The 71,360-nt window shown below is 43.1% G+C and overlaps 4 protein-coding genes across 9 annotated transcripts in view; 2 read left to right on the top strand and 2 right to left on the bottom strand.

The window, feature by feature from the left end:
- LOC109897748 (tripartite motif-containing protein 16-like) overlaps positions 1-5,336 on the top strand; it is a 5,371-nt gene extending 35 nt beyond the window's left edge. The window contains exons 1-6 of one of the 2 annotated variants that reach the window (XM_031833060.1): positions 1-578; positions 1,657-1,752; positions 3,823-4,047; positions 4,183-4,342; positions 4,466-4,525; positions 4,752-5,336. The exon at positions 1-578 is cut by the window's left edge and continues 35 nt beyond it. In XM_031833060.1, coding sequence (XP_031688920.1) covers positions 1-578; positions 1,657-1,752; positions 3,823-4,047; positions 4,183-4,342; positions 4,466-4,525; positions 4,752-5,263 — 1,631 coding nt within the window. In that variant the 3' untranslated portion in view covers positions 5,264-5,336. The remainder of the gene's footprint in view (positions 579-1,656; positions 1,753-3,822; positions 4,048-4,182; positions 4,343-4,465; positions 4,526-4,751) is intronic. The other variant, XM_031833061.1, reaches the window with a different exon arrangement.
- Positions 5,337-11,824: 6,488 nt separating this feature from the next.
- LOC109887312 (tripartite motif-containing protein 16-like) lies at positions 11,825-26,352 on the bottom strand. 2 transcript variants are annotated; one of them, XM_031833058.1, is made up of 6 exons: positions 23,730-26,352; positions 23,229-23,324; positions 13,840-14,073; positions 13,534-13,693; positions 13,351-13,410; positions 11,825-13,119 (listed from the first exon to the last, which is right to left on the bottom strand). In XM_031833058.1, exons 1-6 carry the CDS (start codon positions 24,309-24,311, stop codon positions 12,602-12,604), a joined length of 1,650 nt encoding a protein of 549 aa, XP_031688918.1. In that variant the 5' UTR covers positions 24,312-26,352; the 3' UTR covers positions 11,825-12,601. The 2 variants fall into 2 exon arrangements, with proteins under 2 accessions (XP_031688918.1, XP_031688919.1); XM_031833059.1 differs by having other exon boundaries at positions 13,534-13,624; positions 23,730-25,316.
- A 118-nt stretch (positions 26,353-26,470) lies between these two features.
- On the top strand, positions 26,471-40,320 carry LOC109897713 (tripartite motif-containing protein 16-like). Of its 2 annotated transcripts, none has more exons than XM_031833064.1 (6): positions 26,471-27,115; positions 27,540-27,635; positions 37,032-37,265; positions 38,840-38,930; positions 39,048-39,107; positions 39,335-40,320. In XM_031833064.1, exons 1-6 carry the CDS (start codon positions 26,534-26,536, stop codon positions 39,847-39,849), a joined length of 1,578 nt encoding a protein of 525 aa, XP_031688924.1. In that variant the 5' UTR covers positions 26,471-26,533; the 3' UTR covers positions 39,850-40,320. The 2 variants fall into 2 exon arrangements, with proteins under 2 accessions (XP_031688924.1, XP_031688922.1); XM_031833062.1 differs by having other exon boundaries at positions 26,472-27,115; positions 38,771-38,930.
- Positions 40,321-52,243: 11,923 nt separating this feature from the next.
- On the bottom strand, positions 52,244-63,100 carry LOC109897712 (G/T mismatch-specific thymine DNA glycosylase-like). 3 transcript variants are annotated; one of them, XM_020492243.2, is made up of 11 exons: positions 62,975-63,100; positions 62,433-62,498; positions 61,018-61,196; positions 60,253-60,512; positions 59,729-59,798; positions 59,329-59,464; positions 59,096-59,178; positions 58,902-58,996; positions 55,498-55,669; positions 55,094-55,246; positions 52,244-53,159 (listed from the first exon to the last, which is right to left on the bottom strand). In XM_020492243.2, exons 2-11 carry the CDS (start codon positions 62,486-62,488, stop codon positions 52,999-53,001), a joined length of 1,365 nt encoding a protein of 454 aa, XP_020347832.2. In that variant the 5' UTR covers positions 62,489-62,498; positions 62,975-63,100; the 3' UTR covers positions 52,244-52,998. The 3 variants fall into 3 exon arrangements, with proteins under 3 accessions (XP_020347832.2, XP_020347833.2, XP_031688899.1); XM_020492244.2 differs by lacking the exon at positions 62,433-62,498; XM_031833039.1 differs by lacking the exons at positions 62,433-62,498; positions 62,975-63,100 and adding an exon at positions 61,397-61,508 and having other exon boundaries at positions 52,394-53,159.
- Positions 63,101-71,360: the final 8,260 nt, after the last annotated feature.

Genomic DNA, 71,360 nt, shown 5'->3' with positions numbered 1-71,360 from the left:
TGCTGGACCAGGACCAGTTCTGTTGTTCTGTCTGTCTGGAGCTACTGAAGGAGCCGGTCACTACTGCCTGTGGACACAGTTACTGTAGAATCTGTATTGAGGACTGCTGGGATAACAATGTTCTGAGAGGGGTCTATAGCTGTCCTCAGTGCAGAGAGACCTTCACTCCAAGGCCTACTCTAAGGAAAAATAACATGTTGGCTGAGGTGGTGGAGGAACTGAAGAAGACAGGACTCCAGGCTGCTCCCTCTCCTGCTCTGTGCTATGCTGGACCTGGAGATGTGGCGTGTGATGTCTGCAAAGGGACCAGAAAACAGAAAGCCCTCATGTCCTGTCTGGCGTGTCTGGCCTCTTACTGTGAGACTCACCTCCAACCTCACTATGAATCTCCTACTTTCATGAAGCACAAGCTGGTCAAAGCCACCGCACAACTGCAGGAGAAGATCTGCTCTCATCATGACAAACTGCTGGAGGTTTTCTGTCGTACCGATCAGCAGTGTATCTGTTATCAGTGTGTGATGGATGAACATAAAGGCCATGATACAGTGTCAGCTTCAGCAGAGAGGACTGAGAAACAGGTAAGACCAGAACAACTTGTTTGATGACTGTCTGATAAACAAATAATTAAAGATACAGTAGGAACTATGGCTGTTTGAATATGAGAGAATTCAAATGAAATTGATCCACGGAAGAACAAATATGAACACAACCTTGAGTATATTGCCATGTTAACCCAGACTCTCCAAATGTATCACCATTTTCTAAAGTCAAACACTATTATCATTCTGAATGGCCTTTAATGAGTCTAAAGTTCAGTATCAACTCCTTGATACATTTACACCGACTGTTAAAACTATAATAATTCAAATAGCAACAAATCAACATTATATTGTAAAGGGACCATCAAGATTGTAGACTTTCTCTCTATGGGTCCTATGTCACATGACTATACTATTGATCTACTGAACAAATACAACTTGATAGTGTTGTGGAAAGTCAGTACTGAGAGAGACTCGGTCATTTCTTCAAACTACCATCTTTATTTAATATCGATTAATTATTGTCTTGACTGTCGGACCGAGTGCTTGAATCATTCAGAGAATACCGGGTCTTTATATACCAAACCTAAAACTGCATCAATCATGGCTGCCCCCCATGCAGATTGGGCACTATAACCCACCCTGTGTTCATACTGATGTTTATCTGCATGGGGGGTTATTCTACTCCTTCAGGATAAGTTTCCCAGATTAAAGGATTCTATTGTTTCAGGTTCTCTCTATCTCAAGTCATTCACACAATCTTATCTATAGAATACAGGCTCAGTCAGACCGGAGACATTTGTCTCACATGCATTTTATCACCAAGACATTCATCAATTGTCAGCTTCAAGCGATCTCTATTAAAACCCATGTCCTCTACACCCAGACTATATCTAGTAAAACCTAGACTAGCTGCAGGAAGATAGAGTGGACACAATTAAACTCAGCCTTAGCTTAGATAATTATATAATTGTTTACTATTAATATCAAATAAATCAGATAAGTATGTAAGTTTTCTATCACAATTCCTCTCTATGGGCCCTATGTCACATTACTATACTATTGATCTACTGGAATAGTACAGCTTCATAGCTCATTGAAGAGTGATTCTCCACAGAGGCAGCTGGGGATGAGTCAGCAGAAGGTCCAGCAGAGATTCCAGGAGAGAGAGAAGGAGCTGAAGGAGCTCCAACAGGCTGTGGAGTCTTTCAAGGTGAGTATTGTTGACCAGAGGAGACACACCATTTCACTTCTCTCTTCCAGTCAGAGTGAGAGGAGAGGGGCCCCTCTCCAATGCCACTGACACCACTGTCGGGAGCAGGCTGTCTGGACCCCTTTCAGACAATAGACTGCTTAATGTAACCAACGGGATATGAACCTAGGTCTACTGCGGGAGAGACCAACATCTTGACCTTTACACCTAGAAGACAGTCCCCATTGGGCCGACACTGATTTTGAAGTCGCAAGCGGGCCTACCTCATCACATAACCATGACTGACTTGTGTCCCCTATACATTAACATGGAGCTCTCTCTCTCTATCTCTCTCTCTCTCTCTTTCAAATGGGTTATATTGGCATGGGAAACAGATTACATTGGTCAGGATATGTTTCTTGCTTTGGTCTTGGGAACAGGACACCATTGAAAGGAGTGTTTTCTGGGATAGTGTTAAGTGTGGAGGTGGAGCAATTGAAGTTGAAGACTCCTGGTGTTTGTGATACCCGCCGTTTGGTACGGCGGGTAGGCTACCCTGCCGCCCCCAACAGTACCTGACAATAAACACACACAAAAGTCTTGACAGGTATAACCGCCTGGTTTTTGGCATTGCGTCATCCCCAGCCATTTGGCAACAAACTATTGACCAGATTTGTAAGGAATCCCAGGAACCCAGTGCATCTTTATGACAAAGATCATAACATGGCGCACAGACAAATAGCACCTGGCTAACCTGGAAGAGGTAAAAAAAAAGATATATATGTATTATTTCACCTTTATTTAACAAGGTAGGCCAGTTGAGAACACGTTCTCATTTACAACTGCGCCCTGGCCAAGATAAAGCAAAGCAGATTGACATAAAACTGTTTAGTTTGAGTGTTTCTTCCAGCTCATTCCAGTCTCTAGCTGCAGCAAACTGAAAAGAGGAGCGACCCAGGGATGTGTGTGCTTTGGGGACCTTAACAGAATGTGACTTGCAGAACTTGTGTTGTATGTGGAAGATGAGGTCTGCGATAGATATCTCAGATAGGGGGTATGAAGCCTAAGAGTGTTTTATATACATAAGCATCAACCAGTGGATATTGCGATGGGTATACACAGATGACCAGTTTACAGAGGAGTATAGAGTGCAGTGATGTGTCCTATAAGGAGCATTGGTGGCAAATCTGATGGCCGACTGGTAAAGAACATCTAGCCGCTCGAGAGCACCCTTGCTCGAGAGCACCTGTCGATCTATAAATGGCATCTCCGTAATCTAGCATGGGTAGGATGGTCATCTGAATCAGGGTTAGTTTGGCTGCTGGGGTGAAAGAGGAGCGATTACGATAGAGGAAACCTAGTCTAGATTTAACTTTAGCCTGCAGCTTTGATATGTGCTGAGAGAAGGACTGTGTACCGTCTAGCCATACTCCCAAGTACTTGCTCTAGGTAGTAATCACACCTGTGGGGAGAGGGGCATTCTTCTTACCAAGCTACATGACCTTTGTTTTGGAGGTGTTCCTAACAAGGTTAAGAGAAAGCTTGTTGGACAATAAGAAAGCTTTGAACACAAAATCCGGAGAGGGACCAGCTGAGTATAAGACTGTCATCTGCATATAAATAGATGAAAGAGCCTCCTACTGCTTGAGCTGTTGTTGATGTAAATTGAGAAGAGTGTGTGGTCTAGGACTCAGGGGGCAGAGGATGGGTCTAGCTCTGATACAGGGCAGGCTGCTGGAGGGAGTACCAGGAGGGAAGAGAGTAGGGCAGGGCCAAGTGGTGGTGAGGGTAATGCCAATACCATTGACACCTTAGGGATGAGATTGAGTTTTACAAAATGATCAACAGTGTGGAGATGTTTCAGGAGGTATGGGGGCTCAGGGGGGCTGTCTGTACGGCTGGAGAGGAGGGGTTGGATGTACGGTTGGAATGTGGTGCTAGATGGTGTATTGTACTGTGGTGTTGGGTACTGTATAATGTGATTGTGTGGAGGTTGTTGTGGCACACAAAATGTTTTTAGGAGGGGTGGGGGTGTTAGTGTAATAAGGAAAAGCTCATTAAATGAAGACAAGGCAGTCTCTCTCTCAACAGCGCTCTGCAGTGAAGGGCAGTGATATGATATTTGCTGAGCTGAGCCGCTCCATTGAGAGAAGGAGCTCTGAGGTGAAGGAGCTGATCAGAGCCCAAGTGAAGTCTCAAGTGAGTCAAGCTGAAGGACTCCTGGAGCAACTGAAGCAGGAGATAGCTGAGCTGAGGAAGAGAAGCACTGAGCTGGAGCAGCTCTCACACACAGAGGATCACATCACTTTCCTCCAGGTAACTAAACTGCCTTGATTCATGTGATATGAAATGATCTGAATACTGAAACTATTCATCTCAATCATTTGGTTCTGTTCTCTCTTTCTTTCTCTCTCTCTCTCTCTCTCTCTCTCTCTCTCTCTCTGTCTCCAGAGTTATCAGTCTCTCTCCAGTATCAGTGTATCTTCAGACTTACCCAGCATCATTGTCCGTCCTCTTCAGTACTTTGGAGATGTGAGTCAGACTGTGTCTGAACTGAGAGAGAAACTAGAAGACTTCCTTAAAGGAGAATGGACCAAGATCTCCACTACAGGTGTGTTGAAAACAATAAGAACATCAACTTTAGACCATTGAAAGTTCCCTACTAGTCAAATACATGTGGAATATGGTATGATGATAACATTCCCTCTCTCTGTCAATGTGTTTGTGTCTGTAGTGAATATAGTGGATGTTGTACTGCCTCCAGAGCCCAAGACCGGAGAACAGTTGTTACAATGTGAGTCTCTTTATTGTGAAGTAACTAACAGTCTCTTTTCACTGACACTCCTAACAATCTCTATAAACATATATAGCAATAGTAGATCTAATCAAAGACTGGGTATCAATCTGACTCCTCATATCTCTCTGATCTCTGCTCTGCTCTAATCAAAGACAGGGTAGATACAGTATCTGACTTAACTTATTGTTCTAACTCCCCTCATTGGTATCTGCTCTTCTCCCAGATTCCTGTCAGCTCACACTGGACCCAAACACAGCAGGCACACGTCTCTCTCTGTCTGAAGGGAACAGAAAGGTGTCCCAAACACGCCAAGACCAACCATATCCTGGCCATCCAGACAGATTCACAAACAACTACCAGGTTCTGTGTAGAGAGGGTCTGTCTGGACGCTGTTACTGGGAGGTGGAGTGGAGTGGGGTGTATGTTATTACAACAGTCTCATATAAAGACATCAGCAGAACAGAGAGAGGTAATGCATTTGGATACAATAACAAGTCCTGGAGTTTACAATGCTCTAGCGATGGTTATTATTTCAGACACAATAATGTTGAGACTAAAGCATCAGGCCCTCAGTCCTCCAGAGTAGGAGTGTACCTGGATCACAAGGCAGGTACTCTGTCCTTCTACAGTGTCTCTGACACAATGACCCTCCTCCACAGAGTCCAGACCACATTCACTCAGCCCCTCTATCCTGGGTTTCATCTCTGTGGTACTGCTGAGCTGGTTAAACTGTAGTAGGGTCCACATAGATACTAGTCATGCTGGTGTAGTCTATAGCTGGGCTGGTTAAACTGTAGTAGGGTCCACATAGATACTAGTCATGCTGGTGTAGTCTATAGCTGAGCTGGTTAAACTGTAGTAGGGTCCACATAGATACTAGTCATGCTGGTGTAGTCTATAGCTGAGCTGGTTAAACTGTAGTAGGGTCCACATAGATACTAGTCATGCTGGTGTAGTCTATAGCTGAGCTGGTTAAACTGTAGTAGGGTCCACATAGATACTAGTCATGCTGGTGTAGTCTATAGCTGAGCTGGTTGAACTGTAGTAGGGTCCACATAGATACTAGTCATGCTGGTGTAGTCTATAGCTGAGCTGGTTGAACTGTAGTAGGGTCCACATAGATACTAGTCATACTGGTGTAGTCTATAGCTGAGCTGGTTAAACTGTAGTAGGGTCCGTATAGATACTAGTCATGCTGGTGTAGTCTATAGCTGAGCTGGTTAAACTGTAGTAGGGTCCACATAGATACTAGTCATACTGGTGTAGTCTATAGCTGAGCTGGTTAAACTGTAGTAGGGTCCGTATAGATACTAGTCATGCTGGTGTAGTCTATAGCTGAGCTGGTTAAACTGTAGTAGGGTCCACATAGATACTAGTCATGCTGGTGTAGTCTATAGCTGAGCTGGTTAAACTGTAGTAGGGTCCGTATAGATACTAGTCATGCTGGTGTAGTCTATAGCTGAGCTGGTTAAACTGTAGTAGGGTCCACATAGATACTAGTCATGCTGGTGTAGTCTATAGCTGAGCTGGTTGAACTGTAGTAGGGTCCACATAGATACTAGTCATGCTGGTGTAGTCTATAGCTGAGCTGGTTGAACTGTAGTAGGGTCCACATAGATACTAGTCATACTGGTGTAGTCTATAGCTGAGCTGGTTGAACTGTAGTAGGGTCCACATAGATACTAGTCATGCTGGTGTAGTCTATAACTGAGCTGGTTGAACTGTAGTAGGGTCCACATAGATACTAGTCATGCTGGTGTAGTCTATAGCTGAGCTGGTTGAACTGTAGTAGGGTCCGTATAGATACCAGTCATGCTGGTGGTGATGGTCCCCAGATGTGCTGATTCATTCTGCTCTGTTTTATGTACAATGATTTAACTGATTTGATGTTCAGATGTTCTGAATTAAAATTCAATACGTTCATTTTGATTTGTACATTTGATTTTTTCTGACTGATTTGAATTTTAAGAGTTTTAATGTGCTCATATATAATAATAATAAAAGTAATCTTGTACATTTCCATGAATCATGATGTGTGGTGTTGATGTATATTGGTTGTCATTCAGAACCATTGATATGTTTTCTCAGTTGGTTCTCTGTCTCTATGTAAATCTCCTCATTGAACAGCTTGTTGGCTCTGTCCTAATTGATGTGTTTTCTGTCACCTGGAGCTGCATGAAAAATGGTCCATGAACAAAAGGACAATTCAGGACTAGTCAGCCCACTACAAGCTGGTATCACTTACTTTCTACTACACTATATGGTCTGGTTTCCCAGACACAGATTAATCCTAGTCCTGGACTAAAAAGTATGTTCAATGTAGATGTCCAGGAAACCGGCCTTAAATTTGGAATCTTTCATCCTCCCATACTGCTCAGTCGAGCAACATTAAACCTGTCCAGCAGGTGGTACTATTGACCAAACAATAAAACCAGCAGATATCTTGACTTGCCACTCAGTATATCAGTAATGTTCAGAATAGTACTTTAATATCATTGGAGATTGATGGTCTTTTTAATCCACTATCCAGAGTCAAGAACAGATGAAGTTAGGTCTGCTACTGTTCAGTGATTAAATATGATTTATGGTGATGGGAAATAAAAAAATACAACACTAAACTTCATCTAGTAATAGTTTCCTTTGTTATTTATTCCAAGGTGTGTCTTTAACTTGTAAATGGATTGTGTGGAGGTGAGCTAGTGGTGTGGCTGATAGAATAGAATGAAATGGGAGGGGAAATGGGCAGATATATCAGACAGACGAGGGAGAGAAAGATTTTCATACATGAGTTAGTGTCTCTGTTCCAAATAGCTCCCTATTCCCTGCGTAGTGCACTAGGCTTCTTTAGACCAGATCTAAAGTAGTGTTCTAGATGTTAGATGGTTTCTCCCTGTCATTACAACATGACAATATGGTCATGACTTTAGTGGTTTCCTCCTCTTTGTTTTTAGTGTTAGTTTGTTATGTGTGTTGTCAGGTTGTTCCTCTGTGTTCCTCATTGAAAATCCATTAACAATGAATCACTAACTAATGATATTCCAGTTGTGTTTAGACAACTTCATGTCTGACGTCCCCCAGTTCTGTTCAGATCCATTGAACTGGATCACATTCTAAATGGTGACTTGTATTGATCATCTATACTGGACCTAACTGTGGTTAACCAGACTGGAGGGGTTCTGATCACATATTCCCTCATCTCCACAACTTTACCTGATGTTCTCTCTCTGTGTGTCTCTCTCTCTCTCTCTCTCTCTCTCTCTCTCTATAGAAAGCAGACACCCTCAATATGGTTTAATTCCTGTAGAACTTGTCCACTCCCCTTCATGGACTATAAAGGAAATGACTGGTATATGTAAACTCCCTCTACCCCATGCCAACACCAACCCAATGCTTTAACATTTGTGAGGAGTAGTGAAGGAATGCTACACTTCAGGAGGAAGGAGAGATTATTGGGATTTCCCCATGGAGTGATGATAGAGGGATGTGAAAGAGGAGAGAGGTAATGGTTGTACTCCCCCATGGAGTGATGATAGAGGGATGTGAAAGAGGAGAGAGGTAATGGTTGTACTCCCCCATGGAGTGATGATAGAGGGATGTGAAAGGGGAGAGAGGTAATGGTTGTACTCCCCCATGGAGTGATGATAGAGGGATGTGAAAGAGAGGTAATGGTTGTACTGGACTTATTGATTCCCTCATTAATGACATTCTTTTTCAACATAATTTCACAAGACAAAATAATGAATGTTAGATAATGCTCACTTCCATAACAGTCATTGAAGTGTTGGATGAGACAGGACCCTGCCTTCACCGGGGAATATTTGTTGGACAGATCACAACAGGTGATGAGGATCTCATCTTCCAACTGCACAAAGAAAGCCAGGGAATACAAACTTAATCAAGCACCGCTTATTAAATATTCAACATTATGATAAACAGTATTTAAACTCAGGTCTGTTTCCACATACAATAAACCTGTAACATCTTGTATGATCTTATCATACTTCTGGCCCTTCTTTGGACACTGTGTTAACAACCCTCCAGGCAAGCTTCAATGCCATACAACTCTCCTTCCGTGGCCTCCAATTGCTCTTAAATACAAGTAAAACTAAATGCATGCTCTTCAACCGATCGCTACCTGCACCTACCCGCCTGTCCAACATCACTGCTCTGAACGGCTCTGACTTAGAATACGTGGACAACTACAAATACTTAGGTGTCTGGTTAGACTGTAAACTCTCCTTCCAGACCCATATCAAACATCTCCAATCCAAAATTAAATCTAGAATTGGCTTCCTATTTCGCAACAAAGCATCCTTCACTCATGCTGCCAAACATACCCTTGTAAAACTGACCATCCTACCAATCCTCAACTTTGGCGATCTCATTTACAAAATAGCCTCCAATACCCTACTCAACAAATTGGATGCAGTCTATCACAGTGCAATCCGTTTTGTCACCAAAGCCCCATATACTACCCACCATTGCGACCTGTACGCTCTCGTTGGCTGGCCCTCGCTTCATACTCGTCGCCAAACCCACTGGCTCCATGTCATCTACAAGACCCTGCTAGGTAAAGTCGCCCCTTTTCTCAGCTCGCTGGTCACCATAGCATCTCCCACCTGTAGCACACGCTCCAGCAGGTATATCTCTCTAGTCACCCCCAAAACCAATTCTTTCTTTGGCCGCCTCTCCTTCCAGTTCTCTGCTGCCAATGACTGGAACGAACTACAAAAATCTCTGAAACTGGAAACACTTATCTCCCTCACTAGCTTTAAGCACCAACTGTCAGAGCAGCTCACAGATTACTGCACCTGTACATAGCCCACCTATAATTTAGCCCAAACAACTACCTCTTTCCCAACTGTATTTTATTTATTTATTTATTTTGCTCCTTTGCACCCCATTATTTTTATTTCTACCTTGCACATTCTTCCATTGCAAACTACCATTCCAGTGTTTTACTTGCTATATTGTATTTACTTTGCCACCATGGCCTTTTTTGCCTTTACCTCCCTTCTCACCTCATTTGCTCACATTGTATATAGACTTGTTTATACTGTATTATTGACTGTATGTTTGTTTTACTCCATGTGTAACTCTGTGTCGTTGTATTTTTTTCGAACTGCTTTGCTTTATCTTGGCCAGGTCGCAGTTGTAAATGAGAACTTGTTCTCAACTTGCCTACCTGGTTAAATAAAAGGTGAGATAAATAAATACAAATCAGGTAAAGGTGTTTCAAATGGAAGGGTAAGTCTCACCACTGAGAGGAAAACATCACTGGTCCACCTCTGCATCAGGTCAGCTATGTTGATCAGTACTGTCCCAGGGATGCTGGGAGCAGAGATGAACTCCCCTGACCTGGTACCACCTATGGAGTTGTCATTTTAATATCAGTTTAACCCCATTACTGCTATAACACATAAACCATGTTAATAGAATGAAATGGATCCAGGTTCCATTTATTCTTCAATAGATTTACTGTCTGTAGATCACTTCTCCAAAGTGGTCTGATATCAAGATGACTGCAGGTCTGAATCCCAAACTAATAGGGGGAAATGGCTCCATCTAATGAGATGGTATTTAGAGGTATGAACCTTTAATGCACACTAAACCAGCATGGCTACCACAGCATTCTGCAGCGATTCACCATCCCATCTGGATTGCACTTAGTGGGACTATCATTTGTTTTTCAACAGGACAATGACCCAACACACCTCCAGGCTGTGAAAGGGCTATTTGACCAAGAAAGAGAGTGATATAGTGGTGCATCAAATGACCTGGCCTCTACTTGAAATATTTAACACGTTATTGGTTACTACATGATTCCATGTGTTCTTTTTGAGTTTTGATGTCTTCCCTACTATTCTACAATGTAGAAAATAGTAAAAATAAAGAAAAACCCTTGATTGAGTAGGTGTGCCTAAACTTTTGACTGATACTGTATGTTAAGGGGATATTTCACCCCCCAATAGCAAAGGTTCATATCTCTAAATGCAATCTTATTAGATGGAGCCAGTTCCCCCCATTCGTTTGGGATTCAGACCCAAACCCAAATTTAAGCCCACTGATATTGCAAACTACTTTAGTGACCTTTTTCATTGGCAAGATAAGTAAACTTAGGGATGACATGCCAGCAACAAACACTGACACTACACATCCAAGTATATCGGACCAAATTATGAAAGACAAGAATTATACTTTTGAATTCTGTAAAGTCAGTGTGGAAGAGGTGAACAAATTGTCTATCAACAATGACAAGCCACTGAGGTCTGACATTCTGGATGGAAAATTACTGAGGATAATAGCAGACGATATTGCCACTCCTATTTGCCACATCTTTAATTTAAACCTACTAGAGAGCGTATGCCCTCAGGCCTGGAGGGAAGGTAAAGTCATTCCACTACTGTCACGCCCTGGCCATAGAGAGGCTTTTTATTCTCTATTTTGGTTAGGCCAGGGTGTGACTAGGGTGGGCATTCTATGTCCTTTTTTCTATGTTTTGTATTTCTATGTCTTGGCCTGGTATGGTTCTCAATCAGGGACAGCTGTCTATCGTTGTCTCTGATTGAGAACCATACTTAGGTACCCTTTTCCCCCACCTGTTTTGTGGGAAGCTAACTTTGTAGTTGTTCAGGGCACATAGCCCAAAGCTTCATGGTTGGTTTTTTGTTGGCGTCATTTAAAAATAAAGTTCAGATGTACGCTTACCATGCTGCACCTTGGTCCTTTAGCCAGCCGTGACAGCTACCCAAGAATAGTAAAGCCCCCTTTACAGGCTCAAATAGCCAACCAATCAGCCTGTTACCAACACTTAGTAAACTTCTGGAAAAAATTGTGTTTGACCAGATACAATGCTATTTCACAGTAAAGAAATTGACAACAGAATTTCAGCATGCTTATAGGGAAGGACCATCAACAAGCACAGCACTTACACAAATGACTGATGATTGGCTGAGAGAAATTGATGATAAAATGATTGTGTGGGCTGTCTTGTTAGACTTCAGTGCAGCTTTTGACATTATTGATCAGAGTCTGCTGCGGCCAGAGCAAAATTTGGGCTGTCCTTGTGGCCGCAAACCCCGGCGTCGTCGCTGTCCTCCGTTCTCTCCTTGCGTCTGCCTCCAAGGAAGGCGATCCTGTCCTGCCAGGATTTCCTCCCAAGTCCAGGATCCCTTCCCATCCAAAATCTCCTCCAAAGTCCAGGATACCTTCTCCTGGGCACGCTGCTTGGTCCTGTTGTGGTGGTATTTTCTGTCACGATCGTCATAATCACATTCGGACCAAAGCGCAGCGGGATATGGGTTCCACATATTTATTGAAGTGAAACGCACAAAACAATAAAGAACAAACCAAACGTGATGTCAATGAACGGTTCACAGGCAACTACACAAAAACAAGATCCCACAAAACACAGTGGGGAAATGGCTGCCTAAATATGATCCCCAATCAGAGACAACGATAAACAGCTGCCTCTGATTGCGAACCATACCAGGCCAACAGAAATAAACACCCTAGATAATCAAAATAGAAATTCCTATTAAAGTACTATTCTGAACATTACTGATATACTGAGTGGCAAATCAAGATATCTGCTGGTTTTATTGTTTGGTCAATAGGACCACCAGGTGGATAAAATTAGGGCTGGTTAATCTCCATTGAACATTCTCTTTAGGCTTAATCTGTGTCCAGGAAACAAGACCATATTGTTTAGTTACTATCTGTTCCACTGAGTAAAACTACAGAAACCCAATTGAGAAAAAAGAATGGTTCTGAATGACTAACAATATACATCAACACCATACATCATGATTAATGGAAATGAACAATGCAATTTATGAAATATGAATACATAACATCTTCTGAAGATCAGAGCAGAATGAATCATCACATCCGGGGATTATATCTGGGGGCCATCACCACCAGCATGACTAGTATCTATGTGGACCCTACTACAGTTTAACCAGCTCAGCTATAGACTACACCAGCATGACTAGTATCTATGTGTACCCTATTACAGTTTAACCAGCTCAGCTATAGACTACACCAGCATGACTAGTATCTATGTGGACCCTACTACAGTTTAACCAGCTCAGCAGTATCATTATAACTATAGAGATAAAACCCAGGATAGAGGGGCTGAGTGAATGTGGTCTGGACTCTGTGGAGGAGGGTCATTGTGTCAGAGACACTGTAGAAGGACAGAGTACCTGCCTTGTGATCCAGGTACACTCCTACTCTGGAGGACTGAGGGCCTGATACTTTAGTCACAACATTATTGTGTATGAAACAATAACCACCACTAGAGCACTCTAAACTCCAGGACTTTTTATTGTCTCCAAATCCACCATCTCTCTCTGTTCTGCTGACATCTTTATAGGAGACTGCTGTATCAACATCCCCACTCCACTCCACCTCCCAGTAACAGTGTCCAGACAGACCCTCTCTACACAGAACCTGACAATGGTTTGTGAATCTGTCCGGATGGTCAGGGTATGGTTGGACTTGGCCTGTATAGGTCACCTTTCTGTTCCCTTCAGACAGAGAGAGGCGTGTGTGTGCTGTGTCTGGGTCCAGTGTGAGCTGACAGGAATCTGGGAGAAGAGCAGAGCAGAGACCAATGAGGGGAGTTAGAACAATAAGTTAAGTCAGATACTGTATCTACCCTGTCTTTGATTAGAGCACAGCAGAGATCAGAGAAATATGAGGAGTCAGATAGATACCCAGTCTTTGATTAGATCTACTATTGCTATATATTTCTAGAGGGATTGTTAGGAGTGTCAGTAAAAATAGACTGTTAGTTACTTCACAATAAAGAGACTCACATTGTAACAACTGTTCTCTGGTCTTAGGCTCTGGAGGCAGTACAACATCCACTATATTCACTACAGACACAAACACATTGACAGAGAGAGGGAATGTTATCATCATACCATATGCCACATGTATTTGACTAGTAGGGAACTTTCAATGGTCTAAAGTTGATGTTCTTATTGTTTTCAACACACCTGTAGTGGAGATCTTGGTCCATTCTCCTTTAAGGAAGTCTTCTAGTTTCTCTCTCAGTTCAGACACAGTCTTACTCACATCTCCAAAGTACTGAAGAGGACTGACAACGATGCTGGGTAAGTCTGAAGATACACTGATACTGGAGAGAGACTGATAACTCTGGAGACAGAGAGAGAGAGAGAGAGAGAGAGAGAGAGAGAGAGAGAGAGAGAGAGAGGAACAGAGACAGAGAGAACAGAACCAAATTATTGAGTGTCACGTTGAGTTAAAATTTAATATCACATGTATCAAGGCAGTTTAGTTACCTGGAGGAAATGGATGTGATCCTCTGTGTGTGAGAGCTGCTCCAGCTCAGTGCTTCTCTTCCTCAGCTCAGCTATCTCCTGCTTTAGTTGCTCCAGGAGTCCTTCAGCTTGACTCACTTGAGCCTTCTCTTGGGCTCTGATCAGCTTCTTCACCTCAGAGCGCCTTCTCTCAATGGAGCAGATCAGCTCAGTAAATATATTATCACTGTCCTCCACTGCTGCCTGTGCAGAGTGCTGTTGAGAGAGAGAGAGACAGAGACTGACTTATCTTACTTATATGAGCCATCCTCATTACACTAACACCACCCCCTCCTAATAACACATTGCGTGCCACCACAACCTCCACACAATCACATTATACAGTACCCAACACCACAGTACAACACACCATCCAGCACCACATTCCAACCGTACACCCAACCCCTCCTCTCCAGCCGTACAGACAGCCCCCCTGAGCCCCCATACCTCCTGAAACATCTTAACAATATTGATAATTTTGTAAAACTCATGAAGGCCTGATTGGGAGTCCCATAAGGCAGCAAACAATTGGCCCAGCATAGTCCAGATTTGGCCTGTGTCATGATGTTGGCCTGTGGGTAAGGTTTATGATCCCCCCCATAAATACCTTTTTCCCTTCCCTCTCTCTCTGACTCTACAGAGGGACTCTTGAATAGCCTTTGTTAAACAGAGAGTCTGGGAACATCAAACAAGTGGAGGGAAAGGAACCATATTTCGGTAATCGAACCAGTTAAAAATATCCGTTGGTACTTAAGAATATGATGTCAGTTCGGCTGTCATCTGAGACATTATGACTGATGACAGGACGAGATAACTGTATCTGGGAAAGTCTACACATTATAGTTAGCAGATTCACATGGAATTGTTGTGCAATTTGAATGCAATTTAAATGAAACTATTTGTGAAAAGATTAAATGTAATTTTAGCTTCCAAATGAGAGAATTGGGTTTTCATAAGATTAGAGCTCTGCTCAATCAGTGGCCCGTCCCTGTGAAGAGACATGGGTTATAAACTATGAAACACACCCTTCTCCCTCCACTAAAGCCCTTGACGAAAATGTAACCTGTTCCGGGTACATTAAGATGACGGTCCGATGTCAGAAGGATTCAGATAATAACTACAGAATGAAGCCAACCTCAGCATGAGCTTTGGTTGCGAATGGTATGAACTTTGAGCTCTTATTTGCTACAGAAGTGATACCTCCTAGCCGTTGAGTTAGCAGCGGCCGCATAAATGTGGGCTAGGAGAGGACATACAGAGTATCCCGTCTACCACCTAAGGACAACACTACAACGTATCCCGTTCACCACCAGAGACACTCTTCAAAGGACAAAGGACTCTGTTGGGAAACACAGTCTTCCATCTACCACCAACCTATTGAAGCGCAGCTCAGAGTAAATATTTATTGCATTTTCCTTTTCCAAATGGGCGGTAATTTAGAATGCATAAGATTCTGTATTTACGATAGAGTAGCTGCCTACGGCCCGATAGTGACATCGCTTCTCCCTTTGTTCTTCAGTCTTCCCCCTCTTTCACTCAAACCCAACCCTTTTTCTTTGCGTAACCAGCTGTCATATCTGTTCCGTCCGCTAGGGACATTTTCCTTTTTGACATAATTTGTAATCAAGGTATGATTCATTCTGTGTATATGTAATTCTGTGTGATTAGTTAGGTATTTAGTAAATAAATAATTAAACCCAATTTTGTATTGCTGATTCAACTTGTTAGCCAGGGTTTGTGAAGAAAACCAAGAATTTACAACTTTCAGGTGAGACTGAAATAAGGTGACGATTAATATTGACTGCTATTGATGTAAAATATTACTAGGTCTTTAAGAGTTTATTCAGAAGATAACAGCTCTATACATATTCTTTCCTGGTGCCCTGACTTTCTAGTTAATTACATTTACATGATTAGCTCAATCAGGTAATATTAATTACAGAGAAAGGATTTTATAGAAGAGCATGTCATATCATTTTATCCAGCATAGCCAAAGACACGACACCTGGGTAGGCCGTCATTGTAAATAAGAATTTGTTCTTAACCGACTTGCCTAGTTAAATATAGGTTCAATAAAAATAAAGAAATACAAATATTATTCTACAAAGTAAAAAATAAAGGAAAACCGTGGAATGAGTAGGTGTCAAAACTTTTGACTAGTATTTTTTTAAATGTAATAAAATTTATGGTGTTTTTGGTTTATGTCAGTTTCATTATTGTGCTATAAATGGTTATTTTATGCATGTTAGTGATAAAATGAACTAGAACATTTTATCATTTGTAATTCTGAGTAATTACTACTTTAGTAAGGATATACACTTTATTCAGTACTACTGCAGTTGCTAAATAATTCCAATAGATGGCAGCTTAAGACCAAGAATGACATTTCAGAAGTTTAGTTTAGTTCTTCCCTGGATACACCTCTCCCCCTCACAGGAAAACTCCTGTCTGTGCTTTGTTCTGTCCCCTTCCACACTGCTAACGCAAGAAGAACAACTGAAAAAGCATTAGACAGATTACTGTGAAGTAGTATAATGATGTTTATTATTCTGTTTTATGCTCATGTTTTGAAGTCATACTTTATTACTAAAACGATTATCAATAAGCCTGAACATTAAGTCAGTCACGTCGGGACGACAAAAATGTATTTTCCTAGTACACTCATTGTCAAATTCATCAACCAGCATCGAGCCGCTCTGCCTTCTCCCACAAGAGAGGGGCATGTTGAGGTACATTTACTAACTGTGAGGGTCGCATGATGTCATTTATTAGCGGGCTGGAAGATGCATCGTCTTTTCTATTCCGAGGCTGTTGAGGTAAATTTACTAACCAAGAGGGTTGTAATAATGTCAAAATAATTAATCCTATTTAGTACTCTAATGGTATTTACTAACATAATATTATTACAAAAATTGTTTCTAAATATGTTCTAGGCTACCCTACCCTAGAATTAGGCATTAGGCTAAAATAGGTACATAGAGTTAGAGTTTCTGTACAGCACTTTGTTACATCTGCTGATGTAAAATGGACATTATAAATACATTTGATTGATTGATTGTTAGGTTCAGGGTATAGCTCTCTTGCTCCTCCCTGTGGTCTTCTGTGGGTACTACATACCTTATTCACGAAACTTGAAAGGCAACCATTGCTAATACTGAGCATCTACACAACGTGTAACCAGGTGAACAGTGAGCTTCCTCACCAAGTAGCTGGGCAGGGTGAAACATCACCTAAAATAAGGCCTGTTTTTTCAATACAACCAATAGGAGCTGGCAGGGTGAAACATGACCTAAAATAAGGCATGTTTTTTCAATACAACTAATAGGAGCTGGCAGGGTGAAACATCACCTAAGATAAGGCCTGTTTTTTCAAAACAACTAATAGGAGCGGGCAGGGTGAAACATCACCTAAAATAAGGCCTGTTTTTTCAACACAACTAATAGGAGCTGGCAGAGTGAAACTGATAAATATGGTAATAAAATGAAACTAGGCTCCATGGCGGATGCAATTAACTAGTTTTATCAGAAAAAGTAATTAAAAATGGAATGTGTCCAGCCTAGTCCTAGCTGGCTGGTAGCGCTTGTCTGCAATCGCATTATGCCCCATGTGGCCCACACTCATGTTGTGGCAGAATCAGAATTCTTTAGGTAATATTGATAAATAAGATGTTTTATCCATTTTCATAAGTATGCTTATGTGGGAAAAGTTACTTGGGCCCCAGAGAGGGGAGAGGTCAGGCTTGTCTTCTTATGGGAATGTGTCTGTAACTATTGTATGTCCTCTCTGAGGTTGCCCTTATCTTGATTTAGTATATGGCCTAGGAGGCTCACTGTCTTTTCTGATCTTGTCCAGGAGGGGTTGTATTTGAGATGGGAGTATCTAGAATTGACAATTGATATATGCCATTGGATGAGGTAATGTTTTGGTCCTAAGTGGTACCAAGAACGAGATAAGAACTTTGTTTAAGGAGACCAAACTGAACGATAATTTATAGCTAATGCTGTCTGGCTATGGGATACTCCTCTCTCAAGTAAAGTCTTCTTTTGTAATGTTCCTAAGATCTGTTATTTGTCATGTGAGTTGAGAGGGGTGTGTCTTGGCTATAAATGATACTAAGAATTGTTTTGTATTCTCAGAGAATTCATTTATAGACACTGAATTGATCTGAGAGTCACAGGGCTATGGTGAAGCTCAGATAATTAAATATGGACTTTATGATATAACTCTGACTTGTGTGTGGTTTGCTCTCTCATGATTTGGTAATACAGGAAATTTCCACGACACTCAAAACCCTGAAAACTATCTGTGCTAGCAAACCCTGGGTACCACCCCTCCCCCTGCTTTACCTTGAAGTTTGTAAGAAACAAACACTTGCCTACAAAAAGAAACAACATGTTTAACGGATTGCACTTGACACCTAGACAAGAGACACAAAAACCACTTGCAAATTTACCAAAACAAACCGACTCCTTGTGAATCTGTTTGGACGTAATAAACAGAGGCAGATTAGTGTCGAAAGAACAACAAGACTCACCTTTTCATTACCACAACCACCGCCTTGTTCATTCTGGATACAGAGTGTATATGTTCAGCTCCCACCTGTTCTCCGACCATGATCAGAAATTCCTCCACAACATTCTCTAGAACGCACCTGAAGCGATTGCGTTTCTTCTCCACTAGGTTGAGGCCATCACACTACCCAAACAAACTAACCTACTACCCCCTCAACTCTAACCGATAAACAGTAGAAACCAATAAACAATCCCTCAAACATGAGAAAATAAATTAGGAAAATACGCAAGAACCAAACAAAAAAGAATAGTAACCCTCCTCATGAACCACAAAATAAAATAAATGTTAAAAAAATGAAATGGCAGCAGTTTAAAAAATAAAAATTTAAAAATAAATAAAAAGGAATAGTAACCCTCACACAACTTCTTCTTCTTCTGTGGTATAATGGCGGACTGCAAACAAACATTAAAGGTGCATGGCGCCACCTACTGTGCTGGAGTGTGTTCAATCACGGTTTACAACATTTATAAATCCTCCTACCCTACTCAGTACTTCTGAGAAACTAAAAAAGAGCCCTACTAACTTCTAATAGACCCTCCCCCATCCCCCAAATCCCTTCCAACCCCCCCCCCAACCCTGTCCAAACTCAATGACCCTACACTTCAATCTTTCCCTCTCTTCAACATACTTACAACAATATAACAACACATGCTCCACCGTTTCATTGACAATACCCTCCAGACACAAACCATTCACATGCTGCCAACCAGATGTAATGACCAGTTCAATGTACAATGTCCTAAACACATTCGAGTAAACATCACCTCTTCCTTCCTAATCTGACCTATGAATCTTGGTCCACCGACCTTTCTTTTGGAGGGCATATAAATGCCGTCCCTTGTGCTCAGAGTACCATCTCTTCTGCTACACATCTATCGAAATGGCTCTGATCTTACATTTGGCTTCACCTCTACCCAGTGGAACATTAATAACAATTATATCTTGTTTTAAAGCTCAAACACCCAAACACACCCAAATGTGCTGGGACCCAGCAGAAAATCACTATTACACCCATTCTCTCAATTCATTATACCTCCAATAGTAGGTATCATTACGTGGCCCTTTCCGGGTATAGATCATGGCTTCGCCCTCTCTCTCACTCTCTCCTACACCCAGGTTCTGTTATCTCAGGACATAAATTCCTGGCGGAGACTCTCTACCCCTGGTCATGCAGAAAGAGAGACACAGAGAGAACAAAGGATTTCACATGGCGAACTCCTACATTCTAGTTCTACCTCATTTCTATCAACATGTTAAATGTGCATCCAGAGGGATAAAAAGTCTAGATCACCTGTACTCCAAACACAGAGACATGTACAAGGCTATCCCTCGCCCACCATTTGGTCAATCTGACCACAATTCTATCCTCCTGATTCCTGCTAACTAGCAAAAATTAAAGCAGGAAGCACCAGTGACTAGATCAATTTAAAAGTGGCAATTTGAAGCAGATGCTCAACTTTGTTATCACAGACTGGAACATGTTCAGGAATTCTCCCGATGGCATTGAGGAGTACACCACATCAGTCATTGACTTTTTCAATAAGTGCATCGAGGACGTCGTCCCCACAGTGATTGTACGTACATACCCCAACCAGAAGCCATGGATTACAGACAACATTCGCACTGAGCTAAAGGGTAGAGCTGCCGCTTTCAAGGTGCGGAACTCTAACCCGGAAGCTTATAAGAAATCCTGCTATGCCCTCCGACGAACCACCAAACAGGCAAAGCGTCAATACAGGGCTAAGATTGAATCGTACCACATCGGCTCCGACGCTCATCTTATGTGGCAGGGCTTGCAAACTATTACAGAATCCTGAACTTCCTGACAACACATCTGCCACGCTGATCCTCAACACTGGAGCCCCTCAGGGGTGCGTGCTCAGTCCCCTCCTGTACTCCCTGTTCACCCACGACTGTGTGGCTAGGCACGACTCCAACACCATCATTAAGTTTGCAGATGACACAACAGTGGTAGGCCTGATCACGGACAATGACGAGACAGCCTACAGGGAGGAGGTCAGAGACCTGGCTGGGTGGTGCCAGAATAATAACCTATCCCTCAATGTAACCAAGACTAAGGAGATGATTGTGGAATACAGGAAAAAGAGGACCGAGCACCCCCCCCCATTCTCATCAAAGGGGACGTAGTGGACCTGTTTGAGAGCTTCAGGTTTCTTGGTTTCCACATCACCAACAAATTAAAATGGTCCAAACACACCAAGACAGTCATGAAGAGGGCACGTCAAAGCCTATTCCTCAGGAAACTAAAAAGATTTGTCATGGGTCCTCAGATCCTCAAAAGGTTCTACAGCTGCAACATCGAGAGCATCCTGACCGGTTGCATCACTGCCTGGTACGGCAACTGCTCGGCCTCCGACCGCAAGGCCCAGTGCATCACTGGGGCTAAGCTGCCTGCCATCCAGGACCTTTACACCAGGCGGTGTCAGAGGAAGGCCCTCAGAACTGTTAATGACCCCAGTCACCCCAGTCATAGATCGCTCTCTCTACTACCACGTGGCAAGCGGTACCGAAGCGCCAAGTCTAGGATCAAAAGGCCTCTCAACAGTTTTTACCCCAAAGACATAAGACTCCTGAACAGGTAATCAAATGGCTACCTGGAATATTTACATTGTGTGCCCCCCCCAACTCCTCTTTTACGCTGCTGCTACTCTCTGTTTATCACATATGCATAGTCACTTTAACTATACATCCCATGTACATACTACCTCAATTAGCCCTGCACATTGGCTAGCCGGACTATCTGCATTGTGTCCCGCCACCCGCCACCCACCACCCGACAACCCCTCTTTTACATTACCGCTACTCTCTTTTTATCATATATGCATAGTCACTTTAACCATACCTACATGTACATACTATCTGCTACCACACGGCAAGCGGTCCTGGAGAGCCAATTCTAGAACAAAGAGGCTTATAAACAGCTTCTACCCCTAAGCCATAAGACTCCTGAACATCTAGTCAAATGGCTACCCAGACTATTCACATTGCCCCTCCCCTCCCCTCTCCACACCACTGCCACTCTCTGTTGTCATCGATGCACATTGACTCTGTACCAGCACCCTCCTGTATATATTGACTCTGTACCAGCACCCTCCTGTATATATTGACTCTGTACCAGCACCCTCCTGTATATATTGACTCTGTACCAGCACCCTCCTGTATATATTGACTCTGTACCAGCACCCTCCTGTATATATTGACTCTGTACCAGCACCCTCCTGTATATATTGACTCTGTACCAGCACCCTCCTGTATATATTGACTCTGTACCAGCACCCTCCTGTATATATTGACTCTGTACCAGCACCCTCCTGTATATATTGTTCTTTTTTACTGCTGCTCTTTTTTACATGTTACTGTTATCTCTTATTCTTATCCATATTTTGTAAAACTGCACTGTTAGTTAGTAAGTAAGCATTTCACTGTAAGGTCGACACCTGTTGTATTCGCTGCATGTGACAAATAAACTTTGATTTGATTTGAAACAGCGCAGTGGTTTCGGCACAAAGACTCTAACAGGATAACTGATATATCGTAACATGACTTTGTCGGGTAAAGACTGAAAACTCAAAAGGACTGACACTGTTTCACCACGCTCACCACCGGGTCTGCATCACACCAAACGGTGGTCATCACAAACACCAGGAGTCTTCAACTTCAATTGCTCCACCTCCACACTTAACGCTACCCCAGAAATCATTCATTTCAATAGTGTCCTGTTCCTGAGAGCAAAGCAAGAAACAGATCTCGACCCAAGTTATGTGACACAGAGCGCCCACTCCCTCTGGTCAGAAGAAACAAACAAATATCAGAATTCCACTACAGGTTACCTTCACTGATTGAACTGCACCAAACTCCTTTTACCACCCACCCTGAAACCACAAATGGATCTGCCAAAAGGTATGAATCCACTTTCTCCAACAATGTAACTCCTACTGCACCAGAATCTTCTTTATCATGTCCATTGATGCCAGACTCTGGTTCTGAGGTCTTCACCACACCTTCTACCTCACTCAACTCTCCCTCATTCATTTCCATTTCACCTCCAGAACTCGGTCTGGTGACCGGGTCACTCTGTTTGCACTTGAATTATAACATTTGAAATGTCTCTATTACTTTGAAACTTTTTTAGTGTAAGGTTTACTGTTCATGATTGTTTATTTCACTTATATTTATTATCTATTTATCTTGCTTTGGCAATGTAAACATATGTTTCCCATGGAAATAAAGCCCTTTGAATTGAACAGAATTGAGAGAGAGAGAGCGAGAGAGAGAGAGAGAGAGAGAGAGAGAGAGAGAGAGAGAGAGAGAGAGAGAGAGAGAGAGAGAGAGAGAGAGAGAGAGAGAGAGAGAGAGAGAGAGAGAGAGAGAGAGAGAGAGAGAGAGAGAGAGAGAGAGAGAGAGAGAGAGAGAGAGAGAGAGAGAGAGAGAGAGAGAGAGAGAGAGAGAGAGAGAGAGATGTTAATGTATAGGGGACAGGAGTCGGTCATGGTTACTCAAGGTTATGTGATGAGGTAGCCCCGCCTGCGACTTTAAAAGCAGTGTCGGCCCTTGGCCCAATTGGGAATGTCCTCTTTGTGTAATGGTCAAGACGTTGGTTTCTCCAGTGGACCTGGGCTCATATGGGTTCATATCCTGTTGGTTATATTAAGCAGTCTATTCTCTGAAAGGGGTCCAGACATAGTGTGGTCAGTGGGATTGAAGAGGGGCCCCTCTCTCTCTCTTTGACTGGAGGAGACAGGTGAAATGGTGTGTCTCCTCTGGTCAACAACACTCACCTTGAGAGACTCCACAGCCTGTTGGAGCTCTTTCAGCTCCTTCTCTCTCTCCTGGAATCTCTGCTGGACCTTCTGCTGGCTCATCCCCAGCTGCCTCTGTGGAGAATCACTCTTCAATGAGATATCAAACTTTATTTGTCCAGTAGCTCAATGGTATAGTCATGTGACATAGGGCACATAGAAGATAGAGATTAAAGTGGAAGTGTTTGTGTGAAATTATATTATGTTGCTATGTGAATTATTATCATTTTAACATGACACAAATCAGGGGAGCTGATTGGGTGTTTAATAACAAATGATAATGGTGTTTGACTTCAGAAAATGATGATACATTTGGAGAATCTGGGTTAACATATCTATATAATCAAGGGTTGTGTTCATATTTGTTCTGCCGTGGATCAATTTAATTGGAATGATCTCACATTCGAACAGTCTTAGTTCCTACTGTATCTTTAATTCTTTGTTTATCAAACAGTCACCTTCAAGTTGTTCTGGTCTTACCTGTTTCTCAGTCCTCTCTGCTGCAGCTGACACTGTATCATGGCCTTTATGTTCATCCATTGTACACAGCAGACAGATACACTGCTTATCGGTACGACAGTAAACCTCCAGTAGTTTGTCATGATGAGAGCAGATCTTCTCCTGTAGTTGTGCCGTGGCTTTGACCAGCTTGTGCTTCTTGAAAGCAGGAAATTCATAGTGAGGTTGGAGGTGAGTCTCACAGTAAGAGGCCAGACACACCAGACAGGACATGAGGGCTTTCTGCTTTCTGGCTCCAGTGCAGAAATCACACGCCACATCTCCAGGTCCAGCATAGCACAGAGCAGGAGGGGGAGCAGCCTGGAGTCCTGTCTTCTTCAGTTTCTCCACCACTTCAGCCAGCACGATGTTTCTCTTCAGTACAGGTCTTGGGGTAAAGGTCTGTCTGCACTGTGGACAGCTGTAGACACCTTTCAGAACATCCTGGTCCCAGCTTTCTTTAATACAGCCCATACAGTAACTGTGTCCACAGGCAGTAGTCACCGGATCCTTCAGTAGATCCAGACAGATGGAGCAACAGAACAGTTCCTGATTCTCTGCCATTTTGGTGCTCTCTCCCGTAGGTTAAGCAATGGCAGTGTTGAAGATTACTTTCTGTTCAGTGTCAAAGATTACTTTCTGTTTCATGGAACTCTACACCAGAGGACAGGGAGTGGCTTCCTACTGGGCTGAGTTCTCAGTATGTAGAGGGAGTGGCTTCCTACTTGACTGTGTTCTCAGTATGTAGAGGGGGTGTGGTTTCCTTGATAAGGAAGTATAACAGATTGTTGGGTAGTAGGCAGAGATAGTCAGTATTTATGTTACATGTTTTTGAAATACGTATTTTAATTGCTTCTGAGTATCTTGTCTTATAAATCATACTGGGCTGAACTACACTCCAATGTATTTTTGTATTTTCTAAACACTAAATACTTTTCTATATAATTTTTTATAGTGTTCACATCTTGTGGCTCCCTTTCACCCTGCATTGGTATCAGCAGTCTGATAGTACTACGGTGTGTCTGCTAAATGACAACATTGGTATCAGCAGTCTGATAGTACTATGGTGTGTCTGCTAAATGACAACATTGGTATCAACAGTCTGATAGTACTATGGTGTGTCTGCTAAATGACAACATTGGTATCAACAGTCTGATAGTACTATGGTGTGATAAGAGTGTCTGCTAAATGACAACATTGGTATCAACAGTCTGATAGCACTATGGTGTGATAAGAGTGTCTGCTAAATGACAACATTGGTATCAACAGTCTGATAGCACTATGGTGTGATAAGAGTGTCTGCTAAATGACAACATTGGTATCAACAGTCTGATAGTACTATGGTGTGATAAGAGTGTCTGCTAAATGACAACATTGGTATCAACAGTCTGATAGCACTATGGTGTGATAAGAGTGTCTGCTAAATGACAACATTGGTATCAACAGTCTGATAGCACTATGGTGTGATAAGAGTGTCTGCTAAATGACAACATTGGTATCAACAGTCTGATAGCACTATGGTGTGATAAGAGTGTCTGCTAAATGACAACATTGGCATCAACAGTCTGATAGCACTATGGTGTGATAAGAGTGTCTGCTAAATGACAACATTGGTATCAACAGTCTGATAGCACTATGGTGTGATAAGAGTGTCTGCTAAATGACAACATTGGTATCAGCAGTCTGATAGCACTATGGTGTGATAAGAGTGTCTGCTAAATGACAACATTGGTATCAACAGTCTGATGGCACTATGGTGTGATAAGAGTGTCTGCTAAATGACAACATTGGTATCAACAGTCTGATAGCACTATGGTGTGATAAGAGTGTCTGCTAAATGACAACATTGGTATCAACAGTCTGATAGCACTATGGTGTGATAAGAGTGTCTGCTAAATGACAACATTGGTATCAACAGTCTGATAGCACTATGGTGTGATAAGAGTGTCTGCTAAATGAACTAAATATAAATGTATATGTAAAAATGTTGATAAATACTTTGTTGAGGTAAAATGTACTTGATACGGTTGTAATATGTTGTTGTCTCACCTAGCTGTCTTAAGATACTAATGCACTGATTGAAAGTCACTCTGGATAAGAGTGTCTGCTAAATGACTAAAATGTCAATGTAAAATTAATAATTGCAATAATTTCTGTCCATCCCTGGTACAGAAAACTCAGTCCAGTGGGAAGCCACTCCCTGTAGATACAGAGAACTCAGTCCAGTAGGAAGCCACTCCCTGTAGATACAGAGAACTCCGTCCAGTAGGAAGCCACTCCCTGTAGATACAGAGAACTCCGTCCAGTAGGAAGCCACTCCCTGTAGATACAGAGAACTCAGTCCAGTAGGAAGCCACTCCCTGTAGATACAGAGAACTCAGTCCAGTAGGAAGCCACTCCCTGTAGATACAGAGAACTCAGTCCAGTAGGAAGCCACTCCCTGTAGATACAGAGAACTCAGTCCAGTAGGAAGCCACTCCCTGTAGATACAGAGAACTCAGTCCAGTAGGAAGCCACTCCCTGTAGATACAGAGAACTCAGTCCAGTAGGAAGCCACTCCCTGTAGATACAGAGAACTCAGTCCAGTAGGAAGTCACTCCCTGTAGATACAGAGAACTCAGTCCAGTAGGAAGCCACTCCCTGTAGATACAGAGAACTCAGCCCAGTAGGAAGCCACTCCCTGTCCTCTGCTGTAGAGTTCCATGAAACAGAAAGTAATCTTTGACACTGAACAGAAAGTAATCTTCGACACTGCCATTGCTTAACCTACGGGAGAGAGCACCAAAATGGCAGAGAATCAGGAACTGTTCTGTTGCTCCGTCTGTCTGGATCTACTGAAGGATCCGGTGACTACTGCCTGTGGACACAGTTACTGTATGGGCTGTATTAAAGAAAGCTGGGACCAGGATGTTCTGAAAGGGGTCTATAGCTGTCCACAGTGCAGAGAGACCTTTATCCCAAGGCCTGTTCTGAAGAGAAACATTGTACTGGCTGAAGTGGTGGAGAAACTGAAGAAGCAAAGACTGCAGGCTGCTCCCTCTCCTGCTCTGTGCTATGCTGGACCTGGAGATGTGGCGTGTGATTTCTGCACTGGGACCAGAAAGCAGAAAGCCCTCATGTCCTGTCTGGTGTGTCTGGCCTCTTACTGTGAGACTCACCTCGAACCTCACTATGAATCTCCTGCATTCAAGAAGCACAAGCTGGTCAAAGCCACGGCACAACTACAGGGGAAGATCTGCTCTCATCATGACAAACTGCTGGAGGTTTACTGTCGTACCGATCAGCATTGTATCTGTCTGCTGTGTACAATGGATGAACATAAAGGCCATGATACAGTGTCAGCTGCAGCAGAGAGGACTGAGAAACAGGTAAGACCAGAACAACTTGTTGGTGACTGTCTGATAAACAAAGAATAAATATACAGTAGGAACTAAGACTGTTTGAATATGAGATCATTCAAATGAAATAGATCCACGGCAGAACAAATATGAATATAAACCTTGAGAATATAGACATGTTAACCCAGATTCTCCAAATGTATCATCATTTTCTGAAGTCAAACACCATTATCATTTGTTATCAAACACCAAATCAGCACCCCTAATTTGCGTACTGTTAAAACCTTATCCTTCACATAACAACATAATAATATCATTTCTCACAGACATTTTTCACAGACACTTCCTCAACATTTTAATCCCTGTCTTCTATGGGCCCTTTGTCACATCACTATACTATTGATCTACTGGACTACTACAGCTTGATAGCTCATTGAAGAGTGATTCTCCACAGAGGCAGCTGGGGATGAGTCAGCAGAAGGTCCAGCAGAGATTCCAGGAGAGAGAGAAGGAGCTGAAGGAGCTCCAACAGGCTGTGGAGACTCTCAAGGTGAGTATTGTTGACCAGAGGAGACACACCATTTCACTTCTCTCCTCCAGCCAGAGAGAGAGAGAGAGAGAGGGGCCCCTCTCCAATCCCACTGACCCCACTGTCGGGAACAGGCTGGATGGAATCTTTTCAGAGAATAGACTTCTGATTGTAACTGACATGAACCCAGGTCTGATTTTGAAGTTGCAGGCGGGGCCCCTCATCACATAACTATGAGTAACCATGACCGACTCAGGCCTTTTGAGTTTTGAGTCTTTACCCAACAAAGTCATGTTAGGATATATCAGTTATCCTGTTAGAGTCTTTGTGTTGAATCCTCTAATGGCTGTTTCAGGTGCAACGTTTATGGTCATGTTGCAGCAGTTTGAAGGAGGGAGATTCCAAGATGTGGGAAGTGTGCAGGAGGTCATGGGATAGAGAATTGTGTAGTGTCAGTGGATAAAGTTGTGTGTAAACTGTAGGAGTGTCCATGTTGCTGGGGATCAGAAGTGTCCGGTGAGAGAGAGGCAGGTTGAGGTGGATAGAGTCAGAGTAGTGCAGAAGGTGTCGTATGCTGAGGCAGTGAAGAAAGTAGAGGAGGATGGGTCAAGGGTGAAGGATCCTGAGAGGATCCCTGTGAGTAGTAGATCTGTGCCAGCACAGAGGGATAGGCCAACGAGTGATATATGCTTCAGTAATGTTAGCTTCTTAGCGCTCACAGCAATGGTTATCAACTGTACTGCAGATATGGAACGTAAAAACAAGATTTGACTTCAGAAGAGTTAAAGGGTGTGTTGAGTCCCATCCTCCCAGGTCATTGGTGCAGGAGCAGACTATTCATTTTTTTACCTTTATATAACGAGGCAAGTCAGTTAAGAACACATTCTTATTTTCAATGACCACCTAGGAACAGTGGGTTAACTGCCTTGTTCAGGGACAGAACGACAGATTTGTACCTTGTCAGCTCAGGGAGTCGTTCTTGCAACTTTTCAGTTACTAGCTCAACGTGCTAACCACTAGGCTACCCTGCCGCTCCAATAGGGTCAAAGAGGTGGAATGGGGTAGTGTGTTTTTAATGAGTGTAGTGTTAGTATGAAGGCTGTGTTTTTGATTATTTAATTTAATTAAACGTTCCTTTCCCATTTTGTTTCACAAAATAAAGTAGTTGCATTTAACGCTGTTAAACTCCAAAGAAGAAGAAACATTATATTATGTCTATGTTCAGTGTTGTAACGATGTCTCTCTCTCTCTCTCATTCCATCACTTTCATGGTAGTTGGTTGTGTGGGTCTCTGGTTATGAATGAGGTGCTGACAGACAATCATTGATGGATATATTTATAGAGCTCTGATCAGGACAACAGTTGATTACGGGTGTATAGTTTATGGAACAGTGGCACAGACTTGTCTTCAGAAGCTGGACAGAATCCAGTACATGGCTTTAAGGATATGTATTGGTGCATTTAAATCAACATCTGTATGTGTCTTACTAGTGGAGGCAGGTGAGATGCCTTTGGATATACGACGTAATACATTGTCATTAGCTTATTGGGTTGAAAGGCTGTGAGGTTGAGCATCCCACTGCTACTGTTCTAGATGACTGTTGGGAATATACTAGTAGACAAGGCAGGGGTTTTGGTTGGACAGTTGGAAAGCTGGCTGATGAGAGTGGTTTGAGGGAGTTGGAGGTTGGCCCTTCTGTGGTGATAGGAGATGTTCCTCCATAGTTACTCCCAGATCCTGTTGTTGATCTAACCTCGGTAGAGAAAAGGAAAGATTGGTCAGAAGTCAGTGATAAAGGGAAACTGGTTGACAATTACATTGGTAGAAGTTGTTATGCTTTTTTATAGCTTTTCACAGATGGATCCAAGGACCCAGATAGTGGAGCACAGGAGCAGGCGTTTACCTTCCTGAATTTGATGTGCAGATATGTAGAAGACTAACAGATGAACTGTCAGTCTACTCAGTTGAACTGTTGGTGATAATAGTTGCCCTCCAGTGGGTGGAGGACGTACACCATGTTAGAATTATAGGATGCTCAGATTCTGTCTGTGTTGAATAGTTTATCATCTGGTAAATCTAATAGGAGTGACCTACTATTGGAGGTATCAATGTTATTATGGATAATTGAGAGAATGGTAGTAGTGAGATTCTGCTGGGTCCCAGCACATTCGGGTGTGGAAGGAAATGAAATTGTAGACCAATTAGCTAAAAGAGCTTTGAAACAAGATATAATTGATTTTAATGTTCCACTGGGTAGAAGGTGAGGCCAAATGTGAGATCAGAGACATTTTGATAGATGTGTGGCAGAAGAGATGGGGCTCTGAGCACAAGGGACGGCATTTATATGCCCTCCAAAGAAAGGTCAGTGGACCAAGATTCATAGGTCAGATTAGGAAGGAAGAGGTGATGTTTACTCGAATGTGTTTAGGACATTGTACATTGAACTGGTCATTACATCTGGTTGGCAGCAAGTGAATGGTTTGTGTCTGGAGGGTATTGTCAATGAAACGGTGGAGCATGTGTTGTTATATTGTTGTAAGTATGTTGAAGAGAGGGAAAGATTGAAGTGTAGGGTCATTGAGGTTGGACGGGGTTGGGGGGGTTTGGAAAGGATTTAGGGGATTGGGGAGGGTCTATTAGAAGTTAGTAGGGCTCTTTTTTATTTTCTCAGAAGTACTGAATAAGGTAGGATGATTTAGAAATGTTGTAAACTGTGATTGAACACACTCCAGCACAGTAGGTGGCGCCATGCACCTTTTAATGGTGGTTTGCGGACCACCATTATATCGTAGAAGAAGTAGAAGTTGGTCGTGTGAGGGTTTTGTTGTTCGTGAGGAGGGATACTATTCTTTTTTAGAATACATTTTCTCATTGTGGAAGGTCTGTTTATCGGTTAGAGTTGAGGGGGGAGTAGGGGTAGTTTGTTTGGGTGGCGTGATAGCTTCGATGCTCTCAACCGATTGGAGAAGAAATGCTGTCGCTTCAGGTGCATCCTGGAGAATGGTGTTGAGGAATTTTTGATCATGGTGGGAGAGGAACATATACACTCTATCCAGAATGAACAAGGCGGTGGTTGTGATAATGAAAAAAATGTGTCTTGTTGAGAGTGGAATTGTTTTGAGGGGTGTGTTGGTGTCGATTTTGCCTCTTTCGACAAGAGTAGTCGTAGCTGCCTCCATTTATTACGTACAAACAGATCCCTAAAGAGTTTGTTCGTTTTGGTGAATTTGCAAGTGGTTTTCATTTCGTGTGCTCTCGGCTAGGCGTCTCTTTTCGTAGGCAAGTGAAAGGTAAAGGTAAAGGTAAAACAGGGGGAGGGGTGGTACACAGGGTTTGTTAACACAGATAGTGTGGGGACTTTGGGCAGACAAGCTGTCACGATCGTCGTATAGAGTGGACCAAAGCGCAGCGTGGTGTGAATACATTCTTTATTAAATGAACAAGAAGAACACTTAAACAAAAACAACTAAACTATTATGACGACCGTGACCTCTATATAAACAATCTGCAAAACGTGCAACATAACATAGACAATAACCCACGAAATACCCAAAGAAGATGGCTGCCTAAATATGGTTCCCAATCAGAGACAACGATAAACACCTGCCTCTAATTGAGAACCAATCTAGGCAACCATAGACCTACATAAACACCTAGATGGAACAACCCCATAAATCTACAAAACCCCTAGACAGTACCAACACCCTAGAATGAGACAAAAACACACATATCACCCATGTCACACCCTGACCTAACCAAAATAATAAAGAAAACAAAGAATACTAAGGTCATGGCTGGCTGGCGGCTCTGGCAGCTCCTGGCTGGTTGGCGACTCTGGCAGCTCTGGCTGGCTGGCGACTCTGGCAGCTCCTGGCTGGCTGGCGACTCTGGCAGCTCCTGGCTGGCTGGCGGCTCTGGTAGCTCCTGGCTGGCTGACGGCTCTGGCAGGTCCTGGCTGGCTGACGGCTCTGGCAGGTCCTGGCTGGCTGACGGCTCTGGCAGGTCCTGGCTGGCTGACTGCTCTGGCAGGTCCTGGCTGACTGACGGCTCAGGACAGACGGGAGACTCTGGCGGCTCAGGACAGACGGGAGACTCTGGCGGCTCAGGACAGACGGGAGACTCTGGCGGCTCAGGACAGACGGGAGACTCTGGCGGCTCAGGACAGACGGGAGACTGGCGGCTCAGGACAGACGGGAGACTCTGCCGGCTCAGGACAGACGGGAGACTCTGCCGGCTCAGGACAGATGGGAGACTCTGCTGGCTCAGGACAGACGGGAGACTCTGCCGGCTCAGGACAGACGGGAGACTCTGGCGGCTCAGGACAGGAGGAAGGCTCTGGCGGCGCTGGACAGGCGGGAGCACCTGTAGGGATGAGACGGAGAGACAGCCTGGTGCGGGGGGCTGCCACCGGAGGGCTGGTACGTGGAGGTGGCACTGGATAGACCGGACCGTGCAGGCGCACTGGAGCTCTTGTGCACCGAGCCTGCCCAACCTTACCTGGTTGAATGCTCCCTATAGCCCGACCAGTGCGGCGAGGTGGAATAAACCAGAATGGGCTGTGCTGGCGAACCGGGGACACCATGCGTAAGGCTGGTGCCATGTATGCCGGCCCGAGGAGACTCACTGGAGACCAGATGAGTAGAGCCGGCTTCATGGCACCTGGCTCGATGCCCACTCTAGCCCGGCCGATACGAGGAGCTGGAATGTACCGCACCTGGCTATGCACCCGCACCGGGGACACCGTGCGCTCCACATAACACGGTGCCTGCCCGGACCTAACCAAAATAATAAAGAAAACAAAGTGACACAAGCGCCACCCTTTTTGTTATTTTATTATTGCAAGGCAGAACACTTGATAAACAATATGCATTTATTTTTATTTTTATGTGGTTTAAACTGGGTGACCTAGTAACCTCTATGTGAAAGTCCAGCAATTGGCGTGGGATAGGTGGGTAGGTTTGAGACTGATCTCAGGAATTAATAAGAAAAATACACTTTATTTCTCAGCTGCATCACCAATTTCTTTACGTGAATGAATAACTTTTCATATTTCCAATAGGTGGCAGCATAAGACCACGAAGCATCAGTTATAGGCTACAAGTATTGTGGAAATGTTGAATCAAATATTTCTCAGATACCAGAATTTGTAAATTCAATTTGACTTTATTACAAAAGTAACAGAAGCCGAGAAATTCCATGGAACAACTGATTTCTCTGATCTAACGCACATGGTCACTCCTTCTTATGTAAATGATAAACGCCCCTTGGCCTCTCGCCACCATTATCTTTCTGTCTCAATTCTTGCATGTCAATGCCCACATCTGACTTATCTTTGCTCAGTTTAGATTATAATGGTGGAGGCGCCAGAGTGTTAATTCAAAGAATAATACATTTATTGCATATATAATATATATATATAATATATAATAGTATAATATATATATAATAATATTCCCAATATAAGTGCATTTCTAATAGTACTTAATTATTACAAATATTCTTTTCAATACATGTATATAGTTTCCAAACATCGGTGTAATTTTAAAAATAGTATGGACACCCACTTCTACTGTGAATGTGTGTCTACTTGTGCCCATAGTGTTGGTCAATGGCTCCCAAGCACAACTCAATGGCCTCTTTGGTTGAAGCAATGACTTTTCACCTAGTGCCCCTTCCTCTAGTCCACTGACCAAGACATACACATTTGACTTTTCACCTAATAACTTCATCGATACTCAGCAAAAAAAAAAAAGTTATCTCACTGTCAACTGCATTTATTTTCAGAAAACGTAACATGTGTAAAATATTTGTATGAACATAACAAGATTCAACAACTGAGACATAAACTGAACAAGTTCCACAGACATTTGACTAACAGAAATGGAATAATGTGTCCCTGAACAAAGGGGGGTCAAAATCAAAAGTTACAGTCAGTATCTGGTGTGGCCACCAGCTGCATAAAGTACTACTCCTCATGGAGAAGTATCTCCTCCTCATGGACTGCACCAGATTTGCCAGTTCTTGCTGTGAGATATTACCCCACCAAGGTACCTGCCATTTACCTGCAATTTACCTGTATGTTTCCGGACAATCCTGGGGGGAATAGCCCTAGCCATCACCCTCCGATCCAACAGATCCCAGATGTGCTCAATGGGATTGAGATCCGGGCTCTTCGCTGGCCGTTGCAGAACACTGGCATTCCTGTCTTGCAGGAAATCACTCACAGAACGAGCAGAATGGCTGGTGGCATTGTCATGCTGGAGGGTCATGTCAGGATGAGCCTGCAGGAAGGGTACCACATGAAGGAGGAGGATGTCTTCCTTGTAACGCACAGCGGTGAAATTGCCTGCAACGACAACAAGCTCAGTCCGATGATGCTGTGACACTCCGCCCCAGACCATGACGGACACTTCACCTCCAAATCGATCCCGCTCCAGAGTACAGGCCTCGGTATAACGCTCATTCCTTCGACGATAAACGCAAATCCAACCATCACCCAGGGTGAGACAAAACCGCGACTCGTCAGTAAAGATCACTTTTTTTCCAGGCCTGTCTGGTTCAGCGACGGTGGGTTTGTGCCCATAGGCGACGTTGTTGCCGGTGATGTCTGGTGAGGACCTGCCTTACAACAGGCCTACAAGCCCTCAGTCCAGCCTCTCTCAGCCTATTGAGGACAGTCTGAGCACTGATGGAGGGATTGTGTGTTCCTGGTGTAACTCGGGTAGTTGTTGAAGCCATCCTGTACCTGTCCCGCAGGTGTGATATTCGGATGTACCGATCCTGTGCAGGTGTTGTTACATGTGGTCTGCCACTGCGAGGACAATCAGCTGTCCGTCCTGTCTCCCTGTAGCGCTGTCTTAGGCGTCTCACAGGATGGACATTGCAATTTATTGCCCTGGCCACATCTGCAGTCCTCATGCCTCCTTGCAGCATGCCTAAGGCACGTTCACGCAGATTAGCAGGGACCCTGGGTATCTTTCTTTTGGTGTTTTTCAGAGTCAGTAGAAAGGCCTCTTTAATGTCCTAAGTTTGTGACCTTAATTGCCTACCGTCTGTAAGCTGTTAGTGTCTTAATGACCGTTCCACAGGTGCATGTTCATTAATTGCTTATGGTTCATTGAACAAGCATGGGAAACAGTGTTTTAACCCTTTACGATGAAGATCTGTGAAGATGTTTGGATATTTACGAATTAGCTTTGAAAAACAGGGTCCTGAAAAAGGGACGTTTCTTTTTTTGCTCAGTTTACATGTACATACATACATACATACAAATAAATGTAGTTAATTATATTTAAAAATATATATTTAGATGGGTGACATTATCTGCCAAAGTAACACCCCCTTAACAAATAAACACAGACACTGGACACAGACACTGAAAATTATCCTTTTTAATATAAATCTGTTAGCTCTCAAAAGAGCCTTTGCTTTGCTGAGCAGCTAGTTTTCAGGAGTGTGCTGCCTGCCTTCAGAGGAGTCTGTCTGTGAATAATGAAAAGTTAATGCCACGCTTTTTATTTTTTAACTAGGCAAGTCAGTAATGAACAAATTCTTATTTACAATGACGACCAACCGGGGAACAGTGGCTTAACTGCCTTGTTCAAGGGCAAAATGACAGATTTTTACCATGTCATCTCTGGGATTCGATTCAGCAACCTTTCGGTTACTGGCCCAAGGCTTTAATTGCTAGGCTACCTGCCGGCCTTTCACAGAGGCCTATTTTACATTTACATGTGAGTCATTTAGCAGACACTCTTATCCAGAGCTGCTGGGGTTAAGTGTCTAAATCTGTCAATGTACGAGGGAACATCGACAGGTTTCTTACCTTGTTGGCTCGGGGATTCGAACAAGCCACGTCTCGGTTACTGCCCAACGCTCTTAACCACTAGATTACAAACCACTAAATGTTAATCACAAGTCAAATGGTGGTAGATAAATGGTAAACTGGTTAAATAAAAGACTGCTGTTATAACTTCCAGACTGCCATTGTTTTGGGGAAATAGGGACATTTCTGTCTAATTCTCCAAGTATCTCTAATATGTATTTATTGTAATGGTTTGAAGTTCTACACCATTTTAATCAGGAAAACCTATTATTTCTAATGATGTAGGTTTGGCAGCGTACAATGCTGTTACCAATTGCTGGTAGTTAAAAAGTCAATTAAAGAAATTGTACACCTGAAACTCTGAGGTCATCCCATTGTTTCCAAAAGGGGAAATATAGATGTGATATGTCTGTTTATTTCACTAAATATCTCACAATGTGTGTATTTAGATTTTTTCATGTCAGACACCATTTTAATCTGGAAAATCTCCTCCTTTCTAATGACATAAAGTTCGGTCAGCGTCCTCTGCTGCGTCGATCGCTAGACCAGAAATAGTCAGAAGTTTCCATTTTTCCCTACTTGCTGGTAATGCCGACATAAACACACTTGGCATCAACAAGGTGTGGATGTTAGTGGTAAAATAAAAAGGTAGACATTTTTTGGTGCATTTAGGGAAAATGGAATTGGGTTTGTGGCTGGATCAGCAGCTCTTCATCATGTGGCCAGAGAGACTCAATACAGCAGGGGTCTCTGATTTCTATGCTGCAGTACTGAGGGCCTGGTAGCTGCTGAGACCCACACGAGACGGGGGTGTGGTGCCTGGGCCGTGGGTATGGGAGGAGATCATCTTCCACAACCCACTGATCACTGGGTTTGGTGGACCTGGAGAACAGGGTGGCAGCGTTCTGACTCAGCAGCACAGAGGCTACTGTACCGTACGGAGGTGGGCTTAGAGGGAGTGAAGGGGCATCAGTGGCAGGGGGTTGTGGGGGCTGAGAGCATGGCAGGGTGTAGGTGGAGGGTGCTCTATAAGCTCCCAGTGCTGGAAAGGTCAGGGGTCATCCAGTGGAGGGTATTACATGGAGCCCTGGACACCAATAGCTGGTTGGCTCGGGTTGACCTGGGAGTTGGGGAAGGGTGTCCTTTTTTTGACAGACTGTTCATCGTGTTTTTTTCTGTGTTGCCAGGGTAATGCCATTACTGTTGATGGCTTAGGGTTGAGTTTTACAAAATGATCGACAGTGTGGAGATGTTTCAGGAGGTATGGGGGCTTAGGGGGGCTGCCTGTAAGGTTGGAGAGGAGGGGTTGGATGTATGGTAGGAATGTGGTGCTGGATGGTGTATTGTACTGTGATGTTTGGGAACTGTATAATGTGATTGTGTGGAGGTTGTGGTGGCACACAATGTGTTTTTGGAGGGGAGGGTGGTGTTAGTGTAATGAGGATGGCAAGTCAGTCTCTATATCTCCCTCCCACCTCTCTCTCTCTCTCTCTCTCTCTCTCTCTCTCTCTCTCTCTCTCTCTCTCTCTCTCTCTCTCTCTCTCTCTCTCTCTCTCTCTCTCTCTCTCTCTCTCTCTCTCTCTCTCAACAGCTCTCTGCACAAGCAGCAGTGGAGGACAGTGATCAGATCTTTACTGAGCTGATCCGCTCCATTGAGAGAAGGCGCTCTGAGGTGAAGGAGCTGATCAGAGCCCAAGAGAAGGCTCAAGTGAGTCAAGCTGAAGGACTCCTAGAGCAACTGAAGCAGGAGATAGCTGAGCTGAGGAAGAGAAGCACTGAGCTGGAGCAGCTCTCACACACAGAGGATCACATCCATTTCCTCCAGGTAATCAAACTGCATTGTTACATGTGATATGAAATTAACTTAATGTGAAACTATTCATCTCAATCATTATGTTGTCCTGTCTGTCTCTCTCTCTCTGTCCGTCCCTCTGTCCATCTGTCTATCTCTCTCCATCCCTCTCTCCCTCTCTCCCTCTCTCTGTCTCTCTGTCTCCCTCTCTGTCTCTCTCCCTCCCTCCTTCTATCTCTGTCTCTCTCCCTCTCTCCCTCTCTCCCTCTCTCTGTCTCTCTGTCTCCCTCTCTGTCTCTCTCCCTCCCTCCTTCTATCTCTGTCTCTCTCCCTCCCTCCTTCTCTCTCTCTCTCTCTCTGTCTCCCTCTCTGTCTCTCTCCCTCCCTCCTTCTATATCTGTCTCTCTCTCTCTCTCTCTCTCTCTCTCTCTCTCTTGTGGTAGCAGAATCAGAATTAGTTAGGTAACATTGTGGTAGCAGAATCAGAATGAGTTAGGTAACATTGTGGTAGCAGAATCAGAAGTAGTTAGGTAACGTTGATAAATAAGATGTTTTATCTACATAATAATGCTTATGTGAGATATTTGTCATTAGGATGTCTTCTTTTTGGACGATACTGTTGGCAGTTTGCAGTTATCCCTTCTCTGCTAGGGCTCAGTTACTTGGGGCCCAGAGAGGGGAGTCTTATCTGTGAATGTGTCTGTAACTATTCCTAAACCATGTGAAGGGATGGCGTGATTAAAGAGGAACCAGTTAGTTGGCTCCACAATGTCTGTGTGCAGGTCACTCCTCTCCGTGAGCTTGTCCAGGAGGAATTGTATTTGAGATGGGAGTATCTAGAATTGACAATTGATATATGCCATTGGATGAGGTAATGTTTTGGTACTATGTTGAACCAAGAACGAGAAGTAGAACCTCGTTTTAGGAGAGCAAACTGAATTATAATTTATAGCTAATGCTGTCTGGCTATGGGATACTCCTCTCTCAAGTAAAGTCTTCCTTTGTAATGTTCCTAAGATCTGTTATTCATCATGTGAGTTGAGATGGGTGTGTCTTGGCTCATTTATAGACACTGAATTGATCTGAGAGTCAAACAGGGTGAAGCTCATATAATTAAATATGGACTTTATGATATAACTCTGACTTGTGTGTGGTTTGCTCTCTCCTGATTTGGTAATGCAGGAAATTTCCACGACACTCTCCCTCCCTCTCTGTCGCTCTCTCTCTCCCTCCCGCTCTCTGTCTCTCTCCCTCCATCTGTCCCTCCCTCCGTCCCTCTCTTTCTCTTTCTCTGTCCCTCTCTCTCTCTCTGTCCCTCTCTCTCTCTCTGTCCCTCTCTCTCTCTCTCTCTCTCTGTCCCTCTCTCATTCTCTCATTCTCTCTCTCTCTCTCTCTCTCTCTCTCTCTCTCTCTCTCTCTCTCTCTCTCTCTGTCCCTCTCTCTCCCTCCCTCCCTCTGTCCCGCCCCTCCCTCTCTGTCTCTGTCTGTCCCTCCCTCTCTGTCTCCCCCTCTGTGTCTGTCTCTCTCTCTCTCTCCAGAGTTATCAGTCTCTCTCCAGTATCAGTGTATCTTCAGACTTACCCAGCATCGTTGTCCGTCCTCTTCAGTACTTTGGAGATGTGAGTAAGACTGTGTCTGAACTGAGAGAGAAACTAAAATACTTCCTTAAAGGAGAATGGAACCAGATCTCCACTACAGGTGTGTTGAAAATAATAAGAACATCAACTTTAGACAATTGAAACTAGTCATATACATGTGGAATATGGTATGATGATAACATTCCCTCTCTCTGTCAATGTGTTTGTGTGTCTGTAGTGAATATAGTGGATTTTGTACTGCCTCCAGAGCCCAAGACCAGAGAACAGTTGTTACAATGTGAGTCTCTTTATTGTGAAGTAACTAACAGTCTCTTTTTACTGGCACTCCTAAAAATCCCTCTAGAAATATATAGCAATAGTAGATCTAATCATTGACTGGGTATCTGACTCCTCATATTTCTATGATTTGATCTCTGGTGTGCTCTAATCAAAGACAGGGTAGATATAGTATCTGGCTTAACTTATTGTTCTAACTGTCCTCATTGGTCTCTGCTCTTCTCCCAGATTCCTGTCAGCTCACACTGGACCCAAACACCGCACACACAGAACTCTCTCTGTCTAAAGGGAACAGAAAGGTGACCTGTACAGGTCAAGACCAACAATATCCTGACCACCCAGACAGATTCACAAGCCATTGCCAGGTTCTGTGTAGAGAGGGTCTGTCTGGACGCTGTTACTGGGAAGTGGAGTGGAATGGTTATGTTCTTACAACAGTCTCATATAAAGACATCAGCAGAACAGGGACAGATAGTGTATTTGGAGACAATAACAAGTCCTGGAGTTTACAGTACCAGTGCTCTAGTGGTGGTTATTGTTTCAGACACAATACTGATGTGACTAAAGTATCAGGCCCTCAGTCCGCCAGAGTAGGAGTGTACCTGGATCACAAGGCAGGTACTCTGTCCTTCTACAGTGTCTCTGACACAATGACCCTCCTCCACAGAGTCCAGACCACATTCACTCAGCCCCTCTATCCTGGGTTTCATCTCTACGGTACTGCTGAGCTGGTTAAACTGTAGTAGGGTCCACATAGATACTAGTCATGCTGGTGTAGTCTATAGCTGAGCTGTTTAAACTGTAGTAGGGTCCACATAGATACTATTCATACTGGTGTAGTCTATAGCTGAGCTGGTTAAACTGTAGTAGGGTCCACATAGATACTAGTCATGCTGGTGTAGTCTATAGCTGATCTGGTTAAACTGTAGTAGGGTCCACATAGATACTAGTCATGCTGGTGTAGTCTATAGCTGAGCTGGTTAAACTGTAGTAGGGTCCACTTAGATACTAGTCATGCTGGTGTAGTCTATAGCTGAGCTGGTTAAACTGTAGTAGGGTCCACATAGATACTAGTCATGCTGGTGGTGATGGTCCCCAGATATAATGGTCTTCTGTACAATAATTTGTCTGACTGTATAGTTTAATTAAAATGTAATGTATTTATTTGTTATCAAATACAATGTTTTAATCTTGTAAATTTCCATGAATCATGATGTGTGGTGTTGATGTATATTGGTTGTCATTCAGAACCATTGATATGTTTTCTCAATTGGTTCTGTCTCTATATAATTCTCCTCGGTATCATTGACTTGGGTCACTTAGTCTATGTTAATTCTTCACTCACAGGTTTTATACCCTCGGGTGAGAAGTGGGCGTAACCGCCTTTAGGGCAATTGTCTGGGCGTACCAAGTTAAGAGGCAAGGTCTAGAATTTACTCAAATCCAATTTTAGACAACTAACTTCACATTTAATCTTTACCAAAACATTCTCTTCCACACAATGTACAATGTATAAACATCAAACATATACTAGGAAAACCCTTAACGTTACAATGTTTTCGTAATAACATCATCTATTGACCTTTAATAACAAAGCAAAAATGACATACATTTTCATATTCCATCTATCGTCATGACCACCATTGTGGCTGATGGAAACCATTGTTCCAAAGTCCCTTTATTGCATGTTTAATGTTCTGAGGCTGGATCTCCATAGTGAGAGGACACAGGAATGTTGTCTGTGGCCTGAGATTTACCAGGGCATGAGGGGTCATAAAACCACCACATCTTCAGACCCCTAGATCTCTCTTCCTCTGTTGGGATTGAGAGATAATCTGTAGGGTTGTGGTCTCCTGTAACCTGACCTGATCAGGACAGTCGTGACACCACATTAATTTCAACCAAGATTAATATTTCAGATGCATCATCAATAACAACAATAACTACATACATGGTTTATTTATAGCATCCTCTCTTTTCATTTGATTGTGTAATCACACATTTCCACACAATTAGTCTAGGAAAGGCCTAAAGGACTACACCTGAGCTGGGTTGTAGCCTGTTCATTAGGACTACAGCTGAGCTGGGTTGTTGCCTGTTCATTAGGACTACAGCTGAGCTGGGTTGTAGCCTGTTCATTAGGACTACAGCTGAGCTGGGTTGTAGCCTGTTCATTAGGACTACACCTGAGCTGGGTTGTAGCCTGTTCATTAGGATTACACCTGAGCTGGGTTGCACCCTGTTCATTAGGACTACACCTGAGCTGGGTTGTAGCCTGTTCATTAGGATTACACCTGAGCTGGATTGTAGCCTGTTCATTAGGACTACAGCTGAGCTGGGTTGTAGCCTGTTCATTAGGACTACAGCTGAGCTGGGTTGTAGCCTGTTCATTAGGACTACAGCTGAGCTGGGTTGTAGCCTGTTCATTAAGACTACAGCTGAGCTGGGTTGTAGCCTGTTCATTAGGACTACAGCTGAGCTGGGTTGTAGCCTGTTCATTAGGACTACACCTGAGCTGGGTTGTAGCCTGTTCATTAGGACTACAGCTGAGCTGGGTTGTTGCCTGTTCATTAGGACTACAGCTGAGCTGGGTTGTAGCCTGTTCATTAGGACTACAGCTGAGCTGGGTTGTTGCCTGTTCATTAGGACTACAGCTGAGCTGGGTTGTAGCCTGTTCATTAGGACTACAGCTGAGCTGGGTTGTAGCCTGTTCATTAGGATTACAGCTGAGCTGGGTTGTAGCCTGTTCATTAGGACTACAGCTGAGCTGGATTGTAGCCTGTTCATTAGGACTACAGCTGAGCTGGGTTGTAGCCTGTTCATTAGGACTACAGCTGAGCTGGGTTGTAGCCTGTTCATTAGGACTACAGCTGAGCTGGGTTGTTGCCTGTTCATTAGGACTACAGCTGAGCTGGGTTGTAGCCTGTTCATTAGGACTACAGCTGAGCTGGGTTGTTGCCTGTTCATTAGGCACCAAACAAAGGAAATTAGACTCAAACAGGAATGGCCTACCTGAAGTTGCCCAATAAGAAATGTTAATTTTTGTTTTTCATTGCATATTGTTTGCCTAAGTTTTGGTCAGTGTGTATTAATGAATAGGACTCTGATATGGGTAATAAGATGCCCTTTGAGTTTTAGTCTTCTTTCTCCCGTACTGTCTGGAGCAATTAGGTACTCGCACAAACCATACGAACCATACAAACCATACAAAACCATGCAAACCATACAAACCATACGAACCATACAAACCATACAAAACCATGCAAACCATACAAAACCATACAAAACCATGCAAACCATACAAAACCATGCAAACCATACAAACCATGCAAACCATACAAAACCATACAAAACCATGCAAACCATACAAAACCATGCAAACCATACAAAACCATGCAAACCATACAAAACCATGCAACCGATACAAACCATACAAAACCATGCAAACCATACGAACCATACAAACCATGCAAACCATACAAAACCATGCAAACCATACAAAACCATGCAAACCATACAAAACCATGCAAACCATACGAACCATACAAACCATGCAAACCATACAAAACCATGCAAACCATACAAACCATGCAAACCATACAAAACCATGCAAACCATACAAACCATGCAAACCATACAAAACCATACAAACCATACAAAACCATGCAAACCATACAAAACCATACAAAACCATGCAAACCATACAAAACCATGCAAACCATACAAAACCATGCAAACTATACAAAACCATGCAACCGATACAAACCATGCAAACCATGCAAACCATACAAAACCATGCAAACTATACAAAACCATGCAACCGATACAAACCATGCAAAACCATGCAAACCATACAAAACCATGCAACCGATACAAACCATGCAAACCATGCAAACCATACAAAACCATGCAACCGATACAAACCATACAAAACCATGCAACCGATACAAACCATACAAAACCATGCAACCGATACAAACCATGCAAACCATGCAAAACCATGCAAACCATGAAAACCATACAAAACCATACAAAACCATGCAAACCATACAAACCATGCAAACCATACAAACCATACAAAACCATGCAAACCATACAAAACCATGCAAACCATACAAACCCATGCAAACCATACAAACCCATGCAAACCATACAAAACCATGCAAACCATACAAAACCATGCAACCGATACAAACCATGCAAACCATGCAAAACCATGCAAACCATGCAAACCATACAAAACCATACAAACCATACAAACCATGCAAACCATACAAAACCATACAAACCATACAAACCATACAAAACCATGCAAACCATACAAAACCATGCAAACCATACAAAACCATGCAAACCATACAAAACCATGCAAACCATACAAAACCATGCAAACCATACAAAACCTTGCAAACCATACAAAACCATGCAAACCATGCAAAGAAATCAGACAGGCCAAGGCAAACTTTTTATTAACATAATTGGTGAAGCAAAGGGAAATTCTAAATTGATCTGGGAGAATCTAAAAAAGTTAACAGGGAAAGACCATAGTAACACTGCAAAAAGACTAGAAATCATGGTGAATAACAATCTAACACAGGATGCAGTCGAAACAGCAATAGTCTTCATTTACTACTTTATTGACTCTGTCAGGGTACTGACACAGAAATCTTCCACTGGTTTCTTGGGCTCAGTGCTAGTGAATGACACTCAACCTATCCTCATCATAAGGGAGGTTTCTGAGTCAAAGGTGAACAAGGTGATTAGCTCACGAAATAACTCTAAAGCCAAAGATGTGTTTGGGCTGGACTTTACCTTTCTTAAAAACTACAAAGAGACACTCATTGGCCCCATTACTAAGGTCACCAACACATCTATTGGTCAGGGGGTGTTTCCAAGGGTATGGATTTTAGCTATAATAACAGCCATCGGGTGACCCTGCTGATGTGAGTAACTACAGGCCCATTAGTATACTACCTATGGTGTCGAAGGTTGTTAAAGTGTGTAGCAGAACAACTAATTGTCTACCTCAACAACAACCCCTTCACATTACACTCCGTGCAGTTTGGCTTCAGAGCGAAACACTCCACAGAAACAGCCAACTGCTTTCTTCTGGAAAATGTGAAGTCCAAGAGGGACAAAGGGGGCATTGTTGGGGCGGTATTTCTGGGCCTAATGAAGGCTTTTGATACTGTTAACCATGAGATTCTCTTCACAAAATTGTCCAAGTTAAACTTTTCCCCCGATGCCTTGAGATGGATGAAATCATACGTTGAAGGCAGAACTCAGTGTGTCAGAGTGAGCAATGAGCTGTCGCCCACTCTTAGATATGATGTGGGCGTGCCCCAAGGGTCAATACTGGGGCCCCTTCTGTTCAGCCTGTACATTAATGATCTGCCTTCTGTCTGTACTGGGTCTGAAATTCAAATGTATGCAGATGATACAGTGATATATGTGCATGCAAAGAACAAACAACAAGCTGCACAAGAACTCACTACTGTAATGGTCCAGGTTACAAAGTGGCTCAGTGACTCGTGTTTGCATCTCAATGTGACAAAAACTGTCTGCATGTTCTTCACAAAGAGGGCAACTGATGCAACTGAGCCAGATGTCTATATATCAGGGCAGAAGCTCAAGGTGGTATCTGATTTTAAGTACCTTGGCATCATACTTGATTCCAACCTCTCTTTTAAAAAGCAGGTGAAAAAGGTCATTCAAATAATCAAATTCAACCTTTTATGGGTTTTGTCTTGTTGCTTTTTGTCCTATGTTGCTCTGTCTGCATGCTATGTCTTGCTTGTCATATGTTGCTATGTCTTGCTTGTCCTGTTGCTATGTCTTGCTTGTCCTGTTGCAATGTTGCTATGTCTTGCTTGTCCTATGTTGCTATGTCTTGCTTGTCCTATGTTGCTATGTCTTGCTTGTCCTGTTGCAATGTCTTGCTTGTCCTATGTTGCTATGTCTTGCTTGTCCTATGTTGCTATGTCTTGCTTGTCCTGTTGCTATGTCTTGCTTGTCCTGTTGCTATGTCTTGCTTGTCCTATGTTGCTATGTCTTGCTTGTCCTATGTTGCTATGTCTTGCTTGTCCTATGTTGCTATGTCTTGCTTGTCCTGTTGCTATGTCTTGCTTGTCCTGTTGCTATGTCTTGCTTGTCCTGTTGCTATGTCTTGCTTGTCCTATGTTGCTATGTCTTGCTTGTCCTATGTTGCTATGTCTTGCTTGTCCTGTTGCTATGTCTTGCTTGTCCTATGTTGCAATGTCTTGCTTGTCCTATGTTGCAATGTCTTGCTTGTCCTGTTGCTATGTCTTGCTTGTCCTATGTTGCTATGTCTTGCTTGTCCTATGTTGCTATGTCTTGCTTGTCCTGTTGCTATGTCTTGCTTGTCCTGTTGCTATGTCTTGCTTGTCCTATGTTGCTATGTCTTGCTTGTCCTGTTGCAATGTCTTGCTTGTCCTATGTTGCTATGTCTTGCTTGTCCTATGTTGCTATGTCTTGCTTGTCCTGTTGCAATGTCTTGCTTGTCCTATGTTGCTATGTCTTGCTTGTCCTATGTTGCTATGTCTTGCTTGTCCTGTTGCTATGTCTTGCTTGTCCTGTTGCTATGTCTTGCTTGTCCTATGTTGCTATGTCTTGCTTGTCCTATGTTGCTATGTCTTGCTTGTCCTATGTTGCTATGTCTTGCTTGTCCTGTTGCTATGTCTTGCTTGTCCTATGTTGCAATGTCTTGCTTGTCCTATGTTGCTATGTCTTGCTTGTCCTATGTTGCAATGTCTTGCTTGTCCTATGTTGCTATGTCTTGCTTGTCCTGTTGCTATGTCTTGCTTGTCCTATGTTGCTATGTCTTGCTTGTCCTGTTGCTATGTCTTGCTTGTCCTATGTTGCAATGTCTTGCTTGTCCTATGTTGCTATGTCTTGCTTGTCCTATGTTGCAATGTCTTGCTTGTCCTATGTTGCTATGTCTTGCTTGTCCTGTTGCTATGTCTTGCTTGTCCTATGTTGCAATGTCTTGCTTGTCCTATGTTACTATGTCTTGCTTGTCCTATGTTGCTATGTCTTGCTTGTCCTATGTTGCTATGTCTTGCTTGTCCTGTTGCTATGTCTTGCTTGTCCTGTTGCTATGTCTTGCTTGTCCTATGTTGCAATGTCTTGCTTGTCCTATGTTGCTATGTCTTGCTTGTCCTATGTTGCTATGTCTTGCTTGTCCTGTTGCTATGTCTTGCTTGTCCTGTTGCTATGTCTTGCTTGTCCTGTTGCTATGTCTTGCTTGTCCTATGTTGCTATGTCTTGCTTGTCCTGTTGCTATGTCTTGCTTGTCCTGTTGCTATGTCTTGCTTGTCCTGTTGCTATGTCTTGCTTGTCCTATGTTTCAGTGTCTGTATGCTACGTCTTGCTTGTGCTATGTTTCTCTGTCTGCATGCTATGTCTTGCTTGTGCTATGTTGCTCTGTCTGCATGCTATGTCTTGCTTGTGCTATGTTTCTCTGTCTGCATGCTATGTCTTGCTTGTGCTATGTTGCTCTGCGTGTGCTCAATGCTCATTGATTGTCTGTATTGTAATTGTTTTTAATAACCTGCCAAGGAACTGCGGTTGAAACCGGCACTTTTACTGAAAAGTTGATTAATGTGCACTGCCCCTGTAAAAATAAAATAAACTCAAACTCTTATAAACATTCTATATGGAGATTCTTATAAAGCTCTTAAACATTATATATGGGATAATAATTTTAGTAGTGAGAATATTTCTCACAAGTTGTAAAAATTGTTAATGCTGTGATTCAATGGTGACAATATAAATATGTAGAAGACCAAAGAAGTGAAGGCTGTTTAAATCAGAGAAATGTGCAACACAATGTGATAGGTAGTTGATGGAATTTATATGAATGACTAGAATATTCCACCCTGAAGCCATATCTACCCTGAAGCCATATAATCGTATGAAATTGGTTAGAATCATGTATAACCATAGTCTGTACAATATGTCTATAATAGTATCTTAACAGACTGTCTGAGCAAGATTCGGTGCCGACCTTGGCTGGGGCCACTGCGATTACTTCCTAGGGTCTCGGTCTCATTGGCTGGGGCCACTGAGATTACTTCCCAGGGTCTCGGTCTCATTGGCTGGGGCCACTGAGATTACTTCCCAGGGTCTCGGTCTCATTGGCTGGGGCCACTGAGATTACTTGCCAGGGTCTCGGTCTCCCTATCTTAAAGAATCCCCTAATCTTTGTCGGCTGGGTAGCAGGACATTGTGTGCTAATGTTAGTGTGAATGTGGGTGCGTATGTTTGTGTGAATGTGTGTGCGTGAGAAGCCTGTATAAAATGATTTTTTTTGTACAACAGACCAGCGCGCTCTAGAGAATAAAACTTATTGACTATTTTAGCTGGGCCTCTGTCTGTTTCATTTCGATCAGTATCTTACAAATCCTGATCAGCAGACTGAGTAGTTTAATTGAATTGATTCATGAACTTTGAGAACATAATTATCGTAACATAGGTGCAAGGGAGGGAATATTTGCACCACTGAACATGGGTGTGGTGCTCTTGGGAAATAGACCTGACTGGTTTGGATGATCGAAACTGTGATCCAAACTGTGTTGAAGCACCACTGAATGTTTATCCAGCCCCGTGAAAAGGGATGTGACTTGACATGTCTATAACCTGCTAAGCACACTAAGCATCAGAGTGACACATACATCTACATAAATGAAGGATTCAATCCATAGCAATGAAGGTCAGTGTTGTAGTGTTGGTTGAAATGTAAAGGTCAGTGTTGTAGTGTTGGTTGAAATGTAAAGGTCAGTGTTGTAGTGTTGGTTGAAATGTAAAGGTCAGTGTTGTAGTGTTGGTTGAAATGTAAAGGTCAGTGTTGTAGTGTTGGTTGAAATGTAAAGGTCAGTGTTGTAGTGTTGGTTGAAATGTAAAAGTAATTTTCAATTGAGCAGACATATGCAGCGTTTACCATAGAGGGTGTAAAAAATAAACTGCTGAAACTAGATCCCCTACATCCTGGTCTTGACGATAATTTTTTTTTTGAAAAACATCAATGTTCAACCAATCCAGTAAATGTGAAGGAGGAGTCTTCTTGTTCACGTCCAAAATGGCTCTCATTCCATTACCCCTGACAACCGGAACATTTGGTTGTACAATGGATGCAGTCTCTGCGAATGCAGAAACATCGCTTTTACATTTCAATCACGCTAGAACAGTGATTTTCGCTGCCACTGTTTGAATCCGATCATATTGTGGACAAAATGTTGCCCTGACTCCTTGCACCGGTCAAACGCTATACCGTGCACATGGACGTTTCATGCTGACCAGACCGCTCGTGCGTTTCTTCTTCTTCTCTTGACTTCATATGGCGGTTGGCAACCAACTTTACCACCACCAACTGGACTGGATTGTGGACCTCAGTTCATCTTTCAATTACCCACGTGGGTATATGCTCCTAAAAAACAATGAGGAGATGGGAGAGGTGGGACTTGCAGCGCATCAAGCGTCACAAATAGAACAAAGTGCTGTTTTAGCGCCTGACTAATCAGACACTCGTTGCAATCGGTGTGGTCAGCATGTTCCTTTCTTCTCTGCAAGGAGTCTGGATCTGTGTACATCCCAGACTTTTCCCCTGAAGGCATTCAGGGCCGTCTGAACTTTGAGAAAAAACACTTTATGTCAAGGTCTTCGAGTTACCGCAGCCACAAAAGAATACAAAATCTGCCTTTTTCTACAATAAAAAAAAGTATTCCATTTTTTTAAAAACATTACCTTAACCACACTGCTGACTTTATGCCTAACCCTAACACGCATATTTGCCCTCTCATTGGCTAGAATGGTCCCACTTGATTTTGCCTCATTCCATTTTCAAAAACATTTCATCAATTAAACTGATAGTCTGTGGTAAATTCATCATTGGCTTTAATACCCTGATTGGTAGAATCACTGATGACTTTGTTTTGTACAACACCTCTCAGACCCCTCGTCACCACAAACGACTTCAACGATAGCAGTCTCAGACTGAGGTGTGTAGCGAACATTGAGCAGCGGAAGAATTGTGTCGTCACCAGGAAAGAGAAAATGCTGCTTTTTAAAAATGTATTTTTACCTTTATTTAACTAAGCAAGTTGAGAACAAATTCTTATTTTCAACAAATCAAATGTATTTATAAAGTCCTTTTTACATAAGCAGATGTCACAAAGTGCTATAAAGAAACCCAGCCTAAAACCCCAAACAGCAAGCTACGCAGATGTTGAAGCACAATGACGGCCTACCCTGGCCAAACCCTAACCCAGACGACGCTGGGCCAATTTTCCGCACCCCTATGGGACTCCCAATCACGGCCGGTTGTGATACAGCCTGGAATCGAACCAGGGTCTGTAGGGATGCCTGCCTTAGACCGCTGCAGCATTCAGCAACGTTACTGCTTGTACAGAGATCGCATTCAAGGTAAATGCTGCAATGTCTCAAATGGAAACGTCCTTTAAAGCTAGAATCCTGGTTTCTGATTGAATCCCAGCCTTCGTCTTTTTAACAAAGAGGATTTACGTACAGTAACTGCATGTATGACCAATTCCATTCACACAAATTGGCAAAAATCACTTTTTTTTTATCCACATTTGGTCACAAAAATGAAACCAGTCCAGAATAAAAGAAAATAAAGAAACATTTAAAAAGGTGAGGAAATTAAAGGTGAGGAAATTAAAGGTGAGGTAGCGTGTAGCTGCCACAACTATTTAAACCCTAATCCAGCTCACGGTTGAAACCTTTGTGATGCTGTAGTAGGTTCACGCCTACAAACTTCGACTACTGATGTAGAACTGTAATGCTAACGTATTATTGTTTCTGACATACTGGAACAGCTACGCATTTCAAATTTTAAAAAAGTCATATTACCCAGTTATTCTCACAGCGTGCTTCCATACATTTACCCAGAGGGATCATGAGCAGTATCTCGGAAGTTAAAACTTGTGCAAAGAGTATTGTAATGTAAAATATGAAAACAGTTTAAAGAAAGAACAGGGTGGTGTTCTAATAGGCACCAAACAGAAGACAATCAGTTTTTTCTAATAAGAAACCAAAAAAGATGAATCAGTTGCAAACACATTTAAAACGTTTTCCTAACTAAATACGATCTAGGGTTGACTCATTTAGCATGCAGACGGATGAAAAGGTTCTTGACGTGCATGAAGATCATCAGTCAAACCGTCAGAACCCGACCAAACCAAGACAACCAAATCTTTTCAGTCTGGAAAGTTTAACAAAATAACTTCAAAAAAATCTGAGGGATGGGCATAAAGAAATTAATCCACTCAAATTCAGACTGAACTATGGATGCAAAGACTGACCATCCATGATATCAAAATTATAGTTTGAACCATGTTGAGTCTATACAGTTTGTTTAAAAACATTGGAGTAAAACAAGCCTATATTTGAGGTTCTGGTGGGGTACGACAGTTGAACTAAGCCCCTGAGGCATTTATAAAAAATATATATATATACACATTTCAAGAATGAATGGATATACAGTGGGGCAAAAAAGTATTTAGTCAGCCACCAATTGTGCAAGTTCTCCCACTTAAAGACGAGAGAGGCCTGTAATTTTCATCATAGGTACAGTTCAACTATGACAGACAAAATGAGAAAAAAAATCCAGAAAATCACATTGTAGGATTTTTAATGAATTTATTTGCAAATTATGGTGGAAAATAAGTATTTGGTCACCTACAAACAAGCAAGATTTCTGGCTCTCACAGACCTGTAACTTCTTCTTTAAGAGGCTCCTCTGTCCTCCACTCGTTACCTCTATTAATGGCACCTGTTTGAACTTGTTATCAGTATAAAAGACACCTGTCCACAACCTCAAACAGTCACACTCCAAACTCCACTATGGCCAAGACCAAAGAGCTGTCAAAGGACACCAGAAACAAAATTGTAGACCTGCACCAGGCTGGGAAGACTGAATCTGCAATAGATAAGCAGCTTGGTTTGAAGAAATCAACTGTGGGAGCAAATATTAGGAAATGGAAGACATACAAGACCACTGATAATCTCCCTCGATCTGGGGCTTCATGCAAGATCTCACCCCGTGGGGTCAAAATGATAACAGGAATGGTGAGCAAAAATCCCAGAACCACACAGGGGGACCTAGTGAATTACCTGCAGAGAGCTGGGACCAAAGTAACAAAGACTACCATCAGTAACACACTACGCCGCCAGGGACTCAAATCCTGCAGTGCCAGACGTGTCCCCCTGCTTAAGCCAGTACATGTCCAGGCCCGTCTGAAGTTTGCTAGAGAGCATTTGGATGATCCAGAAGAATATTGGGAGAATGTCATATGGTCAGATGAAACCAAAATATAACTTTTTGGTAAAAACTCAACTCGTCATGTTTGGAGGACAAAGAATGCTGAGTTGCATCCAAAGAACACCATACCTACTGTGAAGCATGGGGGTGGAAACATCATGCTTTGGGGCTGTTTTTCTGCAAAGGGACCAGGACGACTGATCTGTGTAAAGGAAAGAATGAATGGGGCCATGTATCGTGAGATTGAGTGAAAACCTCCTTCCATCAGCAAGGGCATTGAAGATGAAACGTGGCTGGGTCTTTCAGCATGACAATGATCCCAAACACACCACCCGGGCAACGAAGGAGTGGCTTCATAAGAAGCATTTCAAGGTCCTGGAGTGGCCTAGCCAGTCTCCAGATCTCAACCCCATAGAAAATCTTTGGAGGGAGTTGAAAGTCCGTGTTGCCCAGCAACAGCCCCAAAACATCACTGCTCTAGAGGAGATCTGCATGGAGGAATGGGCCAAAATACCAGCAACAGTGTGTGAAAACCTTGTGAAGACTTACAGAAAACGTTTGACCTCTGTCATTGCCAACAAAGGGTATATAACAAAGTATTGAGAAACTTTTGTTATTGACCAAATACTTATTTTCCACCATAATTTGCAAATAAATTCATTAAAGAAGTCCTACAATGTGATTTTTCAGGATTTTTTTTTCTCTCATTTTGTCTGTCATAGTTGAAGTGTACCTATGATGAAAATTACAGGCCTCTCTCGTCTTTTTAAGTGGGAGAACTTGCACAATTGGTGGCTGACTAAATACTTTTTTGCCCCACTGTATGTATGTATGTAACGTTTTAAGGATTTTAAGCTTTAATGAACAAAAATGTTCAGAAACATACTAAAAACATAATATACGGATCATAAAGCAACAAGAGAACAGCACCCACCTTCAGTAATGTAAATCCACTATAAAAAGGCTTGTGAAGAAATTGCTAAAACATCTCTCTGTGGAATCACTTTTTGACCATGTTTAGTTTGTTCACATATCACTCAGTACCTGTTCTCTAATCCTACACTTCACAATACATGACTTCCAGTTGCATACAGTGTGTGTGTGTTTTGCCACAGGTTCATTTGGGACTGACTGTTCATGTGTAAAAGTCTGATTTAGGGCCATTTGTAATATCAGAAGTGTCCCGCTTTGCTTACACCTACTGCGCCATCCTGTGGCCAAGTACAGTATGACAACAAAATAAGCAAAATATTTAAATAGGTGACAATCTCCAAAGACAATCAAGAATCATTGTCAAGTCCCTGATTTCACATATTTAAAAGACCGCCAATCAAAACACACATGATGACAAAACAGGATAAAATATTTGAATTTAAAAAATCCTCAATTAATCAATTTAGAAAATTCCATCTATCAAGTAGTTAAACGTGTAAATCCCTAAAATGGCTAATACAACTTGACAAAAAAATGAAAAGGCTACAATTTGAGTCTTCAAACTGAGGTGCAGTGTCTTGTTGAAGGAGGGGATTAAGGATGTGTGGGTTGAGGTCTCTGTACGTCCAGATAGGGCTAGTTAGTAGCCCTATCCCCTTCCTTATACATTGCCCGCCCATGCCTGGGGCTCTTTAGAGCCCCCAATGTCTGGAATCTGATCAGCAAAAGACTGCATCATCCACTGTCCGTCCGGGAGTTGTCCCTCTGTGGCAGCGGCGGCAGGAAGTTGAGAAGTGTCTGCCTTCTCGACAGCGTCTGAAACTAGAATAAAATAACATCTGAGGTGACTGGACCATGTTACATAGGCCAAAGATAAACCCGTCCACTACAAATCACACATAGGGGGCAGCAGCATCCGGACTAGGTGCTGCGAGTGACAGCAACATAAGTTAGTGATTGTTCACAGGTGTGGGTGATTGCCAGGTCATTGCAGAGTGAGAGGAGGACATTGTTTGAATCTTTCATTTTGGCCTTCTACTTGTTTTGTATGTGTAACGGATGTGAAACGGCTAGTTTAGTTAACGGTGGTGCAGCGCTAAATAGCGTTTCAATCGGTGACGTCACTTGCTCTGAGACCTTGAAGTAGTAGTTCCCCTTGCTCTGCAAGGGCCGCGGCTTTTGTGGAGCGATGGGTAACGATGCTTCGAGGGGTGACTGTTGTTGATGTGTGCAGAAGGTCCCTGGTTCGCGCCCGGGTATGGGCGAGGGGACGGTCTAAAGTTTATTGGGCTGGCTGACTACGGTTGTCCCTGGTGTTTATTGGGCTGGCTGACTACAGTTGTCCCTGGACCCTGGTGTTTATTGGGCTGGCTGACTACAGTTGTCCCTGGACCCTGGTGTTTATTGGGCTGGCTGACTACGGTTGTCCCTGGACCCTGGTGTTTATTGGGCTGGCTGACTACGGTTGTCCCTGGACCCTGGTGTTTATTGGGCTGGCTGACTACGGTTGTCCCTGGACCCTGGTGTTTATTGTTTATTTGTCATGGACCATGTATAACATGTCATTGCACCAGATTTAGCGGGATAGCTCATTTTTCATCTGTAGTCTCTGGCATGTGTCTCCTAGGTACATTACAGACCACAGCAATCCTCATACTCTTTAATAGGCTTGGACGATATACAGTATACCAGGGTATTACTGAAGGTATGATTTTCATCTCCCCCCCAACCTCGCGGGGGTGCGTGCTACGCCACTGCTTGTAAATACAAGTTAACTATCTAAGATGTGTCAAACAAATGATATCCATCTCAGGGCTCCAGCTATGCATTTGGTTTTGCTAACTTGCTAGCTAAGTGTCTAGGTGGTAAGATCAAGCTTCTTGGTTAGAACAGAGATATTCAACCCCTTCCTTGATCAAGATCCATGATGCCTAAATTGTTTTGTGCGTAAAAAAACATCACAAATAGCGTCCCTTTAAAGTAATACCGTATATACCGGTATGGTACAGAAAGTGTATAATGGTAGGGAAAACCCTAATCTTTAATATTAATGACTCATTAATATCAGGTTATGTCCCAGTTAGTTAGCTCGACAGTGAGATTCAAAATATTCTATAGGCTGGCTAGTTGGATTCAAAACATCATTCAGTCTTGTTGATTTTGGCCAACAGCAATGTGACTGTGTATACTATCCCTGCATTCCACATCAACCCCGAGACACTCCTAAACATCTTGGACAGGAATACACAATATGGCACTTCATGGTTGCCTTCTGAAGGGCTGGCTAGAATATCAGCCACATTACTTCCAGCTCTCCAACAGACGGGTAACAGTGTACAGGGAGGAGGTATTCAGGGTACATACACATCCAGTGTGTGGATCACAATACCTCCTGGAATCTACTCATTTCAAGGTGAGGATGCTTAAATACTTTTGTAATTTGTGTTAACTGCCATTTTTAAAAGACGAGTGTTCTGTGGCAGGGTTCTCCCCAAAGAATGGAACAGAATCATTACTTTGTTATCATCTCAGGTCATTTTTTTTGCTCTAGATTGCAGATAATGACAGTTACAGGTGTTAAAAAATGAAAAGATATGAGTTAAAAGAGGGGCGCTGCCCCGCCCCCCCTCCGGTCCTCCACCCAGCCGTACTCAGCAGGGGTGTGTATCGAGAACCCTGCTGTGGGGAGCCTATACCATATAACTAGTTACTGCTTATCCTAGTTCTAAGGTCCATCCAGGAATCTCTGTACTGACCTGTGTTTTCCGCCGACGAGAAGTTACAGTGCCCGTTGCCATTGCTCTGGCCCTCCTCAGGCCCCGGCCCACCCTCGCCATATGCGCCGCCAAAGGCCGCCTCGTAGCCCGGGTCGTACGCCTCCTCTTTAATCGCCATCCTCTTGGCGTCCTCTGTAGGGGGGAGAAAACACAAAATTAAATAAACGTATTTCTATGGAACAAACAAACTGTTACCATGAACAAGACTGTTCTCATACAGCTCACTCAGATGAACAAGGTCATGAGACTGGGCAGAACTGTGATGGCTTTTCATTTTAAAATTCACCTTTTTAATAATAATTGACATTTGATGTTAACTATGTGCTTTCATGTAAATGTAATTTAATTGAATACTCAGAGCACTCTGCAGTACGTTCTCTTACCCTTGGCCAGTCCCAGGTCAAAGGTGTACTCCAACTCCTGAATGTCGTCTGTTCTGGCCACGCCCCTGAGCTGGTCCCTTAATTCCCTCAGCTTGATGTAGAAGTGCACTTTGTCCTGCGCACGGGGGAACTGGGCACAGCGGGCACTGGACGACGGCATCAAATACAACGCCTGTAGGGGAGAGGGCAGGGTTATATGGTATCATTTCAAAAAAGGGGAATGGTACTGTACTTCCTCTGTATGCCCAATGATCATAGTTCATTCTTTAAAAAGTCTAAGCCGACATGTGGAATTGTTTTAAGATGGTCATACGATGGATCATTTAGCAATTTGATTTTACATTTTAGGACCCCTTTAGTTAAAAATAAATAAAATCTATTAATAAAAAAATATATATATATATATATATTACACACACACACACTGGGGCAAAAAAGTATTTAGTCAGCCACCAATTGTGCAAGTTCTCCCACTTAAAAATATGAGAGAGGCCTGTAATTTTCATCATAGGTACACTTCAACTATGACTATGACAGAAAATCACATTGTAGGATTTTTAATGAATTTATTTGCAAATTATGGTGGAAAATAAGTATTTGGTCAATAACAAAAGTTTCTCAATACTTTGTTATATACCCTTTGTTGGCAATGACAGAGGTCAAATGTTTTCTGTAAGTCTTCACAAGGTTTTCACACACTGTTGCTGGTATTTTGGCCTATTCCTCCATGCAGATCTCCTCTAGAGCAGTGATGTTTTGGGGCTGTTGCTGGGCAACACGGACTTTCAACTCCCTCCAAAGATTTTCTATGGGGTTGAGATCTGGAGACTGGCTAGGCCACTCCAGGACCTTGAAATGCTTCTTACAAAGACACTCCTTCGTTGCCCTGGCGGTGTGTTTGGGATCATTGTCATGCTGAAAGACACAGCCACATTTCATCTTCAATGCCCTTGCTGATGGAAGGAGGTTTTTACTCAAAATCTCACGATACATGGCCCCATTCATTCTTTCCTTTACACGGATCAGTCATCCTGGTCCCTTTGCAGAAAAACAACCCCAAAGCATGATGTTTCCACCCCATGCTTCACAGTAGGTATGGTGTTCTTTGGATGCAACTCAGCATTCTTTGTCCTCCAAACACAACGAGTTGAGTTTTTACCAAAAAGTTCTATTTTGGTTTCATCTGACCATATGACATTCTCCCAATATTCTTCTGGATCATCCAAATGCTCTCTAGCAAACTTCAGATGGGCCTGGACATGTACTGGCTTAAGCAGGGGGACACGTCTGGCACTGCAGGATTTGAGTCCCTGGCGGCGTAGTGTGTTACTGATGGTAGGCTTTGTTACTTTGGTCCCAGCTCTCTGCAGGTAATTCACTAGGTCCCCCCGTGTGGTTCTGGGATTTTTGCTCACCGTTCTTGTGATCATTTTGACCCCACAGGGTGAGATCTTGCGTGGAGCCCCAGATCGAGGGAGATTATCAGTGGTCTTGTATGTCTTCCATTTCCTAATATTTGCTCCCACAGTTGATTTCTTCTAACCAAGCTGCTTACCTATTGCAGATTCAGTCTTCCCAGCCTGGTGCAGGTCTACAATTTTGTTTCTGGTGTCCTTTGACAGCTCTTTGGTCTAGGCCATAGTGGAGTTTGGAGTGTGACTGTTTGAGGTTGTGGACAGGTGTCTTTTATACTGATAACAAGTTCAAACAGGTGCCATTAATACAGGTAACGAGTGGAGGACAGAGGAGCCTCTTAAAGAAGAAGTTACAGGTCTGTGAGAGCCAGAAATCTTGCTTGTTTGTGGGTGACCAAATACTTATTTTCCACCATAATTTGCAAATAAATTCATTAAAAATCCTACAATGATTTTCTGGATTTTTTTCCCCTCATTTTGTCTGTCATAGTTGAAGTGTATCTATGATGAACTTGCATAATTGGTGGTTGACTAAATACTTTTTTGCCCCACTGTATGTATGTATAACCATGTGTATGTGACAAATAAATTTGATTTGATTTGATTTATATTTTTTATTTTTTGGCTTGAACTACTATATCCCAGAGAAACTAATTGAATAACACATTTATAAAGCAGGAAACAAAGACAAAGCAGTAAACAAAGTAAAAAAATGTATCAGAAGGAATAAGGTTTTGAAGTGTTTGTCCTAGATCTAAGAGATAAGAAAGCTCAGGAAATATTTTAGTTCTTATACATATTTAACCCCTTTTTTGGGTACCTTCAATCTCCACCCGGTACAGCCAGAAGAGGACTGTCCACCCCTCAGAGCCTGGTTCCTCTCTAGGTTTCTTCCTAGGTTCCTGCCTTTCTAGAGAGTTTTTCCTAGCCACCGTGCTTCTACACCTGCATTGCTTGCGGTTTGGGTTTTTAGGCTGGGTTTCTTTATAAGCACTGACATCTGCTGGTGTAAAAAGGGCTTTATAAATAAATGTAATTGATTTGATTGATACTTCCATTCATAAAAAATAAAAATAAACTGGTACCAGGTTACCTTCAGACGAGTCCCATGGGGGTCATAGAGCAAAACGGAGAACACCATCGTGTTCGTGAGAATCTCCCCTTTCCACAGTGGGGTCACATTAGTTTGTAACCCAAGTGGTTTGGACCCTACAAACAAAAAGTTGGCACATCGACTGTACCGACTTCAGACGAGTCCCGTGACACACAGTGGTAGTAATATGCTACATACGTTTTGGTGAGAAGTGATTTTCGGGACGTCTCATGGTCTGACAAACACCGCTCTAGCTCTGCCACCTTTTACCGCGGATGCAGAAGTTCCACATCGGCAGATGTGGTGGATGGAGACGCATCCAATGCAAAAAAAAGAGAAAAGATTTCTACCTTAAACTAACTGATTTAGATGGCCATTGTTTAATGTTACTATGACGCACCGGTGCGTCAATCAACTCTTGGGGGTTAATAATCACCCGCACAAGCCTGGGCCAACCCACTGGGGAGTCAGGCCCACCCAATCAGATTGCGCCAAAGAAAAATAAAGATATTACGCTCTACTTGTCAGTGTCTTAACCTAAACATGCACCATCATATAGAATTCATAGCAAGCAGCGCACTGGAATGACATTCACTTTCATGGGATGGGTGGCCAAAATTAACTAACTGAAAGTTACACACCCAATAAACCACAAACAGAAAGTCTTATACATCAGACTACCAGGTAACAGAGCACCACATCAGACTACCAGGTAACAGAGCACCACATCAGACTACCAGGTAACAGAGCACCATATCAGACTACCAGGTAACAGAGCACCACATCAGACTACCAGGTAACAGAGCACCACATCAGACTACCAGGTAACAGAGCACCACATCAGACTACCAGGTAACAGAGCACCACATCAGACTATCAGGAAGCAGAGCCCTTACCACTTCACAGTCAGGTATCTTGTGTGGCTGCAGACCAAAGTCAAGTTTCTTGGGCTTTTTTCCAAACATCTCTCTGCAGAACATTTCATAGATACCTGAAAAGAAACCATTTCAACGCTTAATATGGAATTTCAATGGAAAGGTCTTGCAACTGGCATTTTCTCCTCTCTAGCAGTGTTTTTGTGGCTACTTACATTTTCCATTGAAAACAGCTATGAGAGGCTTGTACTTCTTCAGCTTTTCCACAAGAATTAAGGCACCCTCACGTAGCTCTTTGCTGTGAATTAACATAAGATGTCAAACATTGTATTCCATCTATATGTTGCTGTGTGGCCACTGTTTGACATTTACTCTACTGTCTCACTCGTCATTTCTCAGCACATTGTTGACTGACTTAAGGATTTGATTATTTTCTTCCTAAGCTTACGTTGAAAGGTCTTTGCTTCCAGGCGTTGTCCTTGCCACCATGTTGGTGAAACCGATCTTATATTTCGCTGGCAGGCTGGTGTCACTCATGTGGTTGAGCTGCTCATCAGTGAATCCAGACAAGAACAGGCACTTCCCTGATGATGACAAGCTTTCATTAAATTTGTTGTACCTTTATTCTTCTGAAATTGAGGTCAACTTTGTAATGCTCTGCTCCCTAAGCATAGGAAAACATTGCAGTTACGATGCCTTGAATTTAAAGTTTTGTGATTTCGGTTGATTCATAAATGGTGTTGAGATAATGAAAGCGTAGACTAAAAATAGAAAATATTTTCAAAATAAGAGTTCCTGACAGCGTTCACACACCAAATCAAGACTAAATATCTACTAAAGCAACTTACAGAAATGGTTTCCAGGGCCAGGGAACCATCGTCCAACATAGGCTGCCACCAGACCTGGGTTGATTCCAATCTAGAACAGAGAGATTCACATCATGCAACTGGGTTGTGTTCATTATTGCAGTGCTTCTCAACACTGGTTCTACAGTACCTACAACAGTGCACAGTTTAATTGTAGCCAAACACACCTCATTCAACTCATTGAGGGCATGATGATTAGTTGACTCAGGTGTGCTTGTCCGGGGTTACAATAAAAACGGGGTACTGGAGGACCAGTGTACTGGAGGACCAGTGTACTGGAGGACCAGTGTACTGGAGGACCAGTGTACTGGAGGACCAGTGTACTGGAGGACCAGTGTACTGGAGGACCAGTGTTGGGAAACACTGCGTAGGGCTCGCAACAAAATACATTTTGCAGCTGGAAACAAATGAGTATTTCTTATTGGACAAATCAAGGTAGCTCGATTTTCAGTCTCATATCATTAATAATAATATCTGGCATAAAGTGACAAACAGGTAGAACTCACAATGACATAGTCCAAGTTGTAGTCAAGGATGTCTGTCAGAGTTCTGCTCATGACCTCATCTTCCGTCATGCCCTTGAATCGGTCTCGTTTCTTCCTGACCTTCTGGACGGTCTCGTCAATCTTCTCCTGCGTGCCGTCAGCCTCTTGACCCTCCTTGCCTTTCTTGGGCTTGGGGCCCGGTTTGGCCTTGGGCGGCTTGGGCATTTTGGGTGGCTTGGGTTCCTTTGGTTGTGCTGTTCTCCCTCGCTTTTTCGCTGGAGCTGCAAGAGGTAGAGAGACCTCCCAATCAACCTTGCTGTTAACCTTCCCAACAATTTGTTGATGAGGTATTTTTTTTGTTCACCTTTATTTAACCGGGTAGGCCAGGTGAGAACACCTTTATTTAACCGGGTAGGCCAGGTGAGAACACCTTTATTTAACCGGGTAGGCCAGTTGAGAACACCTTTATTTAACCAGGTAGGCCAGTTGAGAACACCTTTATTTAACCGGGTAGGCCAGGTGAGAACACTTTTATTTAACCAGGTAGGCCAGTTGTGAACAAGTTCTCATTTACAACTGCAACCTGGCCAAGATAAAGCAAAGCAGTGCGACAAAACAAGAGTTACACTTGTTTTACATTTGTTTTAAATCTGTGGGGAAATGCATCAAAAAGAACACTTCTCCCACAAATAAATCAACTTCAAATCCATTGGGCAAGCAATACATTGAGGATCATGTCCTTATTGTCATTGAATACAGCTCTGTGGGGATGAAGAAGCAGGGTACCTTTCGCTAAGTTGGCAGGTTCTTGCTGAGCCATGAGCTCATCATTGACAGCCATATGTGCATGTGCCATTACTCTCTCTTCTCTTGGTTCCTCTGTGTAGTGAGGGTGAGGACTGTGGTGATGGTTGATGCCCGGATACTGGCCCTGCTGAGCCTGAAGCTGTTGAGCTGACTGAATCCTGTACAAGGAAGACAAAAGAAAAAGAACCCCCAGCATTAATCCTACAGCCAAAATATATTGCAGTGAGAGCCCCAGTATAAATATTGTAAATATATTTGTGAGTCCTGTAAAACAAATACACCATGCCCTCGAGGACATTCAGAATCCCAGACCCCTCAAAGGTAGGCCTACCTCCACCATATTCACAAGGTAACTTACAGTAGACACAGCTTCAACAGCATAGAAGCAACCTGTTATTGCCTATACCACCTGCATGTTGAAAGATTCCCAGATGAGGCTGAACTGGAAAGACAGACATACATACATACATACATACATACATACATACATACATACATACATACATACATACATACATACATACATGACTGGAACGAACTACAAAAATCTCTGAAACTGGAAACACTTATCTCCCTCACTAGCTTTAAGCACCAACTGTCAGAGCAGCTCACAGATTACTGCACCTGTACATAGCCCACCTATAATTTAGCCCAAACAACTACCTCTTTCCCAACTGTATTTAATTTAGCTCCTTTGCACCCCATTATTTTTTATTTCTACTTTGCACATTCTTCCATTGCAAAACTACCATTCCAGTATTTTACTTGCTATATTGTATTTACTTTGCCATCATGGCCTTTTTTGCCTTTACCTCCCTTCTCACATTGTATATAGACTTGTTTATACTGCATTATTGACTGTATGTTTGTTTTTACTCCATGTGTAACTCTGTGTTGTTTTATCTGTCGAACTGCTTTGCTTTATCTTGGCCAGGTCGCAATTGTAAATGAGAACTTGTTCTCAACTTGCCTACCTGGTTAAATAAAAGGTCAATACACACACACACACACACACACACACACACACACACACACACATACATACATACATACATAATGTGTATGCAGACTATTGGCCCAGAGCCATCTGGGTTTGGCCAGTGTGGGTGTACACACACACACTTTTATCATAACTGTCTTGATAGTATGAATTGCACAATTCGTCCTCATAATTCATTCGTACAATTATCTAGGCTTGCAAGTAAAGACAGGTCGTTCTGTGGTAAACTCAATTCAAAGCATTTAGGTGATTCAGATAGCACAATCCATCAGATGCAAACAAAACAAAAACATGCTGTTATTTCAGATTCATAACATTTTGCCATTCAGGGGATGAAGGAGGGAGTTCGTTCAAAATGTCCTGGGCTTCTTTTTTTGACGGCGTAAGAACTCACCACTGTTGAAGATATTCCGAGGGGACAGGCACTGATCCATACAGCTTTTCTTCCATCTTGGATTTACTTTGTTAGATAGATCAATATTCATGTTGATGAGACATTAATATTCTGATTTGGATATAGCACATTCTTATAAACTGCCTGGCTTTGTAGAATTAGCAACAGTGTATCGGGGCGAGAACTCAAAAAGGATATTTGTCCTAGACAAGTGGTTAGAGGCGCTTTGGCAGCTAGCTAGCTTACGTTAGCAGACAACCAGCGCTGCTTTGTCAACAAAGTAAACAGCCAACACACATTCTAACTCCGACTTCGTCTATAGTATACTTCAAATCAATGTTGGCTAACCCACTGGATTTGGCGTATTAAGTCATTATGGATAATCAAGATAGCTATTCACTGGTTAACGTTAGCAAGCAAGCTAGCTAGCTATTTCGCTAATTAGCATGGATGAATGACTTGCTAACTTTACTAGCTAGCAATGAGCTGGTTCGTTGTCAAATGAATACAAATTATATGTAATTAATCAAATGCATACATACCTATTACAGAAATGGTTGAATTTGTTATTTCTTTCTTAAAAACGACTGTGCTCAATCACTTTCGCGCTGGACTTGCTAGCATTGAAGCAACAAAGACATGACAGTAAAGCACGTCAACTTTGACATGGGAAGATACCAACATGATAATGGTTGGGGGGGGGTTAAGTCAAACGTTCGTATCCTGAAATTCATAGTAAAGGTTCAGTGTATATATCAAACGTTGTATTGATATCAGGAATGTGTGCTAATATCATAGAAACTGCTAATATTTTTTGTTGTTGCATAATTTACACATTTTCAAATACAGCCCTAGCCTCTCTCCCCCATTTTAGCGTTGGTTTGCTCAACGGACATTTAAACTCCCGAGGTTGTTTTCATTGGCTACAAGCCTCTGTGGCAAGTGTCAGTGCTATCCGGAATCATTGGGACGTCCCTAACACAGACAGAAGGGGCTATAAGTATCTTTGTCCCTACTCTAAAACCCCTAACGTAACCATAACCATTTAACATTTCAGATTCAATGCGTGGTAGGGACGTCCAAGGGAACCCGGATAGCAATGACCCTGTGGTAAGCAGGCAGAGGCAGAGATACTTGATTTTTTTTATAACTTTGGAGATACAGTACTTTTTTTGTCCGGCTCATTAATATTGGAACAACATAACATGGTGTCAGAATAAACCGCGAAAAATGGAAGATGGCTCTGTTACAACCAACATCTAGCTTGTCTACAAGGACATTTTTGTTGAAGACTGGAAGATTTGGATACACAAGTTTGAATTGTTTCTGACCGCGAGTGGCATTGCTGAAAAGGAGGAGAAAGTGCAATGTGCTACCTTCTAGACATCGCGGGAGAGGAGGCAATCAAGGGATGCAACAGGTTTGAATTTGCCGAAGGCGAGAAAGACAAGATTGCCATGCTGAAACAGAAACAGAAAAAGAGACCAGCTGTTGAAAGAGGCAGATCTCACATTGGCTAAAGCTATTAATGTGTGTTGTGCTAGTAAAATCACGTCCAGTCGGGTAAAAATTGTCAATGAGGAAGTTGAAGTACACCATATAAAAAGTGTCAGTACTGCAGAGGTTCAAGAAGAACAGAGCAAAGGCAGCTCAAGATGAACTAAACATGTGTGTCACTTGCAATAGATGTGGTTGCAAGCATGAGCACAGAAAATGCCCAGCCTCTGGTCAAGTATGTAAATCCTGCCAAAAGAAGAAGAATCTTAGAGCCAACCGAGGATAATGCACACCGTTGAGCAGAGTGAGGAGAATGACAGTATGTTCCTAGGCCTGTTCAGGGGCAGAACGACAGATTTGTACCTTGTCAACTCGGGGGTTTGAACTCGCAACCTTCCGGTTACTAGTCCAACGCTCTAACCACTAGGCTACGCTGCCGCCCCCAAATTGAAGTTGAGATGACTGGAAAATTAAAACACATTGAAGTTGTCACATCAGATATATATTTTTGTTTAAATTTAACCTTTTATTTAACTAGGCAAGACAGTTAAGAACAAATCATTTTTGAAATGATGGCATACACCGGCCAAACCCGGACGGCGCTGGTGCCAATTGTGCGCCACCCTATGGGACTCCCAATTACTTCTGGTTGTGATAGAGCCAAGATTCGAACCAAGGTGTCAGTAGATATGGACAGTGACAAAAATAAATGGACTGAGAATAAACAACTAATATGTAACATACAAGCTTGACACGTGCTGAATGCAAAGTAATATCTTCAACTCGCTTGGACAGAGAAAAGTTGAAGCGGTCCAACTGAAAACTGCCAGCAGATGTCGCCGTTGGGTCAGGAATCATGAATCGGTGTGTACATAGTACATAGACACAAGGTTGAGTTACAGATTATTGAAAGAGATGCTCCAGCAATGTCAACAACTAAGCATGGTGAACAGAACACATGATATCACAGTCAAAGATATTGACATACTGAAAGACTTTGAAGATCTGTTTTCTGGTCTAGGGTGCATGCCAGAACCATGTCATATACAGTCATATACAGTTAGACCCACCAGTTGAACACACCCAGAGAAAGGTTCCAGTTCCTCTCAAAGACAAGATCGTTGAGGAACTAAACAGAACGGACACATGGAAGTGAATCACTAAGCAAACAGAACTGACAGACAGGGTTAGTAGTATGGTCACTGTGGACAAACCTAACACGATCCGGATATGTATAGATTTGACGTGATTTATTAGGATCCTCATTAGCCAATGGCGACCGCTAGTCTTACTGTGGTCCAACATATATAATGCAAAATACATTAGACAGAAGACTATTTTTTTTCAATAATAAAATAAACAAAGCGATCAAACAGGAACACTACCCACTGCTCACTGTTGAGGAAGTTGTGTCCAACATGCCAAACGCTAAGATATTCTCTGTATTGGCCGCAAACCAAGAGTTCTGACAGATTAAACTTTACTTCGAGAAGTTCCAAGATCTGTAACTTCAACATGCCCAATAGTTCTAGTTCAATTCTATTTAGGACCATTGCCATTATTCTATTTCACTTTAGTCCTGCATGTTGTAACCGTAATAGCCTTGGTTTCATGCATGTTAACATTAGAAGCCTCCTCCCTAAGTTTGTTCTATTCACTGCTTTAGCACACTCTGCCAACCCGGATGTTCTAGCTGTGTCTGAATCCTGGCTTAGGAAGACCACCAAAAATTCAGACATTTTAATTCCAAACTACAACATTTTCAGACAAGATAGAACTGCCAAAGGGGGCGGTGTTGCAATCTACTGCAAAGATGGACAGAACTCTGCAGGCTTACTATCCAGGTCTGTACCCAAACAATTTGAACTTCTACTTTTAAAAATCCACCTCTCTAAAAACAAGTCTCTCACCGTTGCCACCTGCTATAGACCACCCTCTGCCCCCAGCTGTGCTCTGGACACCATATGTGAACTGATTGCCCCCCATCTATCTTCAGAGTTCGTGCTGCTAGGCGACCTAAACTGGAACATGCTTAACATGCCTTCCTAACCATCTTAAATAAACATGCCCCATTCAAGAAATGTAGAACCAGGAACAGATATAGCCCTTGGTTCTCCCCAGACCTGACTGCCCTTAACCAACACAAAAACATCCTATGGCGTTCTGCATTAGCATCGAACAGCCCCCGTGATATGCAGCTGTTCAGGGAAGCTAGAAACCATTATACACAGGCAGTTAGAAAAGCCAAGGCTAGCTTTTTCAAGCAGAAATTTGCTTCCTGCAACACTAACTCAAAAAAGTTCTGGGACACTGTAAAGTCCATGGAGAGTAAGAACACCTCCTCCCAGCTGCCCACTGCACTGAAGATAGGAAACACTGTCACCACTGATAAATCCACCATAATTGAGAATTTCAATAAGCATTTTTCTACGGCTGGCCATGCTTTCCACCTGGCTACTCCTACCCCGGACAACAGCACTGCACCCCCAACAGCAACTCGCCCAAGCCTTCCCCATTTCTCCTTCTCCCAAATCCATTCAGCTGATGTTCTGAAAGAGCTGCAAAATCTGGACCCCTACAAATCAGCCGGGCTAGACAATCTGGACCCTTTCTTTCTAAAATTATCTGCCGAAATTGTTGCCACCCCTATTACTAGCCTGTTCAACCTCTCTTTCGTGTCGTCTGAGATTCCCAAAGATTGGAAAGCAGCTGCGGTCATCCCCATCTTCAAAGGGGGGGACACTCTTGACCCAAACTGCTACAGACCTATATCTATCCTACCGTGCCTTTCTAAGGTCTTCGAAAGCCAAGTCAACAAACAGATTACCGACCATTTCGAATCTCACCATACCTTCTCTGCTATGCAATCTGGTTTCAGAGCTGGTCATGGGTGCACCTCAGCCACGCTCAAGGTCCTAAACGATATCTTAACCGCCATCGATAAGAAACATTACTGTGCAGCCGTATTCATTGATCTGGCCAAGGCTTTCGACTCTGTCAATCACCATATCCTCATCGGCAGACTCGACAGCCTTGGTTTCTCAAATGATTGCCTCGCCTGGTTCACCAACTACTTCTCTGATAGAGTTCAGTGTGTCAAATCGGAGGGTCTGCTGTCCGGACCTCTGGCAGTCTCTATGGGGGTGCCACAGGGTTCAATTCTTGGACCGACTCTCTTCTCTGTATACATCAATGAGGTCGCTCTTGCTGCTGGTGAGTCCCTGATCCACCTCTACGCAGACGACACCATTCTGTATACTTCCGGCCCTTCTTTGGACACTGTTAACAAACCTCCAGGCAAGCTTCAATGCCATACAACTCTCCTTCCGTGGCCTCCAATTGCTCTTAAATACAAGTAAAACTAAATGCATGCTCTTCAACCGATCGCTACCTGCACCTACCCGCCTGTCCAACATCACTACTCTGGACGGCTCTGACTTAGAATACGTGGACAACTACAAATACTTAGGTGTCTGGTTAGACTGTAAACTCTCCTTCCAGACCCATATCAAACATCTCCAATCCAAAGTTAAATCTAGAATTGGCTTCCTATTTCGCAACAAAGCATCCTTCACTCATGCTGCCAAACATACCCTTGTAAAACTGACCATCCTACCAATCCTCGACTTTGGCGATGTCATTTACAAAATAGCCTCCAATACCCTACTCAACAAATTGGATGCAGTCTATCACAGTGCAATCCGTTTTATCACCAAAGCCCCATATACTACCCACCATTGCGACCTGTACGCTCTCGTTGGCTGGCCCTCGCTTCCTACTCGTCGCCAAACCCACTGGCTCCATGTCATCTACAAGACCCTGCTAGGTAAAGTCCCCCCTTATCTCAGCTCGCTGGTCACCATAGCATCTCCCACCTGTAGCACACGCTCCAGCAGGTATATCTCTCTAGTCACCCCCAAAACCAATTCTTTCTTTGGCCGCCTCTCCTTCCAGTTCTCTGCTGCCAATGACTGGAACGAACTACAAAAATCTCTGAAACTGGAAACACTTATCTCCCTCACGAGCTTTAAGCACCAACTGTCAGAGCAGCTCACAGATTACTGCACCTGTACATAGCCCACCTATAATTTAGCCCAAACAACTACCTCTTTCCCAACTGTATTTAATTTTTATTTATTTTGCTCCTTTGCACCCCATTATTTTTATTTCTACTTTGCACATTCTTCCATTGCAAAACTACCATTCCAGTATTTTACTTGCTATATTGTATTTACTTTGCCATCATGGCCTTTTTTGCCTTTACCTCCCTTCTCACCTCATTTGCTCACATTGTATATAGACTTGTTTATACTGCATTATTGACTGTATGTTTGTTTTTACTCCATGTGTAACTCTGTCGTTTTATCTGTCGAACTGCTTTGCTTTATCTTGGCCAGGTCGCAATTGTAAATGAGAACTTGTTCTCAACTTGCCTACCTGGTTAAATAAAGGTAAAATAAAATAAATAAATAAATGTTGGAGCTCCCAGCTGAAGATTTACACTGTACCCTGCAATCACACCTGCAACCCTGTACATGTGACTATTAAACATCTGATTTTTGTGTTTACCCTTTTGGTGTGTCATCTGCGTCTGAGGTGTTCCAGAGACCCTTGGCACAGATGATTGAAGCCCTGGATGGAGTCGTCAACGATCATTTGTTTGTCTGGGGTGAAACTAAGGAGGAACATGACCGCAGACTGGTCAAGCTGCTACAGAGCGAGCGAGTACAATCTAAAACTAAACAGGAAGAAATGTAAAATGGTAATGACAGAGAAAGTACATTGGTCACATGCTAATGGCCAGTGGTCTGAAACCAGATGATGAGGGCTGTGGTGCAGATGCTAATGGCCAGGGGTGTGAAACCAGATGATGAGGGCCGTGGTGCAGATGCTAATGGCCAGGGGTCTGAAACCAGATGAGGGCTGTGGTGCAGATGCTAATGGCCAGTGGTCTGAAACCAGATGATGAGGACTGTGGTGCAGATGCTAATGGCCAGGGGTGTGGAACCAGATGAGGACTGTGGTGCAGATGCTAATGGCCAGTGGTCTGAAACCAGATGATGAGGACTGTGGTGCAGATGCTAATGGCCAGGGGTGTGGAACCAGATGAGGACTGTGGTGCAGATGCTAATGGCCAGTGGTCTGAAACCAGATGATGAGGGCTGTGGTGCAGATGCTAATGGCCAGGGGTCTGAAACCAGATGATGAGGACCGTGGTGCAGATGCTAATGGCCAGTGGTCTGAAACCAGATGATGAGGACCGTGGTGCAGATGCTAATGGCCAGGGGTCTGAAACCAGATGAGGACCGTGGTGCAGATGCTAATGGCCAGGGGTCTGAAACCAGATGATGAGAAGGTGTGGGCAGTTGTGCAGATGCTAATGGCCAGTGGTCTGAAACCAGATGAGGACCGTTGTGCAGATGCTAATGGCCAGGGGTCTGAAACCAGATGATGAGGACCGTTGTGCAGATGCTAATGGCCAGTGGTCTGAAACCAGATGATGAGAAGGTGTGGGCCGTGGTGCAGCTGCCTCTACCCGAAGACAAACAAGCACTGTAGAGATTCATGTGCATTCTACACCAATCTTGCCAAATTCATTCCCAACCTGTCTGAGGTGAACGCTCTGCTCAGAAAGCTACTTGAGAGTGACACTGAATGGCATTAGGAACAAAAACATAAGAACAGTTTTTTTTGTGTGTTTTTTTTACTCAAAAGACTGGCAACAAATGCAAATGACATGAATAAACCCCTATTACTTTCACTAGATGTCAGTTCAGGAGGTATGGGAGCAGTCCTACTCCAAGATGGTAGAGCTGTTGTATATGGCTCTCATCACTCAACGTTGATATGCACAGATCCAGAAGGAACTACTTTCCATAGTCTACGGATGTGAGAAGTTCCATCAGTACGTGTATGGCAGAGGGGTACAAGTTGAAAATGATCACTAGCCTCTCGAGAGCATATTCAAGAAGCCTGCTGCATCACACTCCTTCAAGGCTGCAGAGGATGTTGCTCCGACTTCAAAGATAGTCTCACTGTCACCTACAAGCCAGGCAAAGAAATGCACGTAGCAGACGCTTTGAGTAGAGCCAACTTCAACAAACACGAAGATCTGCTGGGAGAGGAGTTGGAGGTAAACTGGATAACACCTCCGCTGCCAATCTCAGAGGAGAAGCTACAAGCCTTCAGGAAAGCAACAGTAGAAGTTCCCACAATGCAACTGCTGAGAGTAACAATGATGAGTGGATGGCCCAGTGAAAAGAGTGTGGTTCCCAAATAAATCCATCCATGCTGGACATTTTCAAGGAGGAAATCAGCTATACATCAGGACTGATGTTGAAAGCCGCAAAACTCATTGTACCAAATCAACTGAGACAAGAAAATGCTGAACAGGTGCCGATTCACACCTGGGAATAGGCAAGTGAAATGAAAGAGCAAAAGACATTCTATATTGACCAGGTTAGTCAACCCAGATTGAGGACAGGTATGTCAACCCAGATTGAGGACGGGTTAGTCAACCCAGATTGAGGACGGGTTAGTCAACCCAGATTGAGGACGGGTTAGTCAACCCAGATTGAGGACAGGTTAGTCAACCCATATTGAGGACAGGTATGTCAACCCAGATTGAGGACAGGTATGTCAACCCAGATTGAGGACAGGTATGTCAACCCAGATTGAGGACAGGTATGTCAACCCAGATTGAGGACAGGTATGTCAACCCAGATTGAGGACAGGTATGTCAACCCAGATTGAGGACAGGTATGTCAACCCAGATTGAGGACAGGTATGTCAACCCAGATTGAGGACATTGTGTCTCAGTGCGCTGTCTAACGCCAACAAGAGCAGCAACCCGAGAGAGCCACTGCTTCCACATAGTCCACCAGAAAGACTGTGGGCAAAGATCGGCACTGATCTGTTTCACTACAACGTCTCAGAGTATCTTCTCTGTGTTGACTAGTACTCCAAATATCCAGAGCTCACCAAACGGACTGAAACTACGAGCAGAGGTGTCGTCACAGCCATGAAGTCTAGATTAGTCAGGCATGGCAGATGTTGTCGTTTCCGACAATGGTCCACAATATGCAAGCGCCAAGTTCAGATGTTTTGCTGAAAGCTGGGAGTTCGAGCACACAACTTCCAGTCCAGGACACGCTCAGTCAAATGGACAGTTGGAGAGAACTGTGCAAACTGTTAAGAACCTGCTTAAAAAGGCACAAAGAGTGACCTCTACATAGCGCTACTGGAGTACCGCAACACACCACTAGGGTTATCACCAGCCCCTTCTACTAAGGGGAAGACGGCTGAAGTCCAAGTTGCCAACCTCTATCACCCTACTGACTCCTGAAGGGAACGTTCAAGTCCTCGACAAGCTGAAGAACAGACAGCTTAAACAGAAAAGCTACTACGAGAGACAAACAAGACAATTACCAG

Source organism: Oncorhynchus kisutch, linkage group LG10, assembly GCF_002021735.2.
Source record: "Oncorhynchus kisutch isolate 150728-3 linkage group LG10, Okis_V2, whole genome shotgun sequence".
NCBI lineage: Eukaryota > Metazoa > Chordata > Actinopteri > Salmoniformes > Salmonidae > Oncorhynchus > Oncorhynchus kisutch.
The sequence above is the reverse complement of the archived record's forward strand: the minus strand, read 5'-3'. Positions and strand labels throughout refer to the sequence as shown.

Coding starts and splice junctions, on each gene's coding strand:
- LOC109887312 (XM_031833058.1), bottom strand. CDS start 24,311: ATGGCAGAGAATCAGGAACTGTTCTGTTGCTCCATCTGTCTGGATCTA. Junction 14,074..23,228: donor AGGCTGTGGAGTCTCTCAAG/GTGAGTGTTGTT, acceptor CTCTCTCAACAG/CACTCTGCACAGGCAGCAGT. Junction 13,411..13,533: donor GACCAAGATCTCCACTACAG/GTGTGTTGAAAA, acceptor TTGTGTCTGTAG/TGAATATAGTGGATGTTGTA.
- LOC109897713 (XM_031833062.1), top strand. CDS start 26,534: ATGGCAGAGAATCAGGAACTGTTCTGTTGCTCCGTCTGTCTGGATCTA. Junction 27,636..37,031: donor AGGCTGTGGAGACTCTCAAG/GTGAGTATTGTT, acceptor CTCTCTCAACAG/CTCTCTGCACAAGCAGCAGT. Junction 39,108..39,334: donor CAGAGAACAGTTGTTACAAT/GTGAGTCTCTTT, acceptor CTCTTCTCCCAG/ATTCCTGTCAGCTCACACTG.
- LOC109897712 (XM_020492243.2), bottom strand. CDS start 62,488: ATGGAAGAAAAGCTGTATGGATCAGTGCCTGTCCCCTCGGAATATCTT. Junction 60,513..61,017: donor ACCTGCCAACTTAGCGAAAG/GTACCCTGCTTC, acceptor TACCTCTTGCAG/CTCCAGCGAAAAAGCGAGGG. Junction 59,179..59,328: donor GGAAGCAAAGACCTTTCAAC/GTAAGCTTAGGA, acceptor GTTAATTCACAG/CAAAGAGCTACGTGAGGGTG.